Source organism: Entelurus aequoreus, linkage group LG05 (genome assembly GCF_033978785.1).
Source record: "Entelurus aequoreus isolate RoL-2023_Sb linkage group LG05, RoL_Eaeq_v1.1, whole genome shotgun sequence".
NCBI classification, from domain to species: Eukaryota; Metazoa; Chordata; class Actinopteri; order Syngnathiformes; family Syngnathidae; genus Entelurus; species Entelurus aequoreus.
The window spans coordinates 75,000,896-75,072,747 of NC_084735.1; the positions used below are offsets into that span (position 1 = coordinate 75,000,896).

Genomic DNA, 71,852 nt, shown 5'->3' on the forward strand with positions numbered 1-71,852 from the left:
TATGAATTTTTTTTTTTCGTATTCACCATTTGATTGGCAGCAGTTAACGGGTTATGTTTAAAAGCTCATACCAGCATTCTTCCCTGCTTGGCACTCAGCATGAAGGGTTGGAATTGGGGGTTAAATCACCAAAAATGATTCCCGGGCGCGGCGCCGCTGCTGCCCACTGCTCCCCTCACCTCCCAGGGGGTGAGCAAGGGGATGGGTCAAATGCAGAGGACAAATATCACCACACCTAGTGTGTGTGTGACTATCATTGGTACTTTAACTTAACTTTAACTTTACACATACAAACTGTAGCACACAAAAAAGCACATTTAATAAAAAAAACTTTATTATGGTCTTACCTTTACTTATAAATGAAGTCCATGCGCCGCTGTTGTGCTGGATTGGTGCGCCCCCGCCGTGGGGTGCGCCCCCTGACGCGAGTGTTGTATCAACTGGAGCCCACACTTGGAGTTTCCACGTGCAGGATTGAATCTATTTAGAGAAGTTGTTTGGTGGGAGGCGGGGGGGTGCGGGAACAGTGGTGTTCGTGTTGGAGGAGTTGTGAATGAATGAAATATGAATTCCGTGCTGCAGTCTGCAGGTGTACCTAATGTTGTGGCCCTGCAGTCATTTGCGGCTCCTCCAGCGCGGACATTGTTGTTTTTGCACTTTTTGGCTTCTTGTTGAATTACTTTTTTGGGTGGATTCGGTCTTGCACGTGGAGGGTTTGGGTGTGGGCTTTGGTTGATGTGGCGCTCCCGTCGGGGGGTGCATTAACCGGCACAAGGAGGCGGGATTACTGTGAGCCTCAGCCAGTGCGTCTTCGCAGCAGTTTTATGATTGCTCAGCACAAGAAATACTTACACACATACAGTTGTTGACAAAATACACTGTACATTATATACCTCAGCTAACTAAACTATGGAAATGTATAATATAGTTCATATAGCAATACGGTCTCACTGCACAGCAGGCCAGCAGTTAGCCGAGTCCGCAATCCATGTTGAGGCACAACGCAGTGACGTGCCTCAACTGGCTGCTGTTCACAGCAAGTCTCTTTCTCAGTATTTGAACGGCAAATGTGAAAATTCAGCGATTTTGAATAAAAATAATCTAAAACTGGTGAAGTTAAATGGAAAATAACTTTATAGTATAATCACTGGATACATATAACAATTTAATTAATTTTTTTCTTTTTATATTTTTTTTCTTTCCATGATGGCACGTGAGGCCCCGCCTCACCTGCCTACAGTGACTGCACGTCACGTCATACAATCTAACATACCTACTAACTTAGTAGGTATGTTAAATTGTATGTATATATATATTGATATGTATGTATGTTTGTTAATATGTATGTATGTTAATATGTATGTTTGTTTATATGTAGGTATGTTTGTATGTATATATGTTAGTAGGTATGTTAGATTGTATGTATGTAGGTTAATATGTATGTTAATATGTATGTATGTTAATATGTCTGTATGTTTGTTAATATGTATGTATATTTGTATGTATATTTATGTAGCACATTTGATTAAAAAAAAACTTTATTATGGTCTTACCTTTACTTATAAATGAAGTCCATGCGCCGCTCCTTTTGAACAAAAGCATCGAGAACTTGTTTATAGAAGTCTTGCTTATCTTTCTTCAGTTTTAAAAGTCTCTCTGTCTCGATGGAGATCTTCTTTTAATTATTACCTCCTGCTTCGATGGAAAGTCCAGTTTAGAAAACTGTTTTATTTTAGATATGTAATCCTCCATGTTAATAGTCCAGGCGAGAGGAAAAAATAAACGATCGCTGCTAACTGTTGCTGCTTGTTGTCACTTCTTCTGCAAGAATGATATCTGGGATCACTACCGCCCTCTACCACCAGGAGGCGGGATTACTGCGAGCCTCAGCACAGCAGTCCAGCAGTTAGCCAAGTCATTGCGCAATCCATGGCGAGGCCCAACTGGCAGGTGACTCACCGCAAGTCTCTTCTCAGTATTTGAACGGCAAATGTGAAAATTCAGCGATTTTGAATAAAAATAATCTTAAACTGGTGAAGTTCAATGGAAAATAACTTTATAGTATAATCACTGGATACATATAACAATTTAATTATATTTTTTTCTTTTTACATTTTTTTCTTTCCATGATGGCAGGTGAGGCCCCGCCTCACCTGCCTCCCCTGACTGCACGTCACTGACCTTTAGTATAAACAACTGGTGAGTGACCATCCCTGCAGGTGCAGCTGGCTCGATACTTGGATGCACAATTATGAAGTCATTGAAGAGCCATACAAATTTATGAGGGGCCGTTAGGGACATTATTCAGAATTACCTCTTACATACACTACTGAAATGCTCTCACATAAACAACTGGAATCTTTTTCTTTTATACACACTACTGAAACACTCTTATAAACACTACTGAAATGCTCTTACATACACTACTGAAATGCTCTCACATAAACAACTAAAATGTTTTTCTCTCACACACCCTACTGAAACACTCTTATAAACACTACTGAAATGCTCTTACATACACTACTGAAACACTCTTATAAACACTACTGAAACACTCTTATAAACAATACTGAAACACTCTTATAAACACTACTGAAACACTCTTATAAACACTACTGAAACGCTCTTATAAACACTACTGAAATGCTCTTATAAACACTACTGAAACACTCTTATAAACACTACTGAAACACTCTTATAAACACTACTGAAACGCTCTTATAAACACTACTGAAATGCTCTTATAAACACTACTGAAACGCTCTTATAAACACTACTGAAATGCTCTTATAAACACTACTGAAACACTCTTATAAACACTACTGAAACATTCTTACATACACTACTGAAACACTCTTATAAACACTACTGAAACACTCTTATAAACACTACTGAAACACTCTTATAAACACTACTGAAACATTCTTACATACACTACTGAAACACTCTTATAAACACTACTGAAATGTTTTTGTCTCACGCACACACACACACACTTGGAATTATTTTTCACTAGTATGTATAAAAGGATTTCACCTGTGTGTGTGTGTGCTTTTTACATGTGCGTGTGAGAGACAACAATTTCAGTAGTATGTGTGCAAAGATTTCAGTTATGTGTATGAGCGCATCTTACCATTGTGTATACGAGCATTTTACCACTATGTGTAAGAGCATCTTACTAGTGTGTGACATATATTGTCTTAGCTGTTTTCATGTGATCTGATTGTTACATTCTTATTTCAGAGTCACCACACAGCTGCATGACCAGTTCAACAAGGATTCATGGAACTTCTCTGCACACAAATATATTAATTGGAATATTCAATAAATTTCACATAAACATATTAAATATCCTTTTTTTTTGTTTTGCTCAAAAAAGGTTCCCTATGCCTTATTATTTATATACTTTCCAATGCTTCTTGTAGTCAGACAATAGATATTGTTTGTGTTGAGTATTAAACTCTGCGACTGGTTTTTTCGGATATTGACCACGTTGGGGTTCCGGTCAGAGAACACACAGTCATCATTTGGACTCCTCCAACTTTAATGGTGCATATTGGTGTAGGTTCATTTAGTTAGTTAGTTAGTATCTGTAAACCACAAGCAAACACCCATCAACATTTATGTCATTTAACTAAACAACAATATATATATATGCCTATATATATGCTCAAAGTAAAATACTAGAGACATAATATACTGCATTTCCACAATGGCATATGAGCTAGCCACATTAGCAGCAGCAATGCTATCCTTAACAGGGAGATGTTAGCTCGTAGCATTCTGACAACACAGCATCAATAATATTATTAAAACACCCCTAAATGTTACACGAACACAGTGATGTCTATTAATAAACTAAATTAGTCTTATATAATAATCAACATACTCACATCGTCAAAGACTAGAGCACCGATTAAACGTAGCAGAGAAAACAAGTCAGCACACATTAACACGCGTCAAAAGGGAAGCGGAAGTGACCCCTACAGGAAGGAAGCGGAAGTGACACTGTCATGAAATGCTTCAAAATAAAGTATCTGAAAACGTAGATAAACATGTAGAATTCTTAACAGTTTGTCTAAAATTATAGTTTAAGTTAATGTGTTAATATTTACACCTAGCCCCTAAACTAAATACAATAATCATAAGACAAAAAAATTGTGTATCACAAACGTTTGGGACAAGTTTGGGGAGATTTTGACAAAGTGTGTGTGGTGGTGGGGGCTGGATGACATTACTAGTCAGAACATAAAATAACTTAAAAACCTCAACCGTAGAAACATAAATGTTCACAGGACAAACGTATTGCGGTGTTATTCTGATATTTGTATTTATAAGTGGGCAACTTCATACAGGTCTGTATAACAGGTTCCTTATTTATTTATTTTTCACAAAATGTTTAAACAAAATGTTAATTCGCAGAATACACTGCACAAGTGAAGAAAACATTTTAACAAACCTTATAATTCCCATGTTGTCCACTGAATAAAGTGCAGAATTGAAGTGAAAATGTCTAGTTGCCGTCATTTTCAAGTGGGTTCACTTGTTGAAAAATGTTCATTGTTGTCTCATTAATGTTTACATCTAAGTCTGGAATTACACACCGACAAGTATTGAAAGTATATGAATAATGAGACATAAGGAACCTTTCTGAGCCAAAAAAGGTTGTTTTCAACACACTGTTGAAAATAATATTCACAATGTTTCTATGTGAAATTGATTAAATATTCCAATTAATATATTTGTGTGAAGAGAAGTTCCTTGAATCCAGAGGTTGTTTATTCTGTCTTTGTTGAAATGGTCATGCAGCTGTGTGGTGACTCTGAAATAAGAATGTAACAATCAGATCACATGAAAACAGCTAAGACAATATAAGTCATACAGGGAAATGCATTTGTAGACAATATGATTTGCCTGAGCGGCTAGGGAACACCAACAAATGGATTAGATTAGAAAAAAGCACACACACACACACAGGTGAAATCCTTTTATACATACTAGTGAAAAATAATTCCAAGTGTGTGTGTGTGCGTGAGACAAAAACATTTCAGTAGTGTTTATAAGAGTGTTTCAGTAGTGTATGTAAGAATGTTTCAGTAGTGTTTATAAGAGTGTTTCAGTAGTGTTTATAAGAGTGTTTCAGTAGTGTTAATAAGAGCGTTTCAGTAGTGTTTATAAGAGTGTTTCAGTAGTGTTTATAAGAGTGTTTCAGTAGTGTTTATAAGTGTTTCAGTAGTGTATGTAAGAGCATTTCAGTAGTGTTTATAAGAGTGTTTCAGTAGTGTATGTAAGAATGTTTCAGTAGTGTTTATAAGTGTTTCAGTAGTGTTTATAAGAGTGTTTCAGTAGTGTTTATAAGAGTGTTTCAGTAGTGTATGCAAGAGCATTTCAGTAGTGTTTATAAGAGTGTTTCAGTAGTGTTTATAAGAGTTTTTCAGTAATGTTTATAAGAGTGTTTCAGTAGTGTTTATAAGAGTGTTTCAGTAGTGTTTATAAGAGCGTTTCAGTAGTGTTTATAAGAGTGTTTCAGTAGTGTTTATAAGAGCGTTTCAGTAGTGTTTATAAGAGTGTTTCAGTAGTGTTTATAAGAGTGTTTCAGTAGTGTTTATAAGAGTGTTTCAGTAATGTTTATAAGAGTGTTTCAGTAGTGTTTATAAGAGTGTTTCAGTAGTGTTTATAAGAGCGTTTCAGTAGTGTTTATAAGAGTGTTTCAGTAGTGTTTATAAGAGTGTTTCAGTAGTGTTTATAAGTGTTTCAGTAGTGTATGTAAGAGCATTTCAGTAGTGTTTATAAGAGTGTTTCAGTAGTGTATGTAAGAATGTTTCAGTAGTGTTTATAAGAGTGTTTCAGTAGTGTTTATAAGAGTGTTTCAGTAGTGTTTATAAGAGTGTTTCAGTAGTGTATGTAAGAGCATTTCAGTAGTGTTTATAAGAGTGTTTCAGTAGTGTTTATAAGAGTTTTTCAGTAATGTTTATAAGAGTGTTTCAGTAGTGTTTATAAGAGTGTTTCAGTAGTGTTTATAAGAGTGTTTCAGTAGTGTTTATAAGAGTGTGTCAGTAGTGTTTATAAGAGTGTTTCAGTGGTGTATGTAAGAATGTTTCAGTAGTGTTATAAGAGTGTTTCAGTAGTGTTTATAAGAGTGTTTCAGTAGTGTTTATAAGAGTGTTTCAGTAGTGTTATAAGACTGTTTCAGTAGTGTTTATAAGAGTGTTTCAGTAGTGTTTATAAGAGTGTTTCGGTAGTGTTTATAAGAGTGTTTCAGTAATGTTTATAAGAGTGTTTCAGTAGTGTTTATAAGAGTGTTTCTGTAGTGTTTATAAGAGTGTTTCAGTAGTGTTTATAAGAGTGTTTCAGTAATGTTTATAAGAGTGTTTCAGTAGTGTTTACAAGAGTGTTTCAGTAGTGTTTCTAAGAGTGTTTCAGTAGTGTTTATAAGAGTGTTTCAGTAGTGTTTACAAGAGTGTTTCAGTAATGTTTATAAGAGTGTTTCAGTAGTGTTTATAAGAGTGTTTCTGTAGTGTTTATAAGAGTGTTTCAGTAGTGTTTATAAGAGTGTTTCAGTAATGTTTATAAGAGTGTTTCAGTAGTGTTTACAAGAGTGTTTCAGTAGTGTTTATAAGAGCGTTTCAGTAGTGTTTCTAAGAGTGTTTCAGTAGTGTTTATAAGAGTGTTTCAGTAGTGTTTATAAGAGTGTTTCAGTAATGTTTATAAGAGTGTTTCAGTAGTGTTTATAAGAGCGTTTCAGTAGTGTTTATAAGAGTGTTTCAGTAGTGTTTATAAGAGTGTTTCAGTAGTGTTTATAAGAGTGTTTCAGTAGTGTATGTAAGAGCATTTCAGTAGTGTTTATAAGAGTGTTTCAGTAGTGTATGTAAGAATGTTTCAGTAGTGTTTATAAGAGTGTTTCAGTAGTGTATGTAAGAGCATTTCAGTAGTGTTTATAAGAGTGTTTCAGTAGTGTATGTAAGAATGTTTCAGTAGTGTTTATAAGAGTGTTTCAGTAGTGTTTATAAGAGTGTTTCAGTAGTGTTTATAAGAGTGTTTCAGTAGTGTATGTAAGAGCATTTCAGTAGTGTTTATAAGAGTGTTTCAGTAGGGTGTGTGAGAGAAAAACATTTCAGTTGTTTATGTGAGAGCATTTCAGTAGTGTATGTAAGAGCATTTCCGTAGTGTTTATAAGAGTGTTTCAGTAGTGTGTATAAAAGAAAAAGATTTCAGTTGTTTATGTGAGAGCATTTCAGTAGTGTATGTAAGAGGTAATTCTGAATAATGTCCCTAACGGCCCCTCATACAAATTATTCATAAAAATGCAAACAAATATTTATAATTTTTAACAAACACAGTCTAGTACTGTTAACCAATAGGATACCTTCTACTGTACGCCGGAAATTATTACAAACTTCAAAATGTATAATAATTCATTCATATATTGTTTTATTTTCTATTATGTTTTTTACAGACGTTAGAAAGAAGTATTGTTTGTTCTTTAAACATGTTTCGGTTTTTAGCGACTGAGCTGTTATTTCTGAATGTTCCAATCTCTTTCTAACTTTACCGAAGTAACTCTTTTAGACATGTCTTTTAAGATATGTATTTTAGAAAAAAATAAAGTATAATGTTATAGGCACATACACTAAAATTCTACTCTAGTTGTTTTTGTAACTATATCTTAAAAGGCAAGTTATAAAAATAAAAAAGGTGTTTCCGCCCGGTTTCGAACCGGGGACCTTTCGCGTGTGAGGCGAACGTGATAACCACTACACTACGGAAACGCGCATACAAACTGCCTATTATTGACCTTTTATAGTCAATAATAGGCCATCTATGTACGTATTATGTACGTATTACAATACGTACATAATGGCAAAAAAAGTTAAGTTATAAGTACATAAAAAGTCGATTTATTATATATAATTATGTTTTAAATCAACGTGCTTTCCCAAAATTTCACTAAATTAAATATTGACAGCAAATTGAGGTTAAAACGTTAAAACCGACTAAATAGATCGATTTGGATTTTCAATGACTGTTGAAATTTCAATTGTTCATTGTTGGGTTTTTTTTAAATTAAAGGTTCTCTACTGTCTCCGTGTGGCCGAACTGCATATTTTCAAAACAGCAAACTAAATCAAAGACATAAAAAACACCACAAAAACAGTTTGTTTTTTATACCTTAGTTAACAGTTGGAATTAAATCATCACAATTTAAAATGATCGTACACCATCTGCTATAGTAAAACACTACACTAAACAGCGCCCCCGCCCGGTCGAAAAGGAGGTACGTGCGACGATACACAAACCGCAGAACATCTACAATATGTGGTTTAACATTAAATATATGCGCGCAATTAACTGCAATGATCTCAGCCTGTTCAGGGTTAAGTTTTGTTACGTATCATCAAAACTCCGTTCTTACATTTATACTGCCCCATTAACCTTAGTTTATTTACATTTCAGTATGCAAGGTAATTTTGTTCTGCAGTGCACATCTGAAGTCAACGTCTGAATGACAACTAATCTTAAGAGTCAAATAATGATACATCATGGTCTTAGTGATCATACATAAAGGTAAAATTACAAAACATTTGTAAATATACAGGGCAGCACGGTGGATAAGGGGTTAGTGAGTCTGTCTCACAATACGAAGATCCTGCACTAACCATGTGGAGTTTGCATGTTCTCCCCTCCGGGTATTCCGGCTTCCTCCCACCTCCAAAGACATGCACCTGGGGATAGGTTGATTGGCAACACTAAATTAGCCCTAGTGTGTGAATGTTGTCTCTGTGTTGGCCCTGTGATGAGGTGGCGACTTGTCCAGGGTGTACTTCCGCCTGAATGCAACTGAGATAGGCTGCAACAGCCCCCGCGACCCCAAAAGGGACAAGTGGTAGAAAATGGATAGATGTAAATGTACAATACTGCAATTAATCATCTGGCAACGCTGACCTTCCAAAGTTCAAGAACCACAGAAAAATTACTGAAAAGTGTTTTTTTTTTATTTGTCAAAAAAGCTCCTTTACAATGCTAAGATTTCCAACCTGTAAAAGGCAGCCGACATGTAAAATACCCTTACAATAACATTAGAATCAAAACAGGTACCAAAAAAGTACAGTAAAATTACACTTCCTTTCAATGGAAATGCTGGAGGGGAAGGAAAAAAAATAACAAAAAAAAAAACACCAAATGGGAAAATGAAACCTAGAAATGAAAGCATAAAATAAAACATGAAAAAAAGTTACATTTCAGATGTTTTCTGTACAAATGGTCTTCTGTCTTAAAAGAGGTTGTGTTGGGACCCAGGGTGCTTAGTCCATCAAGCCGCCTGTTTCACTGGATCCTACATGTTAAATAAATCATGTTACTTTGTCACATTTATGGTTTTAAAAATAGCCATTGAAGTGCAAGCTTATACCTCACACCATCAGTACGGCTTGTAGGTGCTCTGGTGGCCCCTTCTTGGAGCTTTACCATAGCTGGCACTGCCCTGGCCTGCAAACACCAATCAATTATTTATACTTCAGTATTATGTAAACTGTCAAATATATTGTACATGAATGGAACATCTTCAAAACTTTTAGAGAACATGTATCAATATTTGTACATCTTAAAACAAAATATGCATAAGGACTTAAAAAAAACAAATAAAAAATAGTTAATTTAAATATATGTTTTTGGCAAAGAGTTATTTTGTGACAAAACAACCTTGAGATGTAGCATGTTTATGTATACAAAACATTTTATTAAATCTTATTTAATTAAAACCAAATATGTTAAGAGACTTACTGTAGTCATAACCAGGGCCGTATCCATAGTAACCAGAGGGGTAGTCATAGGCGCCGCTGTAACCACTGTATCCTCCATAGCCATAGCTTTGGCCACCATAGCCTTGGCTGCCGTAGTAGCCTCCTCCATAGCCTTGGTTCCAGCTCTGGCTTTGACCTACAGACAGGAGGAAACAGTCATTTTAATATTTAAGGTTTGTTTCCGAAAAAAGAAGAAAAACCTCACCTCCACGGCCCCTACCTCCTCTACCGCTAAAGCTGCCACCGCCACGTCCGCCATACTGCTGCTGCTGTTGCTGCTGCTGGTACACTTCTTTTGGCTGAGCGATCTTCAGCTCACACTGTGTAGGAAAGTAACATGAGGTCAAACATCTGAGGCTAGCTCCCACATCAAAATTAAAATGCAAGTACTTACCCTTCCGCCCTCGATGTTGTGGTACTTCTTCTCCAAGCACTTCTTCACGCTGGCCTCATCTTTGTATGTGATGAAGATGAATCCCCTCCTCTTCTTTGTCTTGGGGTCAAGGGGAAGCTCAATTGTTTCGATCTAAAAAGAAGAGGAATATGTGGTTAAGTGTTTCTGTATGGTCTGAACTTCACTGGTTGCTATCAACAAACCTCTCCAAAAGTGCCAAAGTATTCCCTGACACTCTCCTCGGCAGCCTCAGGGTTCAAGCCGCCGACAAAGATCTTCTTGACGGGCTCCTTCTTCATAGCCAATGCCCTCTTAGGGTCAATCTGGCGGCCATCGAGCCTGTGCTGTCCCTGCTCCAGCACCTGTGGACCGCACACAGTCAGTATGACATAACATTTATATTGCAGTATTGTAACGGGGTGGGGTCATACCTTGTCCACACTGGCAGAGTCTTTGAAGAGAACAAAACCAAAGCCTCGGGAGCGTCCGCTGGCCGAGTCGATTTTGATGGTGCAGTCCGACACCTCGCCAAACTTGCTGAAGTAGTCCTTGAGGTCTTTTTTGTTCGTCTCCCAGCTCAGGCCGCCCACAAACATTTTGCTGCAAATCCAACACACAGAAACACAAACTTCCTGTTATCGTTTGTATGTAAAGATAATCTAGTCACACTTTATGTAAAGCAAAAGTGCTACAAGAGAGGTGCAGCATCTTGAAGAAAAATATTTTAGCTGTAAGACCATTAAAGCTGCATAATTTTTGTTTAAATACCTTCTGAGTTGATGGCAAAAATCCAAGATAGAAAAAATTTAGAAACACAATATAGATATGTTAAGATAACTTATCTAATGTACTATTTTATTAATCCATGGTAAATTATTATATCTGCATGCAATATGAAGCTTCTTACCTCATTTTCAGAGACACCATGTTATTTTTCTTTTTGTATACTACCAGTGTTTTTTGCAGATGAAGATAGTAAAGATGCTTAAGTATTTTTATTTGGTTGGTTGTGTTTGAAATAAATTGGATTGAATTATATTTGTACATTTGTAAAAATATTACAAAAAAAAAAATCAAATAAGAGTCATCGACTTAAAATTGTTCATACTGAATTTCATGAGTCTATTAGCTTTTTTTTTAAATAAAACACATTTTATAATTTGTAGTTAGGACAGTTAAATTTCACAACAAAATTGTCAATTTTATCCGCAATTATTTTCTTCATTTGTGTATTTACAAATATTCCAGTCGGACCTTCAAACACATCCCTTTTTTTTTTTTTACTACAGCAGTAGTGATGATTCATAATGATTATTTTGTATTACATTGTATGTATCCCACAATTAAATATAATTCCAGTCAGCTAGAAACATTTGTATGCATATTTTTTAATGTACTTATAATTTGACAATATAAGTAAGTAGCTATAAGTATCTGACGTGTGAATGGTAGAAACTAGGGAAGTTGGTTTCACGTTGCGCTTCTTTGAATTCTCTTAAGAGGTCGACGCCGCATTATAAAATGGCTATGGCGCATGGGACTACTCACCCAGCATCCTCCTCTCCTTTGCTAGCATCAATCTTGCCTCCGTCACCACCGCCACTCTCGTCCTCGGCCATCAGCTCGGTTCCTGCTCCATTCTGGTCGTCTTCGTTGCCGTTCTGCTCCGATGTCTCCATCAGTAGATTGTCAGTGTCGGACATTTTGGAGGGTAAACTGTTCACAAGCTGAAACAAGAACAAGCATGGGTGTAAATTAGGGCTGCAACAACTAATCGATTAAATCGATTATAAAAATAGTTGGCGATTTATTTAGTCATTGATTCGTTGGATCTATGCTATGCGCAGAGGCAATTTTTATTTTTTATTTTTTTTTCCTTAAATAAATAAATAGGTTATACTTGTATAGCTAAATAAACCTTTATTTATAAACTGCAACATGTACAAACAGCTGAGAAACAATAATCAAAATAAGTATGGTGCCAGTATGCTGTTTTTTCCCCAATAAAATACTGGAAAGGATAGAAATGTAGTTTGTCTCTTTTATCCGATTATTAATAGAAGTAATAATCGACAGATTAATCGATTATCAAATTAATCGTTAGTTGCAGCCCTAGTGTAAATAGAAGCATTTAAGTCCCATCTTAAAACTCATTTGTATACTCTAGCCTTTAAATAGACCCCCATTTTAGACCAGTTGATCTGCTGCCTCTTTTCTGCTCTGCCCCACAGATGACGCACTAGCTGTTCAATCAATGTTTACTTATATAGGCCTAAATCACAAGTGTCTCAAAGGGCTGCACAAGCCACAACGACATCCTCTGCTCACATCCCACATCAGGGCAAGAAAAAACTCAACCGAATGGGATGACAATGAGAAACTTTGGAGGGGACCGCATATGTGGGGACCCCCCCTGGGCGACCATTGCAATGTATGTCGAGTGGATCTAGCATAATATTGTGAGTGTCCAGTCCATAGTGGGGTCAGCAGGAGATCATCTTGAGCGGAGACAGGTCAGCGGCGCAGAGATGTCCCCAACTGATGCACAGATGAGGGGTCCGCCCCGGGTCCCGACTTTGGACAGCTTGCGACTAATCTCAAAGTCTGGACGCGAGGTGGACCACTCATCTGTGCATCAGTTGATGTCATCTCTGGCTGCTGACTTGTCTCCACTCACTCAAGATGATCCCCTGCTGGTCCCACTATGAACTGGACTCTCACACTATTAACTAGATCCACTCGACGTCCATTGCACCAGTCGCCCGGGTGGTGTGGGGGGTCCCCTCCAAGGTTTCTCATTGTATCCCATTGGGTTGAGTTTTTTCCTGCCCTGATGTGGGATCTGAGCTGAGGATGTTGTGTGGCCTTTGCAGCCCTTTGAGACACTCGTGATTTAGGGCTATATTAATAAACTTTGATTGATTGAAATGTAGGCAATAGTAAAGTAGTGTTTTGTCTAAATTGAGGTAGGGAAAACCAAATACATACAATTAAAATCCTGCCAATCAACAGTCTAGAAATGTTTTACTTTATATGAAAGAGCTGAAGCACCTTTAAAGTTGTTTTAATATGAACAGGGCAGCTTCCCATTGATAAAAAAAAAAACGCAGTTATTTGCGCTTACACCATGACAATAGCAGTGGTTCTTAACCTGGGTTTGATCGAACCCTTGGAGTTCAGGGGTTCGGCGGAGGTCAAAACACACCCGACTCATCGTGTAAATAAAAACTTCTCCCTATCGGCGTATTGCGGATACGGCAACAGCAGAAGTCACTGATTTTCAGGTGTGTAATTTGTTGTGAGTTTATGCACTGTGTTGGTTTTGTTCTTTGAACAAGGTGATGTTCATGCACGGTTCATTTTGTGCACCAGTAAAAAAAACATGGTAACACTTTAGTATGGGGAACATATTCACCATTAATTAGTTGTTTATTAACATGCAAATTAGTAAAATATTGGCTCTTAACTAGTCATTAAGTAATGGCTTATTATAACCCTAGCCCTCTAACCCTGGCCCTAACCAAATAACTCTAAATTAAGTCTTTGTTACTTAGAATGTTCCCCTAGTGCAGTGGTTCTTAACCTGGGTTCGATCGAACCCTAGGGGTTCGGCGGAGGTCAAGACACACCCAACTCATCGTGTAAATAAAAACTTCTCCCTATCGGGCGTATTACGGATACGGCAACAGCAGAAGTCACACTGATTTGTGTAATTTGTTATGAGTTCATGCACTGTATTGTTTTTTTTTCTTTGAACAAGGTGATACTTGTGCACCAGTAATAAAACATGGTAACACTTTAGTATGGGGAACATATTCACCATTAATTAGTTGCTTAACATGAAAATTAGTAACATATTGGCTCTTAACTAGTCATTATTAAGTACTTATTAATGCTTTAAACGGCATGGCCTTATTATAACCCTAACCCTGATGCTTGTGCACCAGTAATAAAACATGGTAACACTTTAGTATGGGGAACATATTCACCATTAATTAGTTGCCTATTAACATGCAAATTAGTAACATATTGGCTCTTAACTAGTCATTATTAAGTACCTCCGCCGGGTGGCGGGGCTCTCCCTTAAGAGATAGGGTGAGAAGCTCTGCCATCCGGGGGGAGCTCAAAGTAAAGCCACTGCTCCTCCACATAGAGAGGAGCCAGATGAGGTGGTTCGGGCATCTGCTCAGGATGCCACCCGAACGCCTCCCTAGGGAGGTGTTTAGGGCACGTCCAAACGATAGGAGGCCACGGGGAAGACCCGGGACACGTTGGCCTGGGAACGCCTTGGGATCCCCCGGGAGGAGCTGGACGAAGGGGCTGGGGAGAGGGAAGTCTGGGCTTCCCTGCTTAGGCTGCTGCCCTCGCGACCCAAACTCGGATAAGCGGAAGATGATGGATGGATGTTCCCCTAGTGTCCAGATAACTCTAAATTAAGTCTTTATTAATTAGAATATGTTCCCCTAGTGTCCAAGTAACTCTAAATTAAGTCTTTGTTACTTAGAATATGTTCCCCAAGTGTCCAAAAAACTCTAAATTAAGTTCCCCATACTATAGTGTTGCCAAAAACATATAATTTTGTCTTGAATTTGGGAAAAAAACATTTTATTTTTCACTAAAGAAGGGTTCGGTGAATGCGCATATGAAACTGGTGGGGTTCGGTACCTCCAACAAGGTTAAGAACCACTTCAATAAAGCATCAAGCCGATCACTTTCCCTGACATATTAGGACAATTATTTTCGCATGTTTAAACCAGGAGGTGTTCAATAAAGAGAAGTATTACTTTCTTGCGAACAATAAGTGGCTAGCTCGATGCTAACACGCTAAGCTAACGTTCAAGAGAACCGCGCTTTGCTGGGGGGGGAGAAAAACGACCAGGCCCGGCTCGCAGCCGCACGACTAACATGTTTTTCCCCCCGTAGAGTTACACGGAAAACAACACCACACAATACAATGAGATGTTAAAAGGCGGCAATGTGCGACGTTTTGACCGATAACATACGCAGTCCATTCATTCGCCATACATATCGGGCGTCTCGACGTAAAGCTAGGCTAGCCAGCTAGCACACGGATAGCGTCCATTTAACGCAACAAAAAAAAGGTCTTCTGGCACAACAAAGCAACCGTCGAATGTAACGCTCGCATGTGCATGATATTATATACGCCAAAGATATCGCGTTTAAATTCACTAACAACCCTAAAAAAACCGTCTTACCTTGAGACTAAAGGGGGAAAAAAGGAGGGAGACGCCGGATCTCAGCTTCCAAAATGGACACTCCGAATTCGCCGCTAACTCGTGGCAACATATATACGACCGGATGTGACCCAGCGCTGGGGCACGTCCGAACAACAACGCAGCCGATTGGACACAGACGTCGGGGAGGGAAATAAAGACGCCCCGCTATTGGCTGGAACGAGTCGTGACAAAATAAAGTCCATGAACTTCTTCCGGTTTGTGTAGCATGTCCTTTCAATGAGATGCTAACCGAATACACACATGTTACATTTTTTTAATAATAAAATATGATTACTTGTGCTGTGTTAATGAGAAGAGTCATTTTATAACAATCGCCGACGATTCTGTTGGATCGTTCGGGAGTGAATAAGGGCATTACATTAATACGATGACTATGTGTGTTTACTTATTAAAAATGTGGAATAGTCTTTGTTGCTTGGTTTGACCTAATCCACGAAACACGGGCCAGTTACGAATAATCATATCTGCAAGCATGAACTCTCAAGTGAAGTACAGCAATAATGCATCCAACCCACCCAAGAATGTACAATTATTCTCAACAAAAATATAATCTTAGGAACGATTTGTATGCACGCACAATACTTATGACAGTGGTTCTTAACCTTGTTGGAGGTACCGAACCCCACCAGTTTCATATGCGTATTCACCGAACCCTTCTTTAGTGAAAAATAAAATGTTGTTTTTTTTCAAATTCAAGACAAAGCTATATGTTTTTGGTAACAGTTTAGTATGGGGAACATATTCTAACTAACAAAGACTTAATTTAGAGTTTTTTGGACACTAGGGGAACATATTCTAAGTAACAAAGACTTAATTTAGAGTTATTTGTTTAGGGTTAGGGTTAGAGCACTGGTTCTTAACCTGGGTTCGATCGAACCCTAGGGGTTCGGTGAGTCGGCCTCAGGGGTTCGGCAGAGCCTCCACCGTGGAGGTCAAGACACGCCCGACTCATCGTGTAAACAAAAACTTCTCCCTGTCTGCGTATTATGGATACCCCCAAAAAATATTCCCTCTAATTTTCCATATGTGTGAGCAAATGCAAAAACTCCTTGAGCATTCAGTGGAGCACATGTGAGCGACGTCAGACGTGCACATGCACTGTGGTCAGGGGCGCCACTAGGGATTTTGGGCCCCGTGAAAAGAATCTTTACAGGGCCCCCAACACAGCGGCAACATTATAATTTCATCATCATTAGGGGCCTCTCTGGGCCCCCCTCCATCATGGGCCCCTAGAATCCGTCTCCTTTACCACCCCCCCACCCCCCACCCCACCCCCACCCCCTTTTCGGCGCCCCTGACTGTGGTCACACCTGCAGCACACCTGTCCCAAACCTGACTAAACAAAAAGTTCAATGTTTTATTATTATAATCAAATGACAGCAGTCATGTCCATGAGATTATTTTCTAATATAAGTGTTTTGGCCCACTTACAATGACTATTACATATTGTTTTTCATGAGTTGTGTACTAGTATTATATGTCTGGGTGAGGGGTCCTGCTTTGGAAATAATGTGTACCCCTTTCAGATATCGCATTTAGTTCCCACTAAAACATTCACATGTTGCACAATGAGATGTAAACATGGGATCATGTGTACATTCCTGTAACTTTCTGTTTGTAAAATATATCTTTATTAGTATCTATTTAATATAATAACATCGTTTTATGATTATGGTTCGGGTTCGGTGAATGCGCATATGAAACTGGTGGGGTTCGGTACCTCCAACAAGGTTAAGAACCACTGGGTTAGAGGGTTCGGGCCAGGGTTAGAGGGTTAGGGTTATAATAAGGCCATGACGAATAAGGCATTAATAAGTACTTAATAATGACTAGTTAAGAGCCAATATGTTACTAATTTGCATGTTGATAAGCAACTAATTAATGGTGAATATGTTCCCCATACTAAAGTGTTACCATGTTTTTTTACTGGTGCACAAAATGAACCGTGCATGAACGTCACCTTCTTCAAAGAACAAAACCAACACAGTGCATAAACGCACAACAAATTACACACTTGCAAATCAGTATGACTTCTGCTGTTGCCGTAACCGTAATACGCTATAGGGAAAAGTTTTTATTTACACGATGAGTCGGATGTGTCTTGACCTCCGCCGAACCCCTGAGCCTGACTCACCGAACCCCTAGGGTTCGATCGAACCCAGGTTAAGAACCACTGACTTATGACCTTTAGCATATCAGTATAGGGAATTACATTACGGAATAATTTAAGCAAATAAATCAAACAACATGATCCAGTTTAATCTCAGGACATTCAGTCGATCGCGACTTGACTCATCCGATCTACCATGAATTGATTAACGTGGACCCCGACTTAAACAAGTTGAAAAACTTATTCGAGTGTTACCATTTAGTGGTCAATTGTACGGATTATGTACTGTACTGTGCAATCTACAAATAAAAGTTTCAATCAATCAATCAAAAAGAGTAGGCTTCATCAGTTCATGCTCATAGACCAGTGGTTCTTAACCTGGGTTTGATCGAACCCTAGGGGTTCGGCGGAGGTCAAAACACACCCGACTCATCGTGTAAATACAAACTTCTCCCTATCGCCGTATTACGGATACAGCAACAGCTGACTGATTTGCAAGTGTGTAATGTGTTGTGAGTTTATGTACTGTTTTGGTTTTGTTGTTTGAACAAGGTGATGTTCATGTCGGTTAATTTTATGCACCAGTTAAAAAACATGGTAACACTTTAGTATGGAGAACATATTCACCATTAATTAGTTGCTTATTAACATGCAAATTAGTAACATATTGGCTCTTAACCAGTCAGTATTAAGTACTTATTAATGCCTTATTCGGCATGGCCTTATTATAACCCTAACCCTCTAACTCTGACCCTAACCCTAACCAAATAACTCTAAATTAAGTCTTTATTACTTAGAATATGTTCCCCTAGTGTCCAAATAACTCTAAATTAAGTCTTTGTTACTTAGAATGTGTTCCCCATACTAAAGTGTTACCAAAAACATATAATTTTGTCTTGAATTTGAATATTTTTTATTTATTTTTTATTTTTTTCACTAAAGAAGGGTTCGGTGAATACACATATGAAACTGGTGGGGTTCGGTACCTCCAACAAGATTAAGAACCACTATCATAGACTTAGATTGGTGCGACCTAGTCTTCGACTTAGATTTGTCAGATCTATCAATCAATCAATCAATGTTTATTTATATAGCCCTAAATCACAAGTGTCTCAAAGGGCTGTACAAGCCACAACGACATCCTCGGTGTCGAGTGGGTCTGACATAATATTGTGAAAGTCCAACACATCAGCGAAAGTCCAGTCCATGGTGGGGCCAGCGGGAACCATCCCGAGCGGAGACGGGTCAGCAGCGTAGAGATGTCCCCATCTGATAGACAGGCTAGCGGTCCACCCCGGAGCAGAGTAGAAAAGAAAAGAAAAGAAACGGCAGATCAACTGGTCTAAAAAGGGAGTCTATTTAAAGGCTAGAGTATACAAATGAGTTTTAAGATGAGACTTAAATGCTTCTACTGAGGTAGCATCTCTAACTTTTACCGGGAGGGCATTCCATAGTATTGGAGCCCGAATAGAAAACGCTCTATAGCCCGCAGACTTTTTTTGGGCTCTGGGAATCACTAATAAGCCGGAGTTCTTTGAACGCAGATTTCTTGTCGGGACATATGGTACAATACAATCGTCAAGATAGGCAGGAGCTTGACCGTGTAGTATTTTATACGTAAGTAGTAAAACCTTAAAGTCGCATCTTAGGTGCACAGGAAGCCAGTGCAAGTGAGCCAGTATAGGCGTAATATGATCAAACTTTCTTGTTTTTGTCAAAAGTCTAGCAGCCGCATTTTGTACCATCTGTAATCTTTTAATGCTAGACATAGGGAGGCCAGAAAATAAAACGTTACAGTAATCGAGACGAGATGTAACGAACGCATGGATAATGATCTCAGCATCGCTTGTGGACAAAATGGAACGAATTTTTGCGATATTACGGAGATGAAAGAAGGCCGTTTTAGTAACACTCTTAATGTGTGACTCAAACGAGAGAGTTGGGTCGAAGATAATACCCAGATTCTTTACCGAGTCGCCTTGTGTAATTGTTTGGTTGTCAAATGTTAAGGTGGTATTATTAAATAGATGTCGGTGTTGAGCAGGACCGATAATCAGCATTTCCGTTTTCTTAGCGTTGAGTTGCAAAAAGTTAGCGGACATCCATTGTTTAATTTCATTAAGACACGCCTCCAGCTGACTACAATCCGGCGTGTTGGTCAGCTTTAGGGGCATGTAGAGTTGAGTGTCATCAGCATAACAGTGAAAGCTAACACCGTATTTGCGTATGATGTCACCTAGCGGCAGCATGTAAATACTAAAGAGTGCAGGGCCAAGAACTGAACCCTGGGGAACTCCGCATGTTACCTTAACATAGTCCGAGGTCACATTATTATGGGAGACACACTGCATCCTGTCAGTAAGATAAGAGTTAAACCAAGACAAGGCTAAGTCTGACATCCCAATACGCGTTTTGATACGCTCTAATAAAATATTATGATCAACAGTATCGAAAGCGGCGCTAAGATCAAGAAGCAGCAACATAGATGACGCATCAGAATCCATCGTTAGCAATAGATCATTAGTCATTTTTGCGAGGGCTGTCTCCGTAGAGTGATTTGCCCTGAAACCGGATTGAAAAGGTTCACAGAGATTGTTAGTCACTAAGTGTTCATTTAGCTGCTGTGCGACAATTTTTTCGAGAATTTTCGAGATAAACGGTAGGTGGGACACCGGCCGGTAGTTCACCATGAGGTCAGGATCGAGGTTAGGTCTTTTGAGTAGAGGATGAATAACCGCTTTTTTGAATGCTAGAGGAACAGTACCAGAGGAAAGTGATAAGTTTATAATATTTAACACTGATGGACCTAATAAAACAAAAAGCTCCTTGATAAGTTTCCCAGGAATTGGGTCAAGTAAACATGTTGTTTGTTTTGTCCCATTTACACATTTTAACAATTCCTCCAATGTTATTTCATCAAAGAGAGAGAAACTATTTTGGAGGGCAATGTCCGTCGTATATACCGTCGTATTTGTGTTAATAGAACCCAGTTGTAGCTGAGATGCATTGTCTTTAATCTCTTTTCTAATGACTTCAATTTTCTTATTAAAGAAATTCATAAAGTCATCTGCTGAGTGGGTGGAGCTACTGGGAGGAGTCCCTTGTTGGGTTAGCGATGCTACTGTACTAAACAAAAATTTAGGATCATTTTTGTTGAGGTGGATGAGATTTGAGTAATATTTAGCTTTAGCTGAGGTAAGCATGCGTTTATAAGTTATTAAACTATCACTCCATGCTTGATGGAAAACCTCAAGTTTAGTCGCACGCCATTTGCGTTCCAGCTTTCTACATGATAATTTCTGGGCTTTAGTTTCTTCTGTAAACCATGGGGTACGCCTTTTAGGGGCCCTTTTTAGCTTTAGCGGTGCTACAATATCAATATCAAGATCTAGTCTAGTGGCTTGTGCCAAAACCCCAAATATTTATAATCCCAAAAACCTGGAGGGTGTGCCTGGCCAAGCATGGTTTCGCCCTATCACAGTGAGAAAATATAAAAAATAAATAAAAAATATAATATAATATATCAGTATATATTATATACTGCATATATAATATTTAAATATTACATACATGTTATATTTTATATTGCTACTATGGTACATTTTTAGTCTACTTAATACCTGCCTTATCCTTTCCATTGATTGATGGTACATTTTTATTATTAGATTGCACAGTACAGTACATATTCCGTACAATTGACTAAATGGTAACACCCGAATAAGTTTTTCAACTTCTTTAAGTCGGGGTCCACATTAATCAATTCATGGTAATCCATCCTTACCCTTTCCATCCTTTGAAACTGGGCTACTGTGTGGAACAATTTCCCTTGTGGATCAATAAAGTGTGTCTAAGTCTAAGTCTAAAAACAACTGTTTTGATGCAAACAAGCAATCCTAATGTCAAAGCCACCGACAGTCGTTGAAGTGGAATTTCCTCTTGAGGTATCGTGTGGCAAAACGATCGCTGTGGACCGACAACTACCAGTCCAAAATAGTCGGAATCCCCCAAGTTAGCATTCCATTCAGTTGTAAACAAATGGTGCCAGAAGGTGACCAGAATGTTTCGAACTCCTGTTATTTGTTGGAGGCTAAATTGCAGAGTCTTTTAGGAATGGTTGAAAGGACAGTGTTGTATGTGTAGGATGGATGGTGTCGCAGACCACCTCCTCTGTTCAGGGATGGGTTTTCAACCTTGACATAGATGGCTTCCTTCACTCCTCTTTCCTACCATCCGTCCTCTCAAAGGACTCAACTGTCTACCTGCACCACAGGGAGAAACAGCACTCCTTTGAGAACAAAAATGTACAGATTCTGGACAGGGAGGCCGGAAGGTATGAAAGAGGAGTGAGGGAAGCCATCTATGTCATGGTTGAAAAAACATCCCTGAACAGAGGAGGTGGTCTGCGACACCACCTATCCCCCACATACAACACGGTTCTTTCAACCATTCCTAAAAAGCTCTACAATTAAGTCTCCAACACATAACAGGAGTTAGAAACCTTTTGGTCCCAGAAGGTGGCCAGGATGCCATTTGTTTACAACTGAATGGAATGTTAACTTGGGGGATTCCGACTATTTTGAACTGGTAGTAGTCGATCCACAGCGATCATTCTGCCACACAATACTTTAATGCTAACAAGGGGAAATTCCACTTCAACGACTGCCTGTTGGCTTTGACAGTAGGATTGCTTGTTTGCATCAAAAGACTTGTTTTTTCTCACTACGATAGGGAGAAACCATCCTTGCCCAGGCACACCCTCCTGGTTTTTGGAGTATAAATATTTGGGGTTTTGGCTCAACTAGATCTGACCAATCTAAGTCTGTGAGCATGAACTGACGAAGCCTACTTGGATGAGAGGCGAAACATCTTCTAGGACAGTGGTTCTCAACCTTTTTTCAGTGATGTACCCCTGTGAATTTTTTTTAAATTCAGGTACCCCCTAATCAGAGCAAAGCATTTTTGGTTGAAAAAAAAGAGATAAAAGAGATAAAAAAGTAAGATACAGTATTATGTCATCAGTTTCTGATTTATTAAATTGTATAACAGTGCAAAATATTGCTCATTTGTTGTGGTCTTTCTTGAACTATTTGGAAAAAAATATATAAAAATAACTAAAAACTTGTTGAAAAATAAACAAGTGATTCAATTATAAATAAAGATTTCTACACATAGAAGTAATTATCAACTTAAAGTGCCCTCTTTGGGGATTGTAATAGAGATCCATCTGGATTCATGAACTTAATTCTAAACATTTCTTTACAAAAAATAAATCTTTAACATCAATATTTATGGAACATGTCCACAAAAAATCTAGCTGTCAACACTGAATATTGCATTGTTGCATTTCTTTTCACAGTTCTTTTTGACAGACATTTAAAAAAAAATGTCACGTACCCCTTGGCATACCTTCAAGTACCCCCAGGGGTACGTGTACCCCCATTTGAGAACCAGTGTTCTAGGACAAACCAAACGGTCCAGTTGCGATCACATTGAATGCCCTGAGATTTCAAAGACCTTAATAAATGAGAATATTCATAGACACGATACAGTTTAGGAAACTGTTCAATCTCAAAGCGTTTACAAAGAACAAGGAAGAGGAATACTAATTAAAAAAAATCTTGAACCTGATTGATGAATGACACATAATATATCACGTTCAGTGAACCATACAGTAAATCAACTATTCATGTGAACTTATAATTAATAATTGATCATTTATTTCATTCATTGTTGTGTAAAAGACTGAAAAAGGAAGTGAAAAATTGTGTTAGAAGTTATTTCCAGACAGGTGTAAGGTTCTACCCGTGTTCTTCGATTGAATTGTCAGAGGCCAGGACTTCCTTGAAAGATTTGACAGTTTATTTAGCAGTGTGTGTGTGTGTGAATTATATTTACATAGCACTTTTACTTAGTTAAACCCACTATCTAAGTTAACCAGTGTGAGTGGTACTGGGAGAAGGTGGGAAAAGTGTCTTGCCCAAGGACACAATGGCAGTAACTAGGATGGCGGAAGCAGGGATCGAACCTGGAACCCTCAAGTTGCTGGCACGGCCACTCTACTAACTGAGCTATATGCCGCTGCCAAAGGTCACAGGTAAAGGCAGCATTGGTCTCAATCAGCTAGCAATGATCTTATGATCATTGCCCCCGATCAATAATTCTTCTCTCTTCCTATATAAACAAAGTCTATCTGGGCCAGACAACTTCATGGTTGCACGAAGGTGGGGGCGAGTCCCAGGGATAATAGTCCAGGTGACTTTGGCACAACAAGGCCATCAGGCCACGCCTTTTGGGAGCCATCCGTTAAGACGTTCGTCAGAACTATAGGACGCATAGTTTTAAGTTCACGGTACACAGCCTCAACATTGTAACAGTATTAGGAATAGCATAACAGTTTCATGGTGTTTTCACACTAAAGAAAGAGCAATGGCTGAAGCTGAAGAATGAAGAGTGTATTTAAATGTATATTTGCTACAATATTCTACACAGGAAAGGGGTACGATTGAACAAGCTCTTTCCTACTCCTTTTTTGGACAAGTTAGAATGTGAAACTGTAAACATTAGAAACGTTTTCTTTCACTACTCATTTGTTTTGGGCTTTTTCTATTTTCTTTCAGTATGTCCAAAATAAATATTTACAGCAGAATTGTTGATACTGTTTACAACAGTAATTGTCAAACTTTTGTCAACAAGTACCACCATAATGGCCAACATTAAAATAGAGTAGCAAAGTAGGCCTAAATACTCATTAAAAACAAGGTAGAAGTTTTAAGTATATATATATATAGCTCTGTACTCGCCCTGGTTGCTCAGGGGCCGTACTTATCAAGCTTCTTGGAGTGCCATTTTACACTTAAGTCCTGAGAATTTGCGAAATGTAGTCCTACTCTCAAACTTAAGAATAAAAGCTTTTTTATCAACGTTCTTAAGTCTAAGAATCACTCCTACTCTCCACGATATTTAAGAGACCTTCAGAGGTGTCTTAAGTGGTTAGGAGTTGCCAGCAGGGGATGGCACTGAGTCGAGAGAGACGTGCGCGAACGTTCAGGGAACGGAACAATGTTTTGGTTTTTTTTGATGACGAGCAGCTGATCAAACGGTATCGTTTAGACAGAGCGGATATTATTTTTGTCACAGATTTAATACTTTTCGATTCCTTGTTGATTTCTGCATGTGGCTGCAGTGGGCTAGTATGTATAGAGCCACCCACACCAGTTTCAAATTAGTTGCCTAATTAATGAATTGGAAATCAATGTTATGACAGTAGCGTATGTGTGTGGCCGTGAGGTGAGTGACATCAGTGTGTGGGCGATAGAACAGAGGGAGCGGTAGTGTGAGTGCCGACGGGGACTAGTTCGTTTTGTATTTTGTAGTTTGTCAAAATATACACTCCCATTGTCCACTTAAATATTTCCAAGATATTTCTTTATTCTTAGACAACGGATTCCCTTCCGTGATTGGTCATTTCTATGGACACAGAAATGACGTCACCTAAAATTCCGTTTACGGCACATAGTAATGTCGTAATTCAGCTCTGAGTGTGACACTTAAGATTCAGTCCTACACTTCGCTGAAAGTGTGAGTAAGACGCTTGATAACTAACTTTTAAGTGCAGCTTTCAGCGAAGAATTTATTTACTCTTAAGTCAACTCTTAGCAGACTTCTTAGGAGTAATTCTAAGAAGCTTGATAAGTACGGCCCCAGAACAATATGGCTAGTTTTACCCTACAACGGATTTCTATTTGTTAGTCATACACACAAAAACAAGGTTTGAAGATTGCACACGTTTTTTTATTTCTTTTCAGTCACAGTTCAATGTTACTTTATTGACAGGTGAGCAAGTTAAAAAAAACATTTACATTTAAAAAGACATGTCAAGAAGTTAAAAAAGAGAGAAAAAAAAAAAATTAAACCACGCACATAATAGGACTAAATTCATACTTCAAGTTAAAGTTAAAGTTAACTTTAACATAAATTCATACTTCAAAGATGCCCTCGTCCAGACTTGGAGTGGGTTCTAGGACCGGTATTTGCTGACCCAGTGGTACTTGTCCACACGGGGGCCACTGAACGTGAAAGTGGCCCGGTAAGGGTTGAGGCCCTTCTGGCCAGAGAGCTGCTGTGCGGGACCTCCAGGAGGAGGAGGCGGGGCGGGAGGCTGGAAAACATCCCCGATGAAGGCCTTCCTCTTTGGGTACATGAGCCACGTCTTGGGGGCGCCGAGAGCAAACTCGCTGAACTGAATAACAAAAAAAAGATGGATTAATAAAAAATCCATGTTAGACAAAAGTCCCTGGATTGGGGTCCTACCCTGTAGACGCTATTGGGGTTGTTGACGGTGGGGATGGTCTTGGGTTCAGGGTTGGCCGGGGGGCAAAGGGCAGACAGGACGCTGCTGCCACTGCTGCCGCCGTCGTCATCGTCGTCGTCCTCGCCATCTTCCTCCTCTTCTGAAGAACTGCCCGAGGCCACACCCAGGCTGGCGCGCTCCACGGCATCGTGGACGCGGCGGGAAAACTCGCCACCCGTTCTCCGCCCGCAGCCGCCCACCGCTGAGATGGAGAAGGGGGCACTGTGTTCGCCATATCTGCAAGGAGGGGGAAGCCTTGCATTCGCTAACCAGTAAACCGCCATTAACGTCAACAACAAAAAGTGTATGGCTAGAAATAACATTCTGCACGTGACCATTTCCCTTTGCATTTTAATGTTGAAAAATATTTTTCAAAATGTAAACCACGACTTGCACTTTAAGAGTTGTTTGCTCGTAATTGTTACTACATTGACTTGTTGCTATTTTATGCAAGTCCTGTTGACGTAAACGCGTTGAAAATTGTTGGCAACTGTCAAAAAAGTAAACTGAGAAAAATCCACTTTGCTAACGCTAGACAACGCCAACAAATAAAAATGGTTCTCGTTTATTGGCTAGAGATTTTAAAATGGAAGGCAACAGCGCCTTCCTGCCACACTCGCTGGATTAAAGATGTTTTGTATTAACTGGTGAAGATCAGGTTGACATTGAATGGTTCTGCAAAGTTTCAAGAACTGTGGGGTGCCTTTTTGAGATATGCAAGTGAAACTGATCTCCAAAGTAACCCTGATTGAATCACAAAAATGTGGGTGGTTGATGAGCCTTCTGTGCTTGGCCATTCAGGAATGCAGCCATCTGTGGTATGTCACTTTATTAATATTATATATATTTTTTGTACGAGTTAAGGGGGAAAAAAACAGCATTAAAAGTATGTTAAAAAACAAACAAACAAGTATATGGCTGCACAACAGATGCAAAAAAAAAGAAAAAAAAAAAGACTGAAATGAAAATCGAAATTTTGCAAGATAAAAAATTGTCCGATGCACCAGAAATGAGATCAAATAGTCGTACTACCAGTCAGGAGTTTACAATGTATGTACTACTTGGTTTACAATATTAGAACAAAAATGGCACCATTGAAAATGTCGGAATTGTGTCACTAAGAAAAATGCAAAACAAGTTTGTTCTCTGATTTGTTTGGTTTTCAAAAAATAATAAAGAAAAAAAGAAAAAAAGAAAAAGGAATTGCAAAAAAAACGTGAACAAAGAAAATAACTGATTGTGGACGTAACATTATTTTTCTGGGTAATGACAAATGTAAAAGGGCATGTAGGAATTAAAAAAAAAAAAAAAGTACAACTACAGACTGGGAGACGAGTACACTTCTAAATTGTTTACCTTTGGAGTACAAAATGACTAATGGTCTATAGTTAAGGTAGGTAGGGTGTCTGTTACGGAGATCTTTGAAAACGTGTTTTTACAAGAATGTTTTTTAAGATTAAGATTAAAGTACCAATGATTGTCACACACACACTAGATGTGGTGAAATTTGTCCTCTGCATTTGACCCATCCCCTTGGGGAGCAGTGGGCAGCAGCGCCGCCGCGCCCGGGAATCATTTTGGTGATTTAACCCCCAACTCCAACCCGTGTTGCTGAGTGCCAAGCAGGGAGGTTATGGGTCCCATTTTTATAGTCTTTGGTATGACTCGGCTGGGATTTGAACTCCAACCTACCGATCTCAGGGCGGACACTCTATGTTGCTTATTTCATGCACTAAAAAAACAAAAAACATTCACTGACCTGCACGAAACCTCGCCAGGGTCGACCCACAAGGTCAGTTCCTCAGGGAGGCCCAGGTCCTCGTAGCGAACCACGCTTCTGTCGCACGCCTTCTGCAACACAAGGTCTTGCAGCTGCACGCGGTTCATACGTAGACACCTGGAAAAACACTATTATTGTAACCATCTTAATTTAAAAAGGCATTTATTTGAGATGCAAGTGTATTAATGCATCCAAAACTAAATTATAAAGATAAATTCCAGTTTCAAACTAAAAGAAAATGGTCGACATGTCCTACCCAAAATGCCTTTAACATTTGAATCAGTGAATTTTGCCTGTCTGTTAAGCCATTTCAAACAATACACAACAATGTAAAATTTAAACAACCCTTTTGAGATTGTTTTACCTCAATTTTATAACGATTTGTCGGTCTTGTTTAACAAAGCCAACAAACTTAGCTGAATAACTAACGTGAACCAACATTAGCTTAGCTACCATATTAAAAAGGGTTTTCTGCAAAAGTAAAGAACATTTTGTTTAATAGATAATTTAAAACCAGAGACTCTCCTACCTTGAATTTAATCAAATATTTTAATTTGTGTTTAAAAAAAAGGAAAAAAAAGGCTAACTTTAGCCAGCTAGCTTGTTTTAAAGAAAAATGCTAAAGTTAGCTAGCTAACTGACAGTTAAAATAGAGCACTTTTGTTTAATCACCATCTTAGATTTAGAAAAAAAAGTTAAAGAAATGTAGACATTTTTCAACAAGGACACTTGTTTAAAATTGATACATTTTAACCCAATTATACACCAATTCTTGATGGAGTTGTCCAATTTACGACACTAGAAAAGCACATAAAGGTAACACCAGAGTCCTATTCAAACCTGTAGGCCTGCCCTTTGGTTGGTGCGTTCGGGTGCCAGTGGTTTTTGTAGCGCTCCAACAAAGCGGACGTGAGCGCGGCGGCGAAGCGATCCCGGCTGTCCTTATCCAGACATCCGTACCGTTTAACCAGGCGGGCAACGAAGAACACGGCGGCAGCGATTTCTTCCTTCATGTTGGTCAAGTCAGTGAACTTTCACTTCTAAAACATACGCACAAGTATTTAAAAAGAAAAACAAAAAAATACGTAGGGTGCTCCTACTGATGAAAAAACCCCAAAAACGAGTAAAACCAACAAACAGGAAGTTAAGGAAACATATTTACTGCTGGATCTTGATAAAAGAAGTCAGCGTTTGTTTTTTTTGTTCTGAACTATTCATAAATAAATTATCTTCATAAACTAAACATAAAAAATAAAACAGTGCTGATGCGTCACACGCTACAAGGAGGGATCACTTTAAAGATGTCAGCAGCAAACACACCTGAGGCTACTTGACTTAATTATGGTAGGGGGCGGAGCTAACTTATGACTAACCAATCAAACGGATTTATTTGGACACTAATCGTACAAAAAGTGTTCATTTATTATAAATCAAAATTCTATTATATATTATATTTTTTTAAAATCAAGATTTTCTATCATAAAAAAAAAGGGGGGGGGGGCGTAATTTCAATGGACAGCGTTGCAACGAGCTCCCCATGCAGGCCGTTTAGCAGAATGCATGACTTCCAATTATAACTTTAATACTGTAGTTATTGCCTCACAAAAGAGCCAAAAGTGCATACCGTTTTGAACAAAACTTGCAAACAAAATGTATTTCATAATTTCTTCACCAGTTGTTTTCATTTATTGTATCTGGAATTCAAATCAACACAAGTCACATATATTTTTTTCTGTAATATTTGTTATAATTTTAACACAATATTATAATGCTTATAATATAATCGTATACACTGCAATGCTTATAAATTTTACTTATCCAGAAAAGTATAGCATTGATCTTGAGTAAGAATGAAAATAAAGATAACTCCTCATTTACATTTTTCTTCAAAATATTAAATACTTATGAAAAATGTTTATACAGCATACATTTGTTTAAATTAAATAATTATGTATTTATTTTATGTAGTTGTACTACACATCTATCTTTTTCCACTAATCTGAAGTCGGGTTGCGGGAACAGCAGCCTAAGCAGAGATATTATTACGTATTTAAAAATATTCTATACTGTCCAGTGTATAATTTCCATGTTTTACAGATATTTACTTATACCATAAATACCATCATAAAACATAAATGTAGCATTTTTGAAATAATCGTTTTATACAGTAAGTATACAATTTTATGTATATTAAATATTTACCTTTTAAATATAAACAATAAAAACATTTATGTAGTACAGTATTTTAAAACCAATGTACATTTTCATATATTTTTAGGAATTGACTTAATAATCAACACAACATTCAAAAACATAGAAAACACACTGGATACATTGCACTGTATTTTTAATTTTCATTTTGAGTGTACAACCATTTAATTCAAGCCATTCTGTAGTTGAAGACCTCCACCAGAAAACACATCCATGTAACAAGCAGAGAAGTAAAAGCGAAACAAAGTAAGCTAAAAAAAACAAAACATGCACACATTCCCCACTAATTATTTGCAGTCCATTTGACCTTTTAAATGAATAATTCATGAAGATGACCTATAGTGTATTTGCACTTATTTTGTTTGAAATGACCAAGGCAAAAGGCGTAATTGTAATATCGAATGATGAGGGTTTTTTCTTTATTCCTATGTAACTTTACCGTCCAATGGCAGATGCTGGCGAGAAGGAAAGATTTTAGGAGTTAAATATTTATTTTATTCCACTGAAGTTCATCTCATTTCCTGCTGGCTGCCGAAGCTTTGAAGGTAAGACTTAAAAGTGTAACTAAATAAATAGAAAACACACACACTTGTAAGGAAAACCGAAAGCACCGTCCATTTTTTGTGTTTACTCAACAAAGATGCTCAAAAATAAATAGAATATTTAACCAAGAAAACGTCAAAATAAATATAACTATGTGTATCATATAATTCTAAAATAACCTTGAACAAAAAGTGTGCAGAGTTGAGGGACATTGAGACGACAAGGAAAGTTGCAAATACACGAAAACACACACAAACACCCCTGCAACACATCAAGTATTGGCTCATATGCACTTTAAGGTGCTGTCAGGATACCTTAAAAACAACTTATTTCTATCAATAAAAAAGTAAAGACATCTATTTTAACAGCACTGATTTTTGAAATATGACAAAAACCCCAAATCTGTCGCCGTCCAACAAAAAGCAATGAAAGAAACTCAAAATCTGAACCCCAATGTCTTTTTTTTTTAGGCTTGATCTTAAAAAAACAACCAAAACTCGAAATACTGTTGGAGCCCATTCTTCTATTTCTTTTCATGTCATTACGCCAGGTGTCCACAGGTATAACATTAAAAGCACCTATGTAGGAAATTGGTGGGAGATTACAGGTGTTTACCGCCCACATAAACATCTTTTGTTTTCCGGCAGCAGTTGTTTATTTTTCCTACCACTACACTTGTGTTTTATTTTGTAACATGTTGTGTTATTAAATGGGAAGCTCACCCAACTTCACGTCATTGTCCGGACATTATTAAGAGCGCGTCAAAAACGTCTAGCTCACTACAGGAACTAACACACACTTTCCATTGGACAGCAACTAAAACGTAACACCTTGTCTGGTGCAATGAAAAGTGAAAAAGTTGCACCAAAAGGCACCGACGTGCAGTCATCCTGTAATGACTGGATGAGAAGCTAGCAACGTTATTTTGGACTGACTGGCAGCTTTGGTCGCATTTTTTTGCCTTCTCCTATAAACTGCTAACACTGGAATTAAATTTGGTCTAATGAAGAGATGCAAAGTCAGTAATAGCAAATACAAATCCAATCTTTATCTCATGCTATTGAGGATGGAAACTCAATCATATTCATGCTTATGGCCAATTTAAGTGTCCACTTTTAAGGCAAAACTGCAGCTTTAAAATAAAAAACACATAGGTAATGCTTTACATAGCACATAAAAACTAAACTGTGATCAAGTTGAGGGTTTTTCGGCCTGACGGTCCTCCTTTCTCTTGATGCGACACCAAATGACAATACATTCAGCACATTTGTGTGTCAATCTCTCCGAGCGTCTTTGTGCGTTGTTACTGACATCCCAGTACTCGCTTCTTTTTTTATCTTAAAGGCTTTGGCTCAGATTTCTTCCTACAGCCCTACAGACACAAACTGGGTCAAACACACTAGTACCTTGGTTTCCCCTACGCGCCGCTTTTTGTATCATTTAGTATTCGACGAAAAAGTTCACTAAAAGTTTGACTCGGTTATCGCACGGCCAAACATTGCGCGTAACAAATATGACCAAATAGAGTTTTGATTTTAATTGAGTACGACTGCAAAATAAGCCACATGGGGCTTATTTATTTAAAGCTGCAAGTGCCGGCAGTTGGATAAAGAAGGTGAGAAACACTTATAATTTCAAGAAAGCACTTGTAGCAAAGTATGAAGGTGGCATCCACATGGCTATGCCCTTCAATTAAGGTAAAAGTGACATTAAATGTTTATTTATATATATATTTGACGTTATTTTCAGCATAGGGAACTTTCTTTTGTGTCAATATTTGTGGGTGTCAAAGACAGTTTTAAGCGGTTGAAGATGGATGGATGGAAAGAGTTTATTTATTTTATCATACATTTGGTCTTCGTTAAAACATTTTTTGAACGATGAATCGAGATACTTAATGCTAATACATTTTTTCCTCATTATTGTTTTTTACTATTATTACTTTTGATTTAATCCAAAACAAATATATTTATTTTGAAATATTACTTGTTAAATTATCAAATTTTCAATATTTATAAATATTTCTTTCTAAATACAGGAGTTCAAGAATAGAGCCTTGTGGGACTCCCTTTTTATCGTTTGTTATTGTTTTGCTATTTTATATATATATATATATATATATATATATATATATATATATATATATATATATATATATATATATATATATATATATATATATATATATATGACTTAAAAGTCAGTGGATCCTTTTTCTATTAAAAAAAATTGCTTTGGTTTTGCTTGACCTTTTAGAACAGCACACCGGTGAAAACCGAGGTGCACTAGTTTAAAGACTCTAGTGTAACTGCTTGGCACCTTATTGTTCCAAAGATCTGTGGATACATTTGGAGTGTTGATGAGCTGCCTTCTCACAGTCAGCTTTTAATATGAGGTGCTTCCCTCTTTCCGCAGAAATGGAGGCTTTTTGCCTGAAGTTGAGGTTCCACTCATCTAATTTACAGTTCTTCTAACCTACAAAGTAGCTGCCTGGTTCCAGTGCTCACAACTGTGTGAAAACAAAGGTCAGTCACAATAAATAAAAAGAACACAGCAAAGAAAAGGAAAACAATGTGAATTTTGGATGCAGGTGATACATTGCTGGTAAAGGAGTGTGAATATACTGGTGCCAGCACTTTCCCAGTGCTTCTGCTGTGTCACCACTGCGCTTCCTGGCCCGACACAGTCCTGACAGATCAGTGCTGTCTCACTTCTCCTTTCTAGTTTAACGGGAGTTTCTTCAGCTGCTCGAAGGTGATGAAAAACTGAGGTGAGGTTAAAGGAAACCACGAGGTATGCTTGAACAGTACAGTAAAGTCAGTACAAGCGCCATACAGGTGATACTATTCTACTCCAGTCCTGTAGGAGGCAGTGACACGTGTTACAAAGTGCTGTTCACTCATGCAGGATATTTCAAAATGGCGGCATTAACTAAGATGATTTTACTGCCATTGTTGGTACCTTACAGGGGAACTGCACTTTTTTGGGGAATTTTGCTTATCGTTCACAATCATTATGAGAGACAAGAACACATTTTTTTTTTTTAGGATTTTAAAGATGATCAAAAATGCTTGGAAGGCGTGGCTAATGGGAGTCACCGTTGTAGCTTTCAAAGCCCTCCATCAACTTTTGTATACACACTGCAAGTATATATATATATATATAATGTAGTAACAGACACGTTCTTAACAATATGTAATATGTACAAAATTTATCATATTTTGATCAATCTAATCATTTCCGGGACTGATTTCTTCAGCGCAATAATTTCCGTTTCCATAGCAGCCCACTTCCGACTTCTGGCAACAAATGTGTGTTCCTACTTCTGGAAACAAAGACGTATGTTTTCTAACCATGGCAGACTTGGTAACAGACAACAAAGACAACTATTTTTTGACAAATGAGGATTCACAATCTTATCTTTTTGAAGCCGGATATACGGAGGATGAACTGCTGGTTATAGAAAGGAGGATGAAGGAAGTGTCAGATATTGGGATCAGAGGACTTCAGTGACTTCCACCTGTAGATGTGGAACTTGAAGCCATGCTATTTCGACATAAATGGAGCGCTTACCCCAAAAATTTGTCTTGACGTAGAAGTTAGCTTATTTCTTTCTGTAGCTAACTTTTCCAGCGAATACTAAAGCATGTCGATGTGTTACTACGCTAGAAAAAGAGTTCCTCAGTGTTCGCTCTTACAATAACAATGTCGCTACAGCTTGGTTATTGTACAGCTTACGGAACATAAATGAAGTATTGTTGAAGTTTTAATGCATTTTTAAAGTAATTTAGAGGTACAATTGATTGCTCCTATTAGCTGCATTGCTAGCTACCAAGAATGAGACAAAAGCAAAAAAAAAAACCAAAATTGTGTGTTTTTGTCTCTCATAAGGATTGTGAATGATAGTCAAAATACCAAAAAATGCAGTTCCCCTTTAAGATTTCTTAATAATGCTAACATGTAGCTACAGCACCCCACAGATACTGTATATAGTAGACCGACAAAAAGTGTGCATGGGCTGGGCGATAAAACAATATCAATGTATCTCGATATACACCTGATCAATATTAATAAAAAATGTGCTTGATAAAACATTCGATATTTTTTTTTCTTCGTCAGGAAAAACAGGAGTTGAGAAGCAAGGTTGGTTTCATGAACAAAGGCACTCGCTAACTGAGCAATGCAAGGAAGTGGGAGTGACACGCCAACAGCCAACCAGGTTACAGTATCAACTATCCAGTTTGGTTGCGGCATGTTGTTTTCTCGCTGCTGATTCTTTGCATGGAGTGAGAAGAGAAAGTGAAAAAAAAAAAAAAGAGTGCCACATAGAACAAGAGGAAAAGTCACCTTGACAGAATGGCATTTCAAAATTATCATTATTATTATTATTATTATTTTTAAAACGGACTGTAGTCAGAACAAGGCGCTTATAATTAGTAGTGCCACACCACCTGAGCACTCAGCCTGGAGCACTAAACATGCAGAAAATTGTTATTTTCAGGTTTCTCTCAGTTTACATTTTCAAACTTTGCACTATTTTGCTACACTTTACGATTTTTGCACCTTAATGTTAAGAGGTTTTTCTTATGTGTTCAATGTGCTTTTAGAATTGTGTTAACATTGAGTTTTTCCATGGTTGTGTTGACATTTCCTTTCCTTTCTGGCTTGATAACTGAGGGGATTATAATCAGAGGAAGGGAACATTTTAAATAACAATGTTTACATTTAATATATTTTTGTCCTGGTCCTTATTTTCGATAGGTCATAAAAAATATCAATAATTATAGATATAGACCGAAACACTTTCATTGTGATACAGTTTTGAGCCTCATCACCCAGCCCTAATCTGTGCCTTGTGTTGTGCAGCTTTTGCGTAATCCTGCCAAACATCTAGCAGCTTTATTGCAAACGAGGGGAAAAATATTAGCAGTACATTTAATTTGTTTTAGCATGTAGCTCCATAGCATTGTGATGTGATGATAGGGTTGGGAACATGTGATGCAAAGAGTGTAGCACCAGCCTTGGGACTTGGCTACAGCCCCACCTGGGTGCCAATGCAAGTGGACTTTAACGGCACAAAAATCAAAGTATATTACTGGATCTCCACCAATACCTAAGAGGGGTTGGGAATATGTGGCGATTGCGGCTACTGTACCACTTGGTCCCTAATGCAAGTGGAGTATAATAGCAGGGCATGCATCTTCATCCAGTTTTGCACCAAAATGACCCATGTGCCACTCTTGCGACAACATTTTGTTTCATGTTTTCTGTGTAATCGTTAAAAAGGATACAATGATGTTCCAAGGACCCAGTCGCAGCCAGTTAGGCCAGAAGCCCTTATAGAGAGCAAAGAATCCCTCGTTCCTCCATGTCTGCATCACTCCATCCAGAGTGCCTTTGTACATGGGACCGCCTGACAGCACTCGCTGGTTCATCATCCGGGTGCGAACCACGTCCACGGGGTTGGAGGCCAGCGCCCCTGCCAGGCCGCATGTGAAACTTGAACTGCACACACATAAGTGAATGAGATAAACGGGAAGTGTGCTCATAAGTGCCAACTATAGACCGTGTTCTTACATAAAATGTGTTAAAATTGTGTCTCCCATGGCGCCGGATCGGAGGAGGTGTTTCTTTGTGATGTCATAAACGGGTAGCTCCACCCCGACGACGATGGCGGCCCGCTGCGCTGTGGGGATGACACCCTGCAGAAGACGAGGGGCGAGAACATTTAAGTTAACGCCAAAATACATAAACGATGAATGCACTCACTCTCCACAGGCCTTTGGTGCCTTCTGTCTGGTAGATGTTGATGAAATTGGACATCATGCTGCCTTGAAGGAGGCTGCCCTGCGCCTGCATTCGGATCTGGAGCAAACCAAACAATCGGAACGTGTCACTTTTTTCAGGTGTGGAACTTTTGTCCACGTTCTGCAGGGTTGTCAAACTCATTTTCAATGAAAGCCACATCAAAGATCACATCGCATCACATATCACATCACAGGCTGCCCTCAGAGGGCCACCTGTAACAGTGAATATATATGAATAATATTCATTTGATTACAGTGGAACCTTGATGCACAATCCCTCTTATTTGCAAACTTTTCAGTTTACGAACTTTTAGATCGCGCCAAATATGCCTCTGTGTGCGAACCATGTGTCTGTGAAAGCTTCATTCATTTTGTGTCACACTGGCAGTCATTTTGTGCTTGTTGGTATCCAAGAGATTGAGGCAGCCAGATTCATGATTGTGATTTTTCTGGAAAAAGATGCCAAAGCGGACTTATTTCACAGCAAAGGCCCTTTAACCCCACCCCCACCGTCTGCTCATTTCTCTCCTCCCGTGAGCTGCTCCTCCGCAATGTTAATATACTGTAGGTGGATTTTACTTTTTTGAATGTTTATTATTGTAGCATTATGGTTGCTAAAGTTAAGGATTTTTGTGTTTCTGATCGTTTGTGAGGGCACCAAAGGGACTTCCTTGTTTGTGCGCGTGTTGGCAGAGCACCGCATACAGCACAGTTTGTCATTGTTGTTGTTTTAGATTATTAATCAAAAGTTTATTCATCACCCTCTTGATATGTTTGATTGCTATACAGTACTGTATAGCACTTGATATTGTGTTCAAAGTGTACAAACCTTAACTAAAATAAGGACTTTTGTTGAGGCTGGAACCAACGTTCACTCTAAGCTTTCGTGTGTGAGCCAATGCAAAAACTCCCTGAGCATTCAGTGGAGCACATGTAAGCAACATCCACACACCAAACCTGACATAAAAATTTAAATATCTAATTAACATAATCAAATGAACTTACCTAAGATTTTTTTTAAATAATATTAGTCATTTGGCCTACTTACAATGAAAATAACAAAAAAAACTTTTTTTTCATGAGCTATGCACTAGTATTGTATGTCTGGGTGGGGGTCCTGCTTGAAAAGAATGTGCACCTCTTTCAGAGATCACATTTAGTTCCCCTCAAAACATTCACATGTTGCACAATTAGATGTAAGCATAGGATAAAGTGTACATTCAAGTAACTTTGTCTGTAAAATATATCTTTTTATGAGAGTTTCTGTAATCTAGTAACTGCATTTCATGACTCATATCCATAAATTAATAGAGATGTCCGATAATGGCTTTTTGCAGATATCCGATATTCCGATATTGTCCAACTCTTAATTACCGATATCAACCGATACCGATATATACAGTCATGGAATTAACACATTATTATGCCTGATTTGAACAACCAGGTATGGTGAAGATAAGGTCCTTTTTAAAAATAATAATAAAATAAGATAAATAAATTAAAAACATTTTCTTGAATAAAAAATAAAGTAAAACAATATAAAAACAGTTACATAGAAACTAGTATTTACTGAAAATGAGTAAAATTAACTGTTAAAGGTTAGTATTATTAGTGGACCAGCAGCACGCACAATCTTGTGTGCTTACGGACTGTATCCCTTGCAGACTGTATTGATATACTGTATATTGATATATAATGTAGGAATCAGAATATTAATAACAGAAAGAAACAACCCTTTTGTGTGAATGAGTGTAAATGGGGGAGGGATGTTTTTTGGGTTGGTGCACTAATTGTAAGTGTATCTTGTGTTTTTTATGTTGATTTAATAAAAAAATAATAAAAAAAAAACAAAAAACGATACCGATAAAAAAAAAAACGATACCGATAATTTCCGATATTACATTTTAAAGCATTTATCGATCTGCCGATATTATCGGACATCTCTATAAATTAACATTCTTAATAAATGACAGTAGAATAAGCACACATCTGATTGAGGAGTCATAGAGTAACGACCTGGAATTTTACACTTTATGTGTGGTGCTGCACTTTTGTGTGGCTATAAACGCATCACTGGCTAAGTAACATGAGTGCTTGTGTTGGCGCAAGCTAGAAAGAGCAAGCGGCTGCTGTTGACATGACAGATGACAAAGAGTTGGTTTTAGCCTGGTTTATACGGCAGAAAATGACCAGTTTTACTAGGTAGAACTTTTTTACTCATGTTTTTGGTTTGGTAGTGGCCGACAACAAACAGTTTTGCTAAATAAAGTGATTGATGGACCTTTTGTCTTTAAACTGTCTTGACAGATGTTAAAATAAATGAACAGTGTTGACGAATATGTTTTGTCTGTTAGGGTCGCTTGTCGCCACCTGTCACTCACAGAGATGCATCACAAAATCATACAGAATAAATTGTTATGGGTTTACTTTGTTTAGTTTAGATGGGATTTGATTTTGTGCTCTGCATAAATTTGCTGAGCCCAGAGGACGCGTGAGCAGTGCGCAATTGCGCACCTTAGACGGAACTTTGGTTGGAATCCATTATTCATATTTACATTGTTTCTTATGGACAAATTTGCTTTACTATAAAAAATGTAAAAATTTAGGAACCATGTTCAAGAAACAATTAAGTTCGTAAATCGAGGTTCCACTATATTTTTTAAATATTGATTTATAACTTGCTTTAAAATTATGGGTTGAGGTGACAAGCAGATCATTATTTTTTTAAACAAAAACTTGGCTTTGAATTATCTTGTTGCATGATCAGATACTCAAAGTAAAGCTGCTGCTCCTCCACATCGAGAGGAGCCAGATGAGGTGGTTCGGGTATCTGGTCAGGATGCCACCCGAACGCCTCCCTAGGGAGGTGTTTAGGGCACGTCCGACCGGTAGGAGGCCACGGGGAAGACCCAGGACACGTTGGGAAGACTATGTCTCCCGGCTGATGATCCACGCTGATGTCCGTGCCTCCTCTACTTACCAGCAACAAAAAGATTAGAACCCTCCCAAATACATTACACTAAATAAATCCATTCATACATTCTATTGCTTTCATTTATTTTTACATAAAAAACATATTTTTAAGGTGTGGCGACTTTTATTTTATTTTGTAGTAGTAGCGATTTCCTTGTTCATTAACTGGTCAATTTCCTTTGTTTTCACTTTATCCAACTGCGCATGCAAGTGACGTTGAGGCTATATCGTGTTGCACTGTGCGCGTTTACACTGGAGTCTACTAAAGATCACATTTTACTTGCAGTGTAAACAGTCAGCTGGAAAAATTCTGATTAAAAACAATCTAGATTTTGGCCACTTTGGCTTGCAGTGCAAATGTAGTCTTAGTGTATTTGTCAAAAAATCGCACCTTCAGGACATCAGTGGGGTTGGCCAGCGATGACGACAGGACACCTGAGACAACGCCGCAGAAGACATTGATGACCATAGTCTCATCTGACAGAAAAGTAAAAAAAAAAAAAATTATATAAATGACTTACTCCTTTATGATTCCACAAAAAACATCAACGTTTCTAACATTTGCAGCTACTCTTTGGATGAACATAACTTTTTTCTTTGACCACTTAACCTTTGTTCTCCTCTACTGCATTTTTAATACTATCTTGTATGAACACTGATTGGACATTAAATATTGAGGTGAGTAGAACAAAAAAGGGGGAAATGGGAACAGAGAAAACAACATCTTGAGCACCTGACAGTTCCTGGCCGAGAAAAAACCTTTGCCATGCTGAAACAACCTCCCCACTCATCCGATCTGTCTGGATTCCACTCTTTCTTGTCTCACACTCAAGCGGGTCATCACAAGGACCCGTTTCAATGACCTGGACAACATCAACATAGCCGTGATGCGGGAGCTGCAGATGAAGAATCCTTCCAGGAGCGAATGAAGACATGGCAAAAAAGGCTGAGAAAGCCAGCCAGGGGGTTTCTTTGAAGGGGAAAACTTGTAGTTTGGATTTGAAACGTACCTTTTCTGACACACCTTGTGAAAACTAGACAGCAGCGCCTTCAACACAATATCTACTAAAAAGCAAGGAAAGGCAATGCCTTTTATATGTAACTGTCACGCACCTTCTGGATGAGTGACGAAAAACCTCTTGAGAGAGTTATACGTCCCGATCTTGATTGTGCCGTAAGAAGCTTGTCTGAGGAGCGCAGGTGAGATCCTGCCAAAAGGAGCAAGAGACATTATAGCTACACATCGATGTGATGGTTTTAAAAAACATTAATGTACTGAGATTTACCCCGAGTAAAGCGCCCGAATGCCCTCCTCTTTGCCGATCTTGAAGAGGGCGTGAAACATGCCTCTGTAGCGGACCTCTGTATACTGGGACTGGCCCTGGACCTGTAGCCGCGTCTTTGTCAGATCGATGGGGAAAGTGCCTGCCATGTGAATACATACAGTTAATTAACTTAACAATATGCTTACAATTGTGGCTGAACTAGTATCTATTACATCTTAATAGTCTCAAAAAAAGGTTGTTGATACAGCTAACTCAGGACAAATAGATAAAAAAAAGCGTTATATAACTACACAATAAATGCACTCAGTTAAAAAAAAATATGCTATTGATATGTGCAATGTCAAATGTTCTAACTATATTAAAATTTTAAATGTTATGACTGGTAGGGTGACTGCATACCGGACATTTAGTTTAGATATTCTTTTCTATTCTAAGGCGCAAACCAATATAGTAGAAACGGCTCTCAAAATGAAGCAGTGCACTTCTATGCAACATCTTTATATCTATGTAAACTAATCTTTATTCCTGGCAGAGTCCCCTCAGGTGGCTTACTAATGATGAAAAACAAATAGCAATGATGGGCATCGATGTAAGACAATTTAAAAGGTCTCTTGGTAATGCTTGTTTAATGCTTGAAATGTCGATTTATGCAGTAGATTTTTACTCAATTATATTTATTAACACACTAGCAGCAGAGTAGCACTTAACTCTTACAAATAACTCTTCTGCTTAAAGGGGAATTGCACTTTATTTTTTTAAAATTTTGCCTGTCATTGTGTCAATGACTGTGTAAGATAAGTACACATGTTAATTATAAATCATGCATCTCACCTGGATAGTAGAAATTTGTGGCCATAAACCAAGAAGTTGGTCAACTTTGACATTCAATTTATACCTAGAGATGGCGAGGAAGACACGAAAAGACGCTAGTTTGCGGCACCTTATTTTTAACCCTAAGTCAGTGACACTTTTATTAACCCAGTTAGTCAAGATGGGTATTAACAGCACAAAAAAGAAACTGTTTAAGTAGCACAGAATTACATAACATAAATAAAATAGAAAAACATTATTTCTACGTAAAATAAATAACATAGCTATGCAAATAATACATTTTTGGCAGCATTTCTCGTGCGACATATGCCCGGCTTGGCAACTCGAGAACAGTTTGGATTTGGGCTTACATGGTAAACAACTCACATGGATGTTTTATCCAGACGCATACATTTGTCCAAATGTGGCCAAGTAGGTGCATTGAGGGTTTCCTGGATCGCTAAAAGAAAAATCTAAAGAAGAGAATCCCTCTGCCATTTTCCATTATTATTTTATTATATAAATCGCTCTTCTCTCCGACGACTCGTCGTCATTAGGGATGTCTGTTGTGATTTCTCTTCCTGGTTCGATGACTTGCCCTATCTTGCCTCTGATTGGCCTAATCTCAACCAACCGTGACTCATCATAGTAAACAACCAACCAATCATGGATGTTCTTATTCGTGCAAGCACGTCGTGGAAGGAGGAAAGGGAGGGGTTTAGTAGCCCATGAGAGGGAGTGAGGAGCGTTGGAGAACAAGGAACACAACAAATAAGCGGCGTTTGGTCATTTTAACGTGAAATAAATCATATCGATATTGTGATATTTTCTTAATTCACGTCTTGTTTAAAAATATATTGATATACAGTATCTTACAAACTCTATACATCGCCCAGCCCTACACAGCGGTATGGTTAAAAGGACCAAAATATGTAAATATTACATGTTATGATGAGGCTAAAATTTTACATTAAATATAAAACCTTTCGCCCGAATGCAGCTGAGATAGGCTCCAGCACCCCCTGCGACCCCAAATGGGACGAGCGGTAGAAAATGGATGGATGGATAAAATTATAGCGCGTGTATAATACGTTGATAGAGGTTTTCGGATTATTTTTTTGAGCACTTTATAGGCAGAAAAGAGCAATTCTTATTCGGCTCCATTGTTAAGTGACTTTTGTTCATGCCTATTCACGAGTTAGAATGCATAAAAAAGAAACACATGTGTTCTTGTCCTATATAATTATTATGAATGATGAGACAAAATTCCCCTTTAAGTGAAAGTGAGTGCACATATAGCCCTGTAGCCTGGCAATCACAGACCTAAGTCAATTAAACCCAACTATACATAAATGCAACAAATAGAAAACTCACTCTCAGACACCTTTCCTTAGTGTTAGACTATTAGACTTCCTTTTATTGTCATTCAAATTTGAACTTTGCAGTACAGATAAGAACGAAATTTTGTTGCATTAGCTCATGGTAGTGCAGGATAAAAGAGCAATAAGGTGCAGATATAAATCTGACTACTGCAAGGACTATTGACTTAAACCTTCTGAGCTGGAGGCAAACGCACTGCAGTACTGCGTTGTAAATCTGGTCCGGCGGTGCATCACCTACCGAATTCTGCGACAATCGAGGCCATCCCTCCGTAGATGAAGGGCTTCCAGTTCAAGTTGCTCATCTCTGCAGCGGCGGCGGCTGCCTCCACCTGCTGCAGCCCGGCCAGGAAGAGCAGCAGACCGCCCAGACACAGCTCCAAGCAGCGCTGCGTTAACAAGCGACAGAACATGCCGGAAAACATAAAGCCTTGATGATGATGTTGGGAGATAATACCACCGCTCCTCTCAGAGATGCTCCCTCAGCATCAGCATCCGAAGCATACTGCGGCCGGAAAGTGACGCAAAATGTCGTCATGTTTTGCTTTGTTCCCAATGGCGCTGTGGGCTGTCAATGTCATCGTTTAAGCGATCCTATTGGCTGGTGGGCGAACAGTACGTTAACGGAAAATGTAACGCTAATTAAAAATAAGTTTCTTTACGAAACCGGTCATATATATGTACATATAATGTATACATTTCTATAGGTTTAGAATTTTATGGCAACATTGTCGTAGTTAGCTCATGTCGGCTAACGGCTCGCAGTCTAGTTTAGCACGGACTTACTCACCGGGATTACTAGCCTGTTGGTTTTCTAGTTTGCCGCTCAATTTACTGAGAAAAAGGCCCCAAAAAAGACATACCTGGGAGTGTCAATAAGATACACAAAGTGCTATTTCGAGTGGTTTTCCATGGCTTCGCGAACACGGAGGGTTGACTCCAACGAAGAGAAAACTTCTTCGCCGCCGTGGTTTCGCTACCTTGTAGCCATTTAAGCTAACATCAGGTACGGTACAGCGGAAGTGGTGAAAGGGGCTTTTCCGGTTAGACCTAAAAGTAAAAGCTTTCAATTCAAGGGTAAAAACTAGGGGTGTGGGGAAAAAATCGATTCGAAGTCAAATCGTGATTCTCACTTTTTACGATTCAGTATCGAATGTCATTTTTCAAAAATCGATTTTTATTTTTATTTTTTATTTTTATTTTTTTATTAATCAATCCAAAAAAATAATACAAAGCAATACCATAACAATGCAATCCAATTCCAAAACCAAACGCGACCCAGCAACACTCAGAACAGCAATTAACAGAGCAATTGAGAGGAGACACAAACACGACACAGAACAATCCAAAAGTAGTGAAACAAAAATGAATATTATCAACGACAGTATCAATATTAGCAACAATTTCAACATAGCAGAGATTAAAAATCCCTCATTGACATTATCATTAGACATTTATAAAAAATAAAAAAAAAGAACAATAGTGTCACAGTGGCTTACACTTGCATCGCATTTCATAAGCTTGACAACACACTGTGTCCAATATTTTCACAAAGATAAAATAAGTCATATTTTTGGTTCATTTAATAGTTAAAACAAATTTACATTATAGCAAGTTGACAAAACATTGTCCTTTAAAATTATAAAAGCTTTTTACACAAATCTACTACTCTGCTTGCATGTCAGCAGACTGGGGTAGATCCTGCTCAAATCCTATGTATTGAATGAATAGAGAATCGTTTTGAATCGGGAAAAAAAATCGTTTTTGAATCGAGAATCGTGTTGAATTGAAAAAAAATTGATTTTGAATCGAATCGTGACCCCAAGAATCGATATTGAATCGAATCGTGGGACACCCAAAGATTCACAGCCCTATGAATGACCATGAATTGATTAACGTGGACCCCGACTTAAACAAGTTGAAAAACGTATTCGGGTGTTACCATTTAGTGGTCAATTGTACGGAATATGTACTGTGCTGTGCAATCTACTAATAAAAGTCTCAATCAATTAATCAAAGTCTTGGCAATTGACTGAAATAAACAAGTTTCAAAATAAAATACTAGACTACAGGCCTTCCTTGCAGTAGTCAGAAACTTCTTGTTTTATGGATGCAGATATAAGGTACTAGAGAGACAAAACAATACATAAAGGACTTAGTTGTAATTATTTATTTAATGCCATCAAATGATAATATAAATAATAAAATTGCTCCAATTTGTGAAGTAGTAGTTGTTCAGCGGCATGGGTTACATGCATCACAGAGTGGTCCGCATCCCCCGAGTGACCCTCTGGGCAAGCTGCTGGATGACAGACACCAGATTCCTATGGCAACAGAGAGCAAACAAGCTGATGGAGTGTAGGTGCTAGATCAGCAAATATGTACACAAGGGAGGCAAAAAAAATTTCATATTGCCATTTTAGCATAGCCCTATATGTGCATTCTCAGGATAAGAACTGGAATTTGTCATAAAGATAATGTTAATAGGTCCACAGAAGGTTAGAAAACAGAATAATCTGAACTTTAGTATATATATATATATATATATATATATATATATATATATATATATATATATATATATATATATATATATATATATATATATATATATATATATATATATATATATATATATATATATATATATATATATATATAAACACGATGTTAGCATATACAGTTAGAAAAGTATTAATTTAACAGTTTTACATGTTTGTGATTGTACACACATTATATTATGAGAGGTTTTAAAAAAGTGTTTATTATGGTATTTATTAGTATTTATTATCGTCAGTCTACCCCAGGGTAGCTGTGGCTATGAAAGTAGCTTACCACCACCAGGTGTGAATGAATGATGGGTTCTACATGTAAAGCGACTTTGGGTACTTAGAAAAGCGCTATATAAATCCCAGGTATTATTATTATGGTTATACAAAATGTATCTGACACATGCAGATTTTTGTCTCCACATGGATTTTATAACTATTTATTTTTTTTAGACAATTTAATGGTAAATTGCCTGTATTTATACAGCGCTTTACTATACCTAGAATGATACTTAAAGCGTTTTACATTATATGTCACATATTCACCCATTCGCACATACATTCCCACACTGATGGCGGAAGCTGGCATGCAAGTGGGACTATTATATAATAAATATTATATAATAACTATTTTTTCAAACATTTTGTCATTTATTTTTTCTTACTGTTTATTTTCAGAGTCACCCCATTTCTCCTTTTTACAAGTGATTACATTTTTTCTTTTTTTAAAACGTTTTTACCTCATCTTTTAAATGCATTAGTTTTTTAAATTGTTTTTACTAAACTTACTTAAAACAATTTATTCATTTTATTAGCTTTTATCTATTTAACCGTGATTTTTCAAATTGTATTATGTCTATTCATTTGTATTGATTTACTGTTTTTTAACCACCTTATTTTTTAAATGTATTTGTATTGATTTATTTTTTAACTTTTCTAACCATTTGTATTCTATTTGTTTTCATTTATTTACCTTTTTTTTTTTTAAATTATTGGTCTATATATATAATACAAATACAACCAGCAGAAGCTCTCAAAGCAGATATCGAAACATCCTCCAGCATGCTTTTCCATCTCATGCAAGCTATCTGGGAGGAAGAAAAAGTCCCATCAGACTGGAGAGATGGCAACATCATAAAGATTCCAAAGAAAGGAGACCTCAGGGAGTGTAAAAACTACAGGGGTATTATGCTCCTCCCAACGCCAGGGAAGGTGCTTAACCACATACTACTAGAAAGGATGCGGAAATTGGTCGATGCACAACTGAGGGATAACCAGGCTGGTTTCAGAAATGGAAGATCTTGTGCTGACCAAATTGCCTCCCTCAGGATTGTAATAGAACAATCCATGGAATGGAACTCACCAGTATATATTAATTTCATAGACCTTGAAAAGGCGTTTGACAGTGTCGACCGTGAGACACTGTGGAAGCTGATGGCACACTATGGCATCCCACCAAAGCTCATCAACATCATCAAGAGCACCTACCAAGGGATGCGATGTCGTGTCCTACATGACGGATGCCCATCGGAGGCCTTCGAGGTCCTGACTGGGGTGCAGCAAGGATGTCTGCTCTCGCCTTTCCTTTTCCTCCTCTGTATTGACTGGACCATGAACCAAACAACCAAAAACAGCAAAACCGGCATACAGTGGAGCCTTACCGAACAACTATAGGACCTAGACTTTGCAGACGATCTAGCTCTCCTGGCTCACACTTACCAACAGATGCAGGACAAATCACAAAAACTACAAAGAACTGCTGCATTTCTTGGGCTTAAGTTCAATTCACAAAAAACAACGGTCATGCGTATCAATAACAACAACAATACACCAATAACAATGGACCATAATCAATTAGAGGAGGTAGTCAGTTTTACATACTTGGGGAGCATAATGGAGGAGCAGATGAATATGTCAAATCCAGAATAGGGAAAGCAAGAACATCATTCAACTTACTAAACAAAATATGGAGAGCAAAAAACCTTTCTCTCAATACCAAATTGAAAATATTTAACTCAAATGTCAAATCCATCCTGCTGTACGGATCAGAAACATGGAAAACCACCAGCATACTCAATAAACTACAGACATTCGTAAACCGTTGCCTCCGTCGGGTCCTAGGAGTCTACTGGCCAGACACCATCACCAATGCCAACCTGTGGGAACTCACCAAACAAGAACCAGTGGAACTGCAAATCAGGAGAAGGAAGTGGAGCTGGATAGGCCACACACTCAGAAAACCAAATAAATCAATCACCAAACAGGCACTAACATGGAACCCACAGGGAAAAAGAAACAGAGGGAGACCAAGAACAACCTGGAGAAGAAGCACGGAACAGGAGATGAGGGCTGAGGGGCTGTCATGGCAACAACTCGACCGAAGGGCACAAGACCGGAATGGATGGAAGGCTTTCGTCGGCGGCCTATGTTCCTCAGGGAATACTAAGGCCTAAGTGTATGTATATATATATGTATATATATATATATATATATATATATATATATATATATATATATATATATATATATATATATATATATATATATATATATATATATACATATATATATATATATATATATATATATATATATATATATATATATATACAGTATATATATATACATACATACAGTATATATATATATATATATGCAGTATATATATATATATATATATATATATATATATATATATATATATATATATATATATATATATATATATATATATATATATATATATATATATATATATATATGTATACATACATACGGAATATATTTATATATATATATATGAATATATATATATACACGTGTGTATATATATATATATACATATATATATATACTGTATATATATATATATATATATATATATGTATATATATATATATATATATATATATATATATATATATATATATATATATATATATATATATATATATATATATATATATATATATATATATAACCTTTTTTTTTTTTTTAAATGATCTGTTTATGTGTACTAATATTAGAATTGGTACCTTATTTATTCAATTATTGATTTATTATCGTTTAACCATATTTTAAAAATGAGATTTGTTTAACTTTTTTATTTATTTTTAATATCCCTATGTGAGCTAAATATTTTGGGCTCCCGCAGTACCGTATATGGCCCATAGGTTGCCCATCCCTGACACTATCTAATAAACATCGTCTCACCTGGCTCCCCCAGAGAGGCAGTTTTTCTTGTTGCGTTTGGGGTTCAGGCAGAAGAGCGAGGCCACACGTTGGACGCAGTACAACAAAATGGACAGGAGTTGTTTCCTTAATGTCATCTTCAAGCTGTAACACACACACACACATACACACACACTCACACAAATACATTAACACACACAGTCAATGCAAAACAACATGAAACCAAACAAGCCCATGACAAAATCCATCACCTTGCTGATCAATAAAAATGTCTTCAGGATCTTGGCCTTGGTGTCCCCAGGAAAGAGGTGGTACAGGTGTAAACAGGCGCCCTCATAGTGCAACCACCACTGGGCACATTAACTGCTGACACAGCACTTTTAAAAAGGTCCCGAAACGTCCAGCAGCCGTGAATAACATTCCAACATTGTGTGAAATCAGTCAGAGCTATTTTGGTGTGTTGGGTAATGAATCCAGAGAGGAGGCAAGGCGGGGTAGGTGTTACCCGCTTTCGGGTGAGAAGGTGCCCATGCAGAGAATGAGAGAACGGTGGGGCTACACCAGAAACACAAGCAGATGAAGCCAGTAAAGACAACATTTTTTTTTTTTTTTTTTTTTATACATATTTTAAATGCTGCAGAAGTAATATCCTGTCAGGAAAGTGTGTTTATTTTTACAAGTTAATGTGTTTACTATTGGTTGGCTTTAACAAAGAACACACAAAACATGTTATTTATGAGGAAAAAGTATGTATTATTACAAGACTAAAGTTGTAATTATGAAAAAAGTAAAGTACAAGATTCTACATTTATTTAAGAAGCAGACATGTGTAATATGAGAAGTTTAAACATGTCCTTATACAAACCCCGTTTCCATATGAGTTGGGAAATTGTGTTAGATGTAAATATAAACGGAATACAATGATTTGCAAATCATTTTCAACCCATATTCAGTTGAATATGCTACAAAGACAACATATTTGATGTTCAAACTGATAAACATTTTTTTTTTGTGCAAATAATCATTAACTTTAGAATTTGATGCCAGCAACACGTGACAAAGAAGTTGGGAAAGGTGGCAATAAATACTGATAAAGTTGAGGAATGCTCATCAAACACTTATTTGGAACATCCCACAGGTGAACAGGCAAATTGGGAACAGGTGGGTGCCGTGATTGGGTATAAAAGTAGATTCCATGACATGTTCAGTCATTCACAAACAAGGATGGGGCGAGGGTCACCACTTTGTCAACAAATGCATGAGCAAATTGTTGAACAGTTTAAGAAAAAACTTTCTCAACCAGCTATTGCAAGGAATTTAGGGATTTCACCATCTACGGTCAGTAATATCATCAAAGGGTTCAGAGAAACTGGAGAAATCACTGCACGTAAGCAGCTAAGCCGGTGACCTTCAATCCCTCAGGCTGTACTGCATCTACAAGCGACATCAGTGTGTAAAGGATATCACCACATGGCTCAGGAACACTTCAGAAACCCACTATCAGTAACTACAGTTGGTCGCTACATCTGTAAGTGCAAGTTAAAACTCTCCTATGCAAGGCGAAAACCGTTTATCAACAACACCCAGAAACGCCGTCGGCTTCGCTGGGCCTGAGCTCATCTAAGATGGACTGATACAAAGTGGAAAAGTGTTCTGTGGTCTGACGAGTCCACATTTCAAATTGTTTTTGGAAACTGAGGACGTCGTGTCCTCCGGACCAAAGAGGAAAAGAACCATCCGGATTGTTATAGGCGCAAAGTTGAAAAGCCAGCATCTGTGATGGTATGGGGGTGTATTAGTGCCCAAGACATGGGTAACTTACACATCTGTGAAGGCGCCATTAATGCTGAAAGGTACATACAGGTTTTAGAGCAACATATGTTGCCATCCAAGCAACGTTACCATGGACACTCCTGCTTATTTCAGCAAGACAATGCCAAACCACGTGTTACATCAACGTGGCTTCATAGTAAAAGAGTGCGGGTACTAGACTGGCCTGCCTGTAGTCCAGACCTGTCTCCCATTGAAAATGTGTGGTGCATTATGAAGCCTAAAATAGCACAACGGAGACCCCCGGACTGTTGAACAACTTAAGCTGTACATCAAGCAAGAATGGGAAAGAATTCCACATGAGAAGCTTAAAAAATGTTTCTCCTCAGTTCCCAAACGTTTACTGAGTGTTCTTAAAAGGAAAGGCCATGTAACACAGTGGTGAACATGCCCTTTCCCAACTACTTTGGCACATGTTGCAGCCATGAAATTCTAAGTTAATTATTATTTGCAAAAAAAAAATAAAGTTTATGAGTTTGAACATCAAATATCTTGTCTTTGTAGTGCATTCAATTGAATATGGATTGAAAAGGATTTGCAAATCATTGTATTCCGTTTATATTTACATCCAACACAATTTCCCAACTCATATGGAAACAGGGTTTGTAGAACAAAGAGTAATTATTTTATGAGATTAAAGTTGTATTTTGAGGGGGGGAAATATTTGTAATTTTTATTTAAATAAAACAAAACAAAACAAAACAAAAAAACAATATCAGAAAAATTAAATGGCTGATTTACAAAAGTAGTTAATATTGTTGTCATATTGAAAGAATAAAGTTGCAATTATGACAAAAAAGGTCACAATAGTATGAGAATAAACGTTTTAAAACTTAAATGTGCTATTAAAAAATAGAATTTAAAAAAAGGCAGACAATTAAGAGTAAAGCTGTCATTTATAAAGAAGATCTCACAGAAATATAAATGTTTTTAAATGCTACATTATATATACAACAACTTTAGAATTAAAATGTAAAATATAAAAAAAAACTATTGACATTTTTTGAAAAATATATTTAAAAAAACATTAAAAAAGCCAGCAAATTTGAAAGAAGTTGTAATCATGAGGGGGCAAAGGTCATAATAGTACAAGATAAAACTTTTAGTTTAGAAAGAAGAAAATTGTTATATTAAAAAAGACTTGGGATTTATGAAGAAAAAGTACAAATACTAAAAGAGTAAAGCTGTTATTTTTAGAGAATAAAAAAAATACATAAAACAATCTCAAAATATTTCAATAGTACATTAGGTGTACACAAACATTTGAATTTACTGTAAATGTAAAATAAAAACGAAATAAAGTGTTTTTTTGTTTCCCCCCCCAAAAAAACTGTATAAAGACTTTTGAAGAACAAAAAAAAAAGCCAGCAAATTTGTGGTTTGTGAAAAACTATTTGTATTAATAGTTTAAATGTTCTGAAAAAAAAGTTGGGATTTTATTAGCACATAATAAGTAAAAATTATGAGAATTAAGTGGGGAATTTCAAGAATAATATAGAGTATAAATAATTAATTATATTAAGGATAAAGGCATACAAATAAATACATGAAATACAATAAAAACCATAGAAACATGTTTTTATTTTTAAAATATTCGAAAAAATATATATAAAAAATGTTTTACAAGAAAGTTTCTTATGCTTTCCTCCAGTTTTGACTGATTTCAGTGAGGCGTTTTGTGTGCGGGCGGAGAAAAAAAGCATCATTAGCTGAATGTGTTTGTGTGTGTGAACCCGAGTGGAAAATGGTCCATCATGCCAGATGTCTCACTGGAGGTAAGGCGGGTGAACGTGAGTCTGCGGGCGACACGGTTTTGACTTTGACTAACAAGTCTGGCAAAACTGCTGCATTTCTTCATGACTGAACTACAACTGATTCAGTAGAAAAAGACAGATTTTATAAACTCACTTAGCTGATTAGAAGCTGAGGGTTGATAACGACAAGGCGAGCAGTGTGTGTGTGTGTGTGTGAGTGTGTGGGTGTGTGTGTGTGTGTGTGGGAGGAGACACAACAGACCTGTTGATCACGCTGCCAGTGTTTGAAAAGGACATGAGACAGACTTGGACCATGACTTTAAACGAGGTGAGACCGCGTTTGATGGGACTGATCCTAAGCATGGCCTCCTGCCTCATCATCTCCACCAACCTGCTGGTGGCCGTGGCTCTCCTCCGGCTCCTCCACAAGAAAAGCAGCCAGAGCTGGTGCTTCGTCCTCAACCTGGCACTGGCCGACACCCTGGTGGGCGTGGCCATCACCGGCCTGGCCACCGAGGACTTCCACAGCAACGTCACATCGTCGACGTCGACGTCGTTCCACCACCCTGCGACCAACGTCACCTGTCCTTCTCCTCCTTCTTCCCCGGGAAAGACCCGCTGTCTGATGCGGATGGCCTTTGTGATGTCACCCTGTACCGCGTCCATCCTGTCCATGTTTCTCATCTCGCTGGACCGCTACGCCGCCATCAAGGCGCCGCTGAGCTACTCCAGGTTGTCCGGAAAGGGCACGGCGGCGGCCTCGCTGGCGGCTCTGTGGGCTTGCTCGGTCCTCATTGGGTTCTTGCCAGGTAAAACAATCACTTTCACCTTTTTTTTCTCAATATTTTAATCTATTCTCGATGATATTATACTTTAGAGTAGTCAGTGTTCAGCTTGTGTAGCAATACAGATAAAAGGACCAATTGCAACACCCCCTTTCCGTTGCCAGACTCGATATGCCCCCCTTTGGTGTGACATCATCTACAGAACTGGAGCCCATTTCCACGCATCGACATAAAAACTATTATTTTAAATCACTTAATTGCATGTTTTTGTCGCCTTGGTCGATTATTACTTCAAAACTGATACGGTTAACATTATGAGCAAAACTAAAACTAAAATAATCGCCATTTCCAAACACCATAGCCTTTGTTTCCTCGTGCTCTTTCAGCATTTCCTTAAGCATCTTGAGGAAACATCAGTAGAAGAGGACGCAAAATAAAACACTAACAGCTTACCTTCTCATGTCTGCAGGTTCTGTCTCGGTTTTTCTCCCCTTAAGGGTGCTCCTGATTTTCAGGATTGCATTATATCTAAGTCGTATACATTTTTTCCATCCAAACTCTGGCCAAAACCCTTTTTCTTCAAAGTCCTAATCATTACAATGATGGTTGCAAATTACACTCCTCTACTTTGGTGCGTGCAGAGTTAATTTGACAGTAGGGGTCCATACTCTCCTCATATTGCCATCATTTGGAAATGTATGCAGGCTGACCCCTTCTTTAGTTGTTTTGCTACAACCTTGCAACAATATTTGATTATTCCTTCAAATTATGCCTGAAAATAACATGATTTGGGATGAAGATGCTACCAAAACACAAACTACACAATATGATATTGCCTCCAGTTTTGGGGAGGCGACGTCAGCAGGCTGATGAAGGCCCGTCCACATTTTGGAGCTAAAAGTGAGCGTTTTAAAAATGTTCTGAAATTTGTTAGAAGCCTGAAATTACTCTGCCTTTTTAGGTGGGAATTTGACCAGTAGACATTATTTGTGGGTCAAAAAAGATTATTAGACGGGCCCTTTAAAGGGAAACTGCCTATCTGGAAATTTTGCCAATCATTCACATTCTCGATAATGTGACGTCATCACGTGGACACTCTTTCAGTCAATTAGTGCACGAGGGGAAAAAAAATGGCGAAAAATCGTTGAGGAAACGTAACATAGACTCCGAGTGTCGTATGTTCCGCTCTACCCCGGTATTGAGCACCGTATAACGGATAAACCACAGAAACCTTGACTATATATATATGTATATATATATATATATATATATATATATATATATATATATATATATATATATATATATATATATATATATATATATATATATATATATATATATATATATATATACGCTCTACCACGGTATCGAGCACTATTTTTTTTTGGATAATCTAATTAAGACACATATATATATATATATATATATATATATATATATATATATATATATATATATATATATATATATATATATATATATATATATATATATATATATATATATATATATATACATATATATATATATATATATATATATATATATATATACTGTATATATATATATATATATATATATATATATATATATATATAAATAAATATATATAAATATAGATGTACATATATATAGATGTACATATATATATACATATATATATATATATATATATATATACATATATATATATATATATATATATATATATATATATATACACATACATATATATATATATATATATACATATATATATATATATATATATATATGTCTTAATTAGATTATCCCCAAAAAAATAGTGCTCGAAACCGTGGTAGAGCGTAATATGTATGTGTGGGAAAAAATCACAAGACTATTTCATCTCTACAGGCCTGTTTCATGAGGGTTTCCTCAATCATCAGGAGATTTCTGTATGTATGATGTATGATGTATCTCCTGATGATTGAGGAAACCCTCATGAAACAGGCCTGTAGAAATGAAATAGTCTTGTGATTTTTCCCCACACATACATATATATATATATATATATATATATATATATATATATATATATATATATATATATATATATATATATATATATATATATATATATATATATATATATATATATATATATATATATATATATATATATATATATATATATATATATATATATATATATATGTATGTATGTATGTATGTATGATATAATTTCGCTGATTTCTCCCACACATACATATATATATATATATATATATATATATATATATATATATATATATATATATATATATATATATATATATATATATATATATATATATATATATATATATATATATATATGTATGTGTGGGAGAAATCAGCGAAATTATATCATACATACACACATACATATATATATATATATATATATATATATATATATATATATATATATATATATATATATATATATATATATATATATATATATATATATATATATATATATATATATATATATATATATATATATATGTATGTGTGGGAGAAATCAGCGAAATTATATCAGCATGCCGTCACAGAAGGAAACACCTCCTAGGTAACACATGAGCCAATCACCACGCCCCTACGCCTGCCTGTACCTACCCGTTCTGTGCCCTATATAAACCATGGTATGTGAATGCTTCTATTAAAATCTCCTGATGATTGAGGGAAACCCCTCATGAAACAGGCCTGTAGAGATGAAATAGTCTTGTGATTTTTCCCACACATACATATTATGCTCTACTACGGTATTGAGCACTATTTTTTTGGATAATCTAATTAAGACATATATGTTTATATATATATATATATATATATATATATATATATATATATATATATATATATATACATTTTTTTAACCCAATGCGTTGGGTACCCCTGATCTAAAACATCCCGTCAGTCGCATCCCAATGAGAGCAGAAATTGTACAGTAAGTGATTGTTTATTTTTTCATGTTGGTGGTTTGTATTTCCGGTTTAGCACTTAGCAATCGAGCTACTTCTGGATCTGCTTATCGCTTAACTTCTAAAAATAGTAGCTCATCCTCCTTATATTCAGGCTCAAAACATATAAGGCTCTGGATCAGCATTTGTCCCGTTGTGTCTCATGAAGTCTGCCATCATTAGTTGTGTTGTTGTTTTTTTTAAATATAAAATGAACACGCAATTTCCCCATAATCCCGCTCTTTACTCCCTCAGTCATGGTCCGCCAGCTTCAGACCGACGGCTACAGCGGCCTGTGCGCCTTCTTCTCCGTCATCTATCCGGCGGGCATCATCGTTTTATTCAGTGTCTGCTTCTTCCCCGTCCTCTCCGTCTTCGTCTACATCTACATGGACATCCTGAAGATCGCCTGCAGCCACCAGAGGCAGATCTTCCAAATCAGCCAGGCAGGCTCTCGGACCAACAACAACCACAACAACAACAGCAGCAGCAGCACCCGCGGACGCCAGCTTCCCCCCCAGCAGGCGAGGAGCCGCTACTGGAGCCACGTCAAGGCCCTGAGGACGGTGGCCTTGTTGGTGGGCTGCTTCCTCGCCCTCTGGTGCCCGTTTTTCGTGGTGAGCATCGTGCAGCTGCTGTGCGGCAGCTGCGAGCTTATCGTGTTGCTGGAGAACCACCTGTGGCTACTCGGGATGTCCAACTCGCTCATCAACCCGTTGGTTTACGCTTGCTGGCAGAGGGAAGTGCGCACGCAGATCGCCGAGATGTTCGCGTGCTGCGCGGGCAGACGCTCCCCTCCTGGACCCGTCATGGAGGCATGGGACCTTCAGGAGACTTGAACTGGATGGAGATGCTGTTTTCAGAATTTGTGCTGACTCTTCAACTGGAAGCCTGTGTGCTTTATCTAAAGGCGTCGCTCTTTGCACGTCACGTTACAGCAGACCTGGGCAAATTAAGGCCCGGGGGGCCACATGCGGCCCGTTGAGCTTTTCAATCTGGCCCGCCGGACATTCCCAAATATTTTTTTTAGATCTTTAAGATGGAGAGTGTAGCTGCCATTATGATGTGCAGTGATGTTTTCTAACGACCGTAGGTCTTCAACTATACAAAGTATTTCAATTAGAGATGTCCGATAAATGCGTTAAAATGTAATATCTGAAATTATCGGTATCTTTTTTTTTTTATTATTATCGGTATCGTTTTTTTTTGTTTTTGTTTTTTTATTAAATCAACATAAAAAACACAAGATACACTTACAATTAGTGCACCAACCCAAAAAACCTTCCTCCCCCATTTACACTCATTCACACAAAAGGGTTGTTTCTTTCTGTTATTAATATTCTGGTTCCTACATTATATATCAATATATATCAATACAGTCTGCAAGGGATACAGTCCGTAAGCACACATGATTGTGCGTGCTGCTGGTCCACTAATAGTACTAACCTTTAACAGTTAATTTTACTCATTTTCATTAATTACTAGTTTCTATGTAACTGTTTTTATATTGTTTTACTTTCTTTTTTATTCAAGAAAATGTTTTAAATTTATTTATCTTATTTTATTATGGGCGGGAAGCGTTTCCAAGGAGATTTTCACAACAAAGTTCTAAAGCTTAGTGATATATCAGATATATCAGATTGTCGGTGGGTTTATTTTGTACGCCTCACGTTCATATTTCACTGTTTGTTGCATTTTTGTTGCGTTTCACTTGATTGTAAAATGTGTCGATCGAAAGGGGGTGTGACGTTCATATTTGGTCAATATTCAGTGTTTTATCGTTCATAGAAAAATGTAAAATTCCATTACGTTTTTAAGGCGGTCTGTCATAACGTTTTTAGCATTCAATCAGACATTATTGTGAGGTTTTGTGTTATTGTGCCTAAAAATAGATATACCGGCCCCCAGACACATTTTTTTCTCTAAATGTGGCCCCCGAGTCAAAATAATTGCCCAGGCCTGCGTTACAGTCATGGAAACGTCCCCGTTTGTTGAGGCTCTTGATAAGTAAAGCTCCATTCCCCAGCTGTCCGCGCTACCAAGCAAACCATAAGGATGCTTTCTAGGTTGGGTTAGATACATATTGACTTAAGTGCGACCGCAGGCTGCACTGTCTATATAATCTAATCAGCAGGGGCACGTAATAGGCCTAATTCACCCTCAGTTGCTGTTATACAAGTACGCTTCCGCTGTGGACATTCGTGTTTTGTATTAGAGCGTGGGCGTCTTCAACGTTCTCCAGGCCCAGGAACCCAAACTGATGGAGACACGGAGCGGGGAGCCCCCACCTATAGAGGGTTTCCGCACGTATCAGCAAATCTAATTCAATGCTTTTTAAAGCCTTTTTAATGGTATTTAAAACTAATTTTATGCTCATGTCCTACTGCACATAGTTATTATTAGGGCTGTGAATCGATTCGATTCTTGAGGATAGGGATTTGATTCAGGATCCATTCAAAATCAATACTTTATTGATAACGTTGGGTGCCAGTTCTATGATGAACTACATTCTTCCATGAAACAGACGAACAGCTCTAATACATTTTTGTATGACTTAAAAGAAAACTGGTTTTGTTTGAAAAACATCCACCCAAAAATCATATCAAAGTCAAATACAAATAAGGCAACAGGAGAAGTAACACTCCTTTGTTTTTAACTAAATATGTACAGCAAATAGCTGGCTGAACAGGACAGATTAATTAATTAATTTAAAAAAAAATATATATTATTTAGTTTTAATCGATTAAGAATTGTTAAAAGTAAGAATCGTGATTAATTCGAAACTCGATATTTTTGGACACCAATAGTTAAAAGCATACAATTGTCTGTGTAGATAACATTGCAAGCATTTGACAATGATAATGTTGAATAGTTTAAAAGTTTACATGAACTGTGGCCAAATTTAAGCACTAATGTCATCATAGAGCAGTGGCCCCCAAAATCCGGCCAGCGGGAAGTCCCAAGTTAAAAAAATAAAAAATGTGTATTTTTTTATTATTATTTTTTAAATCTGTCCTTTCTAATCCATTTTCTACCGATTGTTACTCTTGGTCGTTACTCCTTGTCGCTCAGGCAAATCATAATGTCTAAAATGCATTTTCCCATCAATAACGTGACATCATCGCGCTCGGAATATATATATATATATATATATATATATATATATATATATATATATATATATATATATATATATATATATATATATATATACAGTCGAGGTTTCTGTGGTTTTTCCGTTATACAGTGCTCAACACCGGGGTAGAGCGGAATATACGTCAGGGGGATTTTATAAAATCAGGGAAACCTGCGAAACAGGCTTGTAAGGATGATATAGCCTCTGTGTTTTTTCTGACCTAATGTGTGTGTATATACAGTATATATATATATATATATATATATATATATATATATATATATATATATATATATATATATACAACCCGGCCCAATTTTTTTTAACCCAATGCGGCCCCCCGAGTCAAAAAGTTTGGGGACCCCTGTCATAGATTATAATAGTAACAATACAAGTAACCCTTTAAAACACAAAAAAATATATTTTTCATCACTGTATTTTTTACCATTGGAATTGGAAGGTCAAATCACTAATCAAACTCAATCTTTGTAAGCAAAAATTGCACCTCAATAAATATTTAACATCTTGAAGTGCAGTTTTTTGCACCGATTGGGAAAAACTGGCAGCGGTGGGTTGTTTTGTTGTGTTTTTTGTTACCAATGAAATCACGGCTTACTTGCGTATTCGCCCGTGTTGATGGGCTCATGTTGCCAATTCAGTTCGAAGATAAAATATTCCCACACAGGGACATTTGGCTTAGTAATCATTTTTTTTCCTCCCACCTTTTGTTAGTTATCAGTGTTTCGCGCTAGTGAGTCGCGACTAGTGTGTGTAAGCCAGCGGTCCTGCCTACTCACATCAAACAAAGATTGTGAATGACTGACAAGAGGCTTCACTCCGTTAATTTATAAAGTATTGCTTACTTATTCTTGTTATTATTAGACTCCTAAAGGGTCGCTAGCACACCCAAATCTAACATCAACACCCCACATACACGCACTCACGTTTACACGTCTAAAACTACTGTAGCTTTTTAAAAACATGGAGCATGTAGCTTGTGATGTCTCCAAGACTTTGTATGGAAAACAAAGGATTTTGACTTTTTAAACATATTTAGATTATGTGATTGTAACCCAGTTCCCTCTTACAGGTTTTTTTTTTTCATGGTGTGCAATACAGATGTTAGTGTTTTTTTTGTTGTATTTTATCTTCCATCTATACATATTAGTGAGAAATATGTAGTATTTATTAAAATGTGTTTGTTTTTCATTACGCACTACTACCTCTGTTACTGTATGTAAAAACCTGCACTACAACAACATAATTTCCCCATTGCGGGATAAATACAAGTCTATCCTTTCCTTTCCTATCCTATCATATCCAGTATATGTATATGTGTATGTATATGTATATGTGTATATATATATATATATATATATATACATACATACACACAATGTTTATGTGTATACGGTAGAAAAAGGATGATGGATATATACTGTATATATGTGTATGTATATATATATATATATATATATATATATATATATATATATATATATATATATATATATATATATATATATATATATATATATAAGAGTAAGTATCTATGTGTGTGTGTATATATATCCATCCATCCATCTTCCATCGCTTTCTTTCTTTAGTTTATTTCGAACATGAACACACTTACATCATAATACATCACACAATTTCACACCATTTCATTTTACATCATGCCCAAAAAGGAGTAGGAAGAAGCAAAGCTTATTTAATCCTACCCCTTTCCCACTTCAAAGCGTTTACAAATATATAGAATCATTTACTGACCTTTTCATATGATAAAATAACATCTATGAATTAGTATACACAACAGTTTTGTAATATGTAATTAATTAATTCAGTCATTATTTACATACTGAGATGAAGAATATCTTATTTTCAATAAGGTTGGAAGCATTTCTCATAATTCTTCTTCTTTCTAAGCACTATTATATTATAATAAATATGCATATAGCACACATAAAATGACCCTATTAGTTTGATAAAGCAAAATGAACTAATTTATTCACCATTATTAACAAGAATAACAAAACAGAAAACCCAAAAAATACTTTCTCTTTGTTTTGCAGGTTTTTACCATTATGCAGGGTGTTCAAAGTGCGATCATTTGTGGCCCACAAAAAACAATTAAACACAACTTGTAATATTATTTTGCAGGATTAAGGCCACACTGAAAAAAAAGGCAATGGTGGCTAGAGGTGGGTAGATCAATGCAAATATGTATAATAGTAAAGTAGTATCTTTATCGGATTACACTTGCATGATGACATATATTTTTCAGTTAATTTTCATATTTGTTTTTTTTGTTGTGTTGTTTGAATATGTTGTCAATATTTTCATATTGTTTACAAACTCTGGAAATAAGTTTTTGGAAATAGAAGCTCTTTGGGGCTAAAATTCCGAAAGTTTGGAATGAGAACCAATAGTTTTTGCTTTGGTACTTGGTTTTGCACTATCAACTTTATGTCTTGCTCAATTAACTGTATGTACATAGAAGGGATACATTTTGTATTATGTTGTTGATATTGTGATATCACATGTTCACAAAGTGCGTTGATATAATACACTTTCATTTTTTTTGTTTGCCCATAATGTTTTATTGTGATTTTATTGATGATCAACAAAACAAAGGCAAAAATCACAAAATCCTTCAATGATATCAGGAAAAAAAGGTATCAATATCAGCAATACTGGCCTTGTATTCACTTGGTATCAAAATTCGTAGTCGCGCCACACATTAAATGTAGGCTGTTTTTTTTTCTTTTACGGAATAATTACATTTTATTCATATGAATTAATATGATCAGTTAATGATTAGTAAGTAATATTATAATCAATAATATTTTAGATTATTTATTATTCCATCATATATTTACCTACATTGGATTGTTTTTTAATAAAGCGTCTTTCAATTTTTCTGCATGCTAAATGTGACGACCTGATGTCAGTAAGTGACAGGAATGCTAATAACATCATCCATCCATTTTCTACCGCTTGTCCCTCTCGGGGTCGCCAGAACCTATCCCAGCAGGGCCAACACACACAGACAACATTCACACTCACACACTAGGGACAATTTAGTGTTGCCATTCAGCCTATCCCCAGGTGCAATAAATGGATATTGAGACGCGGCAGGTTGAGGTAGATGTGGACCGGGTTTCTGTGCGTGCGTTAGCTTCGCTTCTTCTTCTGCGTCCTCATGGGGCTGAAGAAGGGGTGCCACAGCGCCTCCTCCAGGGTGATGCGCCTGCTCACGTCGTACTCCAGCATGCAGCCGAGCAGGTCGAACAGCTGCCGCTCGCCCTCGCTCTTCCTCTGCAAGTGCTGTTGAGGGACAAGACGCACTCTTCCACTTCCTGTTGCTGCGGCTGATGATGAATGCCCGGGCCCCGAGTGGACCAACGCGTACCTTAAGAGGTTTGCAGTGTTTCCTGACGTATTCGCCAGAGGGGCTGCTCTCGTCGAAGTCCAGTCGCTGGTTGTGTACGTAGTGTTGTTTACTGAACACAGTAACACACACAAACATGGGTACAACAAAAAGATGGCATCTTAGCATCTGACATTCCACTGTAGTACTTTGGTCGTCATGTATTCATTCGCGACCATAAGGCTTGCATTTCCATTTAAAGCAGTGGTTCTTAACCTGGGTTCGATCGAACCCTAGGGGTTCGGTGAGTCGGCCTCAGGGGTTCGGCTGAGGTCAAAACACACCCGACTCATCGTGTAAATACAAACTTCTCCCTATCGGCGTATTACGGATACGGCAACAGCTGACTGGTTTGCAGGTGTGTAATTTGTTGTGAGTTTATGCACTGTGTTGGTTTTGTTGTTTGAACAAGGTGATGTTCATTCCACGGTTCATTTTATGCAGCAGTTAAAAAACATGGTAACACTTTAGTATGGAGAACATATTCACCATTAATTAGTTGCTTATTAACATGCAAATTAGTAACATATTGGCTCTTAACCAGTCATTATTAAGTACTTAATAATGCCTTATTCGGCATGGCCTTATTATAACCCTAACCCTCTAACCCTAACCAAATAACTTTAAATTAAGTCTTTATTACTTAGAATATGTTCCCCTAGTGTCCTAATAACTCTAAATTAAGTCTTTGTTACTTAGAATATGTTCCCCATACTAAAGTGTTACCAAAACCATATTCACCATTAATTAGTTGCTTATTAACATGCAAATTAGTAACATATTGACTCTTAACCAGTCATTATTAAGTACTTAATAATGCCTTATTCGGCATGGCCTTATTATAACCCTAACCCTCTAACCCTAACCAAATAACTTTAAATTAAGTCTTTATTACTTAGAATATGTTCCCCTAGTGTCCTAATAACTCTAAATTAAGTCTTTGTTACTTAGAATATGTTCCCCATACTAAAGTGTTACCAAAACCATATTCACCATTAATTAGTTGCTTATTAACATGCAAATTAGTAACATATTGACTCTTAACCAGTCATTATTAAGTACTTAATAATGCCTTATTCGGCATGGCCTTATTATAACCCTAACCCTCTAACCCTAACCAAATAACTTTAAATTAAGTCTTTATTACTTAGAATATGTTCCCCTAGTGTCCTAATAACTCTAAATTAAGTCTTTGTTACTTAGAATATGTTCCCCATACTAAAGTGTTACCAAAACCATATTCACCATTAATTAGTTGCTTATTAACATGCAAATTAGTAACATATTGACTCTTAACCAGTCATTATTAAGTACTTAATAATGCCTTATTCGGCATGGCCTTATTATAACCCTAACCCTCTAACCCTAACCAAATAACTTTAAATTAAGTCTTTATTACTTAGAATATGTTCCCCTAGTGTCCTAATAACTCTAAATTAAGTCTTTGTTACTTAGAATATGTTCCCCATACTAAAGTGTTACCAAAAACATATAACTTTGTCTTGAATTTGAATTTTTTTTTATTACTAAAGAAGGGTTCGGTGAATGCGCATATGAAACTGGTGGGGTTCGGTACCTCCAACAAGATTAAGAACCACTGATTTAAAGCCTTCTATTTATTTTTGGATGCTCTTTTGCATGAAGATGAAGACGCAAACTTTAAAACATTTCCAACGAGGAGGTTTTTAAAAAATGCCTGTAATTTGTTGCGGCTCTGCATGAGCGTGTCCCTAAAAGAAAGTAGCCTATATATATGCTACAGGTTATTCATTCGGGGCCGCCATTACAATAACGTCAAGACCCAATATGCATCTAAAGTAGCGGTGGAAGTTATTTCAATTCAAAAGGCCACAAATCTGTTTGCAGGTTTGTGGCCAAGGATCTGTTCTGTGCCCTTTTTAGTTTCTATATCACAAACAATGTTTTTAAGAGCAGGCTTAAGACCCACCTTTTTGATTTCGCTTTTACCTGATATTATTTTATTGAAGTCATTTGTATTTTACTTTTTATCCTATTAGTTATGCAAGATCTTATTTAGTTATATTTGTTTATTATTTATTTATTGTATATTCATTTTATTTTTATTAATCTTCATATGTCTTACTTGTATTTTATTCTTTATCGCTATTCATGGTTCTTACTATTTTACAAGTTTTATTATTTTTATTTTCCAACGTTCCTCAGATGAGCCATCTGCCTAAGGGGTTATCGGCCGTGCTTTTGGGGGCGCTTTTGTGTCAGCGTCCTGGTGGCCAGGGCCGGCCCGTGGCATAGGCCGTATAGGCAAATGCTAAGGGCGCCGTCCATCAGGGGGTGCCAAGCCAGTGCCACAAATGTTGGAGGAAAAAAAAAAAAAAAGTTGGTACTATTATTTCTAAATACAAAAAATAAGCCCACGTTAATTAAAATGCAAAGTAAAGCCTATTTAATAGAAATATTATTTGTTACAACATTACGCCCTCCCCCATTCCCCCGCACGGTGCGCCCCCTCCCTTCCCGTATCATGACTCTTACCACATCAAAAAATCAACACAAGATGTCAAAACGGCCAAAACTGTCAGGTGCCCAGGGAAGAAAAAATAGAAAAGAAGAGGAGGAGAAACGAGAAAAAGACAGAGGTAGCAGGTAGGTAACGTTAGCCTACATTAAATTATTTGTCTGTTACAGAATGTGATAGTAACCTGGCTTTTTAGCATTAAGCTAATGTTACATGATTCGGCAATTGCTAATCAATAAATAGCTAGTTCTGTTTTAACGTCGGGTTAATATTGTGCAGGGGGCTAAATTGTTATGGAAAATAATAATGTAACGTTAGTTAATTACAGTACTCCCACCTTACATTCCTCAGGGACATTTGTATTAGATCTTTTAAGCAGGTGTTTTTTGTTTATATTGTTATTGCCTTCTGGTTAGCTAATGTTTGCCCTGCAGGTAATAGTCACTTTTCCACCACTTTATATATTAGGTATAGTTGTAAGCCTAGTTGTTAAAGTGCACATCATTAATGTTAATTAAGCAATATCACATGAGAGGGAATGCTGTTTTTTAATTTGAGCACTGCTGTGATTCGGTTAAAGATAATCATAACATAACATTCTCATATAATATGTTAATTTGCTTTCTTTAAGTAAAAAAAAAAGGTCAAAGACAAAGCTATTCGGTTTCTTGTGAGTATATACACTTCACTGCCGACGTGGGGGGGGGGGGGGGGGGGGGGGGGGGGGGCGCCACCTAAAATCTTGCGTCGGGCGCCAGATTGGTTAGGGCCAGGCCTCCTGGTGCAGATGGCTCCTGTGATATAGTGTTTACTCACATGTCTCCTCTGTACTCAGCCATGCAATCATTGGTCCATATAGTTGCATGTGTGTGTATGTTGTGTGTGTTTGTATTTGTGTTTGGTATCTGTGGTCGTGCATATCTATGTGATAATGGGGGATTTGGGTCACCGAAGTATTTTTATTAACTTTGTGTTTTTTTTATTTTTATTGTTACCCTACAACTCTGTGTTTGGTACCCTACATATGTATTTGATACCCTAAAGCCGCGTTTGGTACCCTACAACTGTATTTGGTACCCTAAAGCAGTGTTTGGTACCCTACAACGATATTTGGTACACTACAACCGTGTTTGGTATCCTATAACTACATGTGTGTTTAGTACCCTACAACAGCGTTTTTTGATTGTTACCTTACAAGTCTGTGTTTGTTACCCGAAAGCCGTGTTTGCTACACTACAACTACAAGTGTGTTTAGTACCCTACAACAGTGTTTTTGATTGTTACCCTACAAGTCTGTGTTTGGTACCCTACAACTGCATTTGGTACCCTAAAGCAGTGTTTGGTACCCTACAACTGTATTTGGTACCCTAAAGCCCTGTTTGGTACCCTACAACTGCATTTGGTACCCCAAAGCAGCGTTTGGTACCCTAAAACCGTATTTGGTATCCTATAACTGCATGTGTGTTTAGTACCCTACAACAGCATTTTTTGATTGTTACCTTACAAGTCTGTGTTTGGTACCCGAAAGTCGTGTTTGCTACACTACAACTACATGTGTGTTTAGTACCCTACAACAGTGTTTTTGATTGTTACCCTAGAACTCTGTGTTTGTTACCCTACAACTGTATTTGGTACCCTAAAGCCGTGTTTGGTACCCTACAACCGTATTTGGTACCCTACAACCGTATTTGGTACCCTAAAGCAGTGTTTGGTACCCTACAACCGTATTTGGTACCCTAAAACCGTGTTTGCGTTTCTTTTATGCATGAAAAGTGCTTTATAAATAAAGTTTGATTGATGATTGATTGAAAAGGGACTTGGACTTAGCTGTATATTGATGACGCTGTCATTTATGTGTATGTTTTTTCCCCCCTGTGTTTCAAGTGATGCACAAGCTACAAATTGATTTGCAGTTATCATATTCAAATGTTCTTAAACTGTTCCTACGCAAGGATTAAAAACATTTGTGTGACCTGGTGAGTTTCAGCAGGTGCGGAGGGATTGGTCCTATGATTTTCTCCATCATGGCTAGATGTTCTTTACTGTCGTGGGTCTGAAACAAAGAGCACAAAAGATGCGGCGAGCGTTACCATCTCTGGGACAATCTGGATGAAAAACACCAGCAAATTGAGGAAGTTTTACAATAGGAGTGATAACGTGTAGGACAGGCTTGGGCAATTATTTTGACCCGGGCGCCAAATTTAGAGAAAAAAATGTGTCTGGGGGTCGGTATATCTGATTTTTAGGAACACTAATACAAAAACCTCAAAATAAAATGCTAAAAACGTTATGACAGACCGCCTTAAAAAATGGAAGGGAATTTTAAATTGTTTTCATAGAATGAGACATCCAGAATGTACATGAAAATAAAGAATTTGGGATTTACAATACTAACTATGACCGATAAAACACTGAATATTGACCAAATATGAACTTCACACTCCCTCTTGATTGACATATTTTACAAACAAGGGAAACGCAACAAAAATGCAACAAACCCAGCGAAATATGAACGCGAAGGGTAAATAAAAAAAACCCCAACTAGAATCTGATACATCTGATATATCACTAAGCTTTAGAACTTTGCTGTAAAAATCTCCTTCCACGTCTGTCTTTGACACCCGCATTTCAGGCTGGCCGCTCTGGAAACGTTCCCCACCCACACTGCTTGGTGCCTCGTCTGAGCTGCTGTGACTTAAATTACCATAGTAACTATTTAGATTACCATAGTAACTAATTAGATTACCATAGTAACTAGTATATCATGCAAAAGCGCAGATTCCAACCATTGAAATACTTTGTATAGTTCAAGACTTACGGTCAATTGAAAACACCACTGCACATAATAATAGAGCAGCTACAGTTTCGATCTTAAAGATCTAAAAACAAATACTTAGGAATGTCCGGCAGGCCAGATTGAAGAGCTCAACGGGCCGCATGCGGCCCACGGGCCTTAATTTGCCTAGGTCTGGTGTAGGATATGGTACCGGGAAGAGTGTCTGTCCAAGATAGTACTCCATGAGAACGCAGGCCAAACTCCAAACATCACATGACTGATTCCAGCCGAGATCTGACCACAAAACACAACATGTATTATCATAAGATGAATTATTAAGCATAAATGTTTGTGTGCATCTGTTTACCTAGTATGATCTCCGGAGCTCGATAGTGGCGAGTCGACACCAGCGATTGATGGTGTTCATGGTCGAACGTGGCGGTTCCGAAATCCACCACCTTAACGTCCAGACTCCTCATCCTCCTTTCGTCACGTTTCTGATGCGCACAAATGCAGTAAAGACGTCAGGCTTTACTATCATACTGGGCAGCGAAAGACCTTTACCGTGTCGTTGTTGTACTCCAGGTTGTAGTCAGAGCACACAAAGAGGATGTTCTCTGGTTTTAGGTCAGTGTGGGTCAACTTATTACGATGCAGGACTGTAACCAAAAAAAATCAACATCTAGTTCCTTCCAGGCTGTCCCAATTTCTGACAAAACACTCCTCACACACAGCTGACGGCTTTAAAGATCTGGAAGGCCATGTCTCGGATCTGGTCCACGCTGTACGGCAGGAAGTCAGTCTGGCAAAGGACCTCATAGGTGCTGAGGCCCAGCAGTTCAAACACCATACACACGTGGCCTTGGTGCTCGAACCATTCCAGCATCCGGACACAGGCGCTGGCATACGCCAAGAGAATTATTATCAAAGAAAACATCACAGATTTTTATCTCTTCCGAAGTTGTTCTTACAATCTGTTGTCGTCGTCCAACATGTTGATCTCTTTCAGGACTGTGATCTCGGACTTTGCCACTTCACGGAAGCTTTCGAACTTCCGCACAATCTTCACTGCTGCACGCAGGCCTCTGTGATAGAAAAAAAAAAAACATTGCAGATGCTGCAAGAATGGATCCTTGAATCATAATTTATGGATGTGGAGGTTGCCCCCTAGTGGGTTCTCTGGACCACCACACACCGACATGAGAGCCCAGTTCAGATTCACAATGAAGTTTTATTTTTCCAAATAAAGTCTTTCTGTTGCTTTTCAGCAATTGTCTGTTCGTCTCTGTTCCACTCTCGCTCTCACTCCAACTCCCACTCCACCACGTCTCTCCTCCTGGCTGCTGCTTATAACAGAGCGACAGGTGATTGAGGCCAATCCTGGCACACCCTGCTTAGCTGAAGTCCCGCAGGCCATGCCCCCCTCCACAATTTACAATATAGTGCACCTAAAAATAAGCCGCACCTACTTACATTTTTTTCCTCATTTTATTTTGTACATACAGTACAGGCCAAAAGTTTGGACACACCTTCTCATTTCAATGCGTTTTCTTTATTTTCATGACTATTTACATCAGGGGTCACCAACGCGGTGCCCGCGGGAACCAGGTCGCCCGTAAGGACCAGATGAGTCGCCCGCGGGCCTGTTCTAAAAAAAAAAAAATTTGTCCAGCTTTCTTAGTCGATTATCATAATTTACTGAGCCTAGATCTTCCAGATTTTCTGGGACAACAACACCAAGTATGTTAACTGGTCCATCTGTCCACAAAACAGGCACTTTGCATTCCATTCGAAAGGACGTTCCCTTTAGATTTCCGATCCTTAACATTTTACATTTATCATAATTAAGCTTAAGGTCAGATTGCTGTGAAAATATGTCCAAAAGATTAAGAATGTTCCGCAAACAATGAGGAAAAATCTTATCTTTGTGAATCAGCCTTTTCTGACATGAACTTCATCAAGAACAAACACAGAACACGCCTCACTGATGCACATCTGCAAGACTCACTCAGAGTTGCAGTGTCAAGTTACACACCAGAGTACAGCACACTAGTTAACAGCATGCAATGCCAGGCTTCCCACTAACTGACAAAGAAACAGAAAACAGATTTGGTGTCCAGTTCAAAGTGTGACATGATTTAAAAATTTGAGAGTTTACTTTTGTATTTTACATGAGTTATTATTTGTACAAACATGGTGCAAAGTAATTCATGATTTGTTAAAAAATGTTAGTGGCTAGCTAGTTAAAATGGGATATTGTGATTTCACAAGACTGTCTTAGAAGTGATCATTTGAAAATGTTCAATTTGAAAAATGTGCACTTAGAGAAAATATAAAAATAAAGTGTTGCATATTGATATTTATCTGTTTCTATATATATTTATTGTGAGAAATCATTAAGATGATCAGTGTTTCCACAAAGATAAATATCATTAATTATTAATAATAACAGAGTTAAAGGTAAATTGAGCAAATTGGCTACTTCTGGCAATTTATTTAAGTGTGTATCTAACTGGTAGCCCTTCGCATTAATCAGTACCCAAGAAGTAGCCCTTGGTTTCAAAAAGGTTGGTGACCCCTGATTTACATTGTAGATTGTCACTGAAGGCATCAAAACTTTGACACCTGTGAAGTGAAAACCATTTCAGGTGACTACCTCTTGAAGCTCATCCAGAGAATGCCAAGAGTGTGCAAAGCAGTAATCAGAGCAAGGGGTGGCTATTTTGAAGAAACTAGAATACAAAACATGTGTTCAGTTATTTCACCTTTTTTGTTAAAAACATATCTCCACATGTGTTCATTCATAGTTTTGATGCCTTCAGTGACAATCTACAATGTAAATAGTCATGAAAATAAAGAAAACGCATTGAATGAGAAGGTGTGTCCAAACTTTTGGCCTGTACTGTATATAGGCTGCATACGTTTATAAGTCACAGGTGTACACATTGAAACATGAAATATTTACACAGGCGCTTTTGTTTATTTCACAAATTTAAGAAAAGTAGTCTACCGGAAAAGTCACTGAGCACTATCTTCATCCTCCTCCTCTTCCTGCGCATTGAAACTCCTTAAGTTGTCTTCACTGGTGTCCTTGAACAGACTCAGAATTGCTTCGTCCGACATTTTCTCAGCCTCCATTTCACTTTCACTTTCGTCTCAAGGCCAATTCGCTTCTGAGCTTGTGCCGTCTTCTTTAACATGCAGCAGTCCAACCTTTCGATACCCGTTGGTGGTAATGGATTTTTTTGACACTGCGCCACGCTCTCAGGATCCACTACCAGACTTGGGCAAAAATTGTTTTGCACATTCGAACAGTTTGTGTGAATGATTTCTCGCCGCTAGTCATCCAAGCCTCCCACTCATAATGGAGTGTGACCAGTTCAGCAATTTCGATGGTCTGATATGACGGAGCTACATTTATTTGTGGCATAAAGCTCGTGAACCCGGAAACAATCCATCACTTAGCGTCATTATTGTATAAGCCAGGGGATGTCAAATGTATGGCCCACGGGCCGGATCAGGCCCGTGAACAGGTATTACCCGGCCCGCGGGATGAGTTTGCTAAGTATAAGAATGAGCCACAATTTTTGAATGAAAGAAACCGCTGTTCTAAATGTGTCCACCAGATGTCGCAATAGCAATTCTTTGTAGATTATGCTACATATGTAAAAAAAATAAACCACATGTTAGTGCACCGTCGAGGAAAATGAGCAAACTACATAAATAACATCCTGTAATTTGATTTTGATATTATTTTTTTTGTCTTGATAGATTGAAAATGAACACAAATAAGTTGACTGATGAACATTATCACATCATTTATTCAGAAAGTATAAATAACGTCAAATAAAGATAGAATAGTTTTAACTGCAACACGTAAGTGTAAAAAAACAACAACATTAATTTTTAAACAAAAAAACAACAATCTGAAGTTGTTTTTATTTTTAAGTTATCGTGCCGTGATTTTACCAGTCTGGCCCACTTCGGAGTAGGTTTTTCTATATGTGGCCCCCGATCTAAAATGAGTTTGACACCCCTGGTATAAGCCAATGTTTCCTAATCATAGGGCCGGTCCATTGTTGGGCCGTGAGCGCCCCCTAGAGGGGTGCCAAAAAATTATTGTTTTTTCAGTTGTGGTCCGTATGGGCCGCAGCGGCACTCAGTTGTAATACACTTTTCCACCACTTGTAGCAGTAATGACACAGAAGTGTGGCCCTTAAAGGCCTACTGAAA

General features: G+C 37.5%; 5 protein-coding genes, 2 long non-coding RNA genes and 1 other non-coding gene across 10 annotated transcripts in view; 2 read left to right on the forward strand and 6 right to left on the reverse strand.

Moving 5' to 3' along the window:
* Positions 1-7,696: 7,696 nt before the first annotated feature.
* On the reverse strand, positions 7,697-7,769 carry trnav-cac (transfer RNA valine (anticodon CAC)). The gene has a single exon. It is a non-coding gene; the product is annotated as a tRNA-Val (tRNA).
* A 1,202-nt stretch (positions 7,770-8,971) lies between these two features.
* Positions 8,972-15,564, reverse strand: LOC133649850 (heterogeneous nuclear ribonucleoprotein A/B-like). Of its 2 annotated transcripts, none has more exons than XM_062046528.1 (9): positions 15,411-15,564; positions 11,743-11,921; positions 10,626-10,794; positions 10,398-10,556; positions 10,195-10,326; positions 10,021-10,120; positions 9,781-9,936; positions 9,410-9,486; positions 8,972-9,334 (listed from the first exon to the last, which is right to left on the reverse strand). In XM_062046528.1, the coding sequence occupies exons 2-8, from the start codon at positions 11,895-11,897 to the stop codon at positions 9,419-9,421; spliced, it is 939 nt and encodes a 312-aa protein (XP_061902512.1). In that variant the 5' UTR covers positions 11,898-11,921; positions 15,411-15,564; the 3' UTR covers positions 8,972-9,334; positions 9,410-9,418. The 2 variants fall into 2 exon arrangements, with proteins under 2 accessions (XP_061902512.1, XP_061902511.1); XM_062046527.1 differs by having other exon boundaries at positions 10,006-10,120.
* Positions 15,565-25,319: 9,755 nt separating this feature from the next.
* Positions 25,320-29,005, reverse strand: LOC133649851 (maternal B9.10 protein-like). 2 transcript variants are annotated; one of them, XM_062046530.1, is made up of 5 exons: positions 28,855-29,005; positions 28,533-28,732; positions 27,672-27,809; positions 25,873-26,149; positions 25,320-25,801 (listed from the first exon to the last, which is right to left on the reverse strand). In XM_062046530.1, the coding sequence occupies exons 2-5, from the start codon at positions 28,703-28,705 to the stop codon at positions 25,580-25,582; spliced, it is 810 nt and encodes a 269-aa protein (XP_061902514.1). In that variant the 5' UTR covers positions 28,706-28,732; positions 28,855-29,005; the 3' UTR covers positions 25,320-25,579. The 2 variants fall into 2 exon arrangements, with proteins under 2 accessions (XP_061902514.1, XP_061902513.1); XM_062046529.1 differs by having other exon boundaries at positions 28,533-29,004.
* Positions 29,006-32,623: 3,618 nt separating this feature from the next.
* On the reverse strand, positions 32,624-43,732 carry LOC133649852 (brain mitochondrial carrier protein 1-like). Its single transcript, XM_062046531.1, has 9 exons — positions 43,565-43,732; positions 42,943-43,090; positions 40,513-40,651; positions 40,340-40,434; positions 39,618-39,703; positions 36,216-36,311; positions 36,024-36,148; positions 35,738-35,951; positions 32,624-33,211 (listed from the first exon to the last, which is right to left on the reverse strand). Exons 2-9 carry the CDS (start codon positions 43,004-43,006, stop codon positions 33,167-33,169), a joined length of 864 nt encoding a protein of 287 aa, XP_061902515.1. The 5' UTR covers positions 43,007-43,090; positions 43,565-43,732; the 3' UTR covers positions 32,624-33,166.
* Positions 32,859-34,910, forward strand: LOC133649854 (uncharacterized). The gene is made up of 3 exons (XR_009826161.1): positions 32,859-32,971; positions 33,037-33,216; positions 34,566-34,910. It is a non-coding gene; the product is annotated as an uncharacterized LOC133649854 (long non-coding RNA).
* A 1,138-nt stretch (positions 43,733-44,870) lies between the features above and the next one.
* LOC133649853 (uncharacterized) lies at positions 44,871-48,846 on the reverse strand. The gene is made up of 3 exons (XR_009826160.1): positions 48,694-48,846; positions 48,464-48,586; positions 44,871-45,025 (listed from the first exon to the last, which is right to left on the reverse strand). It is a non-coding gene; the product is annotated as an uncharacterized LOC133649853 (long non-coding RNA).
* Positions 48,847-52,357: 3,511 nt separating this feature from the next.
* Positions 52,358-56,619, forward strand: LOC133649968 (glucose-dependent insulinotropic receptor). The gene is made up of 2 exons (XM_062046683.1): positions 52,358-52,835; positions 56,036-56,619. The coding sequence occupies exons 1-2, from the start codon at positions 52,370-52,372 to the stop codon at positions 56,617-56,619; spliced, it is 1,050 nt and encodes a 349-aa protein (XP_061902667.1). The 5' UTR covers positions 52,358-52,369.
* A 4,118-nt stretch (positions 56,620-60,737) lies between these two features.
* Positions 60,738-71,852, reverse strand: part of LOC133649855 (dual specificity protein kinase CLK1-like) — a 19,662-nt gene continuing 8,547 nt past the window's right edge. Inside the window, exons 6-13 of the mRNA XM_062046533.1 lie at positions 68,591-68,704; positions 68,352-68,518; positions 68,184-68,278; positions 67,987-68,116; positions 67,831-67,913; positions 66,817-66,896; positions 62,329-62,419; positions 60,738-62,243 (exon numbers count right to left, since the gene is read on the reverse strand). Of these exons, the coding sequence (XP_061902517.1) occupies positions 62,091-62,243; positions 62,329-62,419; positions 66,817-66,896; positions 67,831-67,913; positions 67,987-68,116; positions 68,184-68,278; positions 68,352-68,518; positions 68,591-68,704 (913 nt within the window). The 3' untranslated portion in view covers positions 60,738-62,090. The remainder of the gene's footprint in view (positions 62,244-62,328; positions 62,420-66,816; positions 66,897-67,830; positions 67,914-67,986; positions 68,117-68,183; positions 68,279-68,351; positions 68,519-68,590; positions 68,705-71,852) is intronic.

Bases quoted from the DNA above. Each gene is read 5' to 3' on its own strand.
- LOC133649968 (XM_062046683.1), top strand. From the start codon at position 52,370: ATGGGACTGATCCTAAGCATGGCCTCCTGCCTCATCATCTCCACCAAC. The intron at 52,836-56,035 runs GTAAAACAATCA...TTACTCCCTCAG, and splicing joins CCTCATTGGGTTCTTGCCAG to TCATGGTCCGCCAGCTTCAG.
- LOC133649851 (XM_062046530.1), bottom strand. From the start codon at position 28,705: ATGAAGGAAGAAATCGCTGCCGCCGTGTTCTTCGTTGCCCGCCTGGTT. The intron at 27,810-28,532 runs GTTTGAATAGGA...GTGTTTTTCCAG, and splicing joins ACCAAAGGGCAGGCCTACAG to GTGTCTACGTATGAACCGCG. The intron at 26,150-27,671 runs GTCAGTGAATGT...CCCTCCTTGCAG, and splicing joins CCTGGCGAGGTTTCGTGCAG to ATATGGCGAACACAGTGCCC.
- LOC133649850 (XM_062046527.1), bottom strand. From the start codon at position 11,897: ATGTCCGACACTGACAATCTACTGATGGAGACATCGGAGCAGAACGGC. The intron at 10,557-10,625 runs GTATGACCCCAC...TGCGGTCCACAG, and splicing joins ACTCTGCCAGTGTGGACAAG to GTGCTGGAGCAGGGACAGCA. The intron at 9,937-10,005 runs GTGAGGTTTTTC...TCCTGTCTGTAG, and splicing joins AGGAGGTAGGGGCCGTGGAG to GTCAAAGCCAGAGCTGGAAC.
- LOC133649852 (XM_062046531.1), bottom strand. From the start codon at position 43,006: ATGAGCAACTTGAACTGGAAGCCCTTCATCTACGGAGGGATGGCCTCG. The intron at 36,149-36,215 runs GTGAGTGCATTC...CGTCTTCTGCAG, and splicing joins GCACCAAAGGCCTGTGGAGA to GGTGTCATCCCCACAGCGCA. The intron at 33,212-35,737 runs GTATCCTTTTTA...ACCTCACCTCAG, and splicing joins TGGGTCCTTGGAACATCATT to TTTTTCATCACCTTCGAGCA.